Source organism: Dipteris shenzhenensis, chromosome 16 (assembly GCF_047967505.1).
Source record: "Dipteris shenzhenensis isolate YYH24624 ecotype China chromosome 16, Dip_SZ_1.0, whole genome shotgun sequence".
In the NCBI taxonomy this organism is placed as follows: domain Eukaryota; kingdom Viridiplantae; phylum Streptophyta; class Polypodiopsida; order Gleicheniales; family Dipteridaceae; genus Dipteris; species Dipteris shenzhenensis.
The window spans coordinates 52,448,497-52,520,585 of record NC_141611.1 but is presented as its reverse complement, the minus strand read 5'-3'; the positions used below and the strand labels follow the sequence as shown (position 1 = coordinate 52,520,585).

At 41.5% G+C, this 72,089-nt stretch overlaps 2 protein-coding genes across 2 annotated transcripts; both read left to right on the top strand.

The window, feature by feature from the left end:
- The first annotated feature begins 43,904 nt into the window (after positions 1–43,904).
- LOC147893115 (uncharacterized) lies at positions 43,905–44,639 on the top strand. The gene is made up of 2 exons (XM_087387793.1): positions 43,905–44,379; positions 44,520–44,639. The coding sequence occupies exons 1-2, from the start codon at positions 43,982–43,984 to the stop codon at positions 44,536–44,538; spliced, it is 417 nt and encodes a 138-aa protein (XP_087243919.1). The 5' UTR covers positions 43,905–43,981; the 3' UTR covers positions 44,539–44,639.
- Positions 44,640–61,418: 16,779 nt separating this feature from the next.
- LOC147893114 (protein WEAK CHLOROPLAST MOVEMENT UNDER BLUE LIGHT-like 2) lies at positions 61,419–66,034 on the top strand. The gene is made up of 3 exons (XM_087387036.1): positions 61,419–61,614; positions 63,517–63,704; positions 63,822–66,034. Exons 2-3 carry the CDS (start codon positions 63,537–63,539, stop codon positions 65,688–65,690), a joined length of 2,037 nt encoding a protein of 678 aa, XP_087243162.1. The 5' UTR covers positions 61,419–61,614; positions 63,517–63,536; the 3' UTR covers positions 65,691–66,034.
- Positions 66,035–72,089: the final 6,055 nt, after the last annotated feature.

Sequence of the window (72,089 nt, the reverse complement as noted above, 5' to 3'; positions counted from 1 at the left end):
TTAATATCTATTCTTTCCACAAAGAAAAGTTTGTCCCATCAAACTTTTTAATGTTGAAAAACTCCTTTTCAGACATGGAAGAGGATGCCATAATGCAAATAAAGCAAAATCCCAAATGCTAGTGCCTACAAGAGAGAATCACACCAAATACCAGGTGCACCCAAATGTGTATGCCACAATAGAGTGAAATATCACCAAAACTCATGTCTCAAAGCATTTGACTCATGTGCATATACTATGCATCCATATGAGCAAATCTGGCCTAAAAGAAAATGCCAACTGCAATGGCAATCCAAAATGCCAATAAGTGCCAAATGACTCAAGCATAAACACCGTCCACTGGCATATGCATTAATAATATCTCATCCAAGAGAGCATAACACTATCAGTGCATCACCTGCAATGTGTCAAAGCTGTCCCTCAGCATAAAATAGCATCCATGTGTAAAGCGTCCATAAAAATAGCATCCCACAAGGCAATTTGGGCCTATCAGCGCATCCAATAAGGACCGCAATGCATCCAAATGGCCTATAAATCATCCACTGCAACCCAATGCACACCATGAATGAGCGCACACTACTCAAACTGCAACCAGAGTGATCTGCATAAGGTATGCTCAAGAAATCATAGTCCCACGGTAATGACCGCTACTGAAAATAGAACCTGAGATGCCTCAAAACATGGGCACCATTGCATAATTGGACTCAGCAAGAAAATCTGCAAATATCTCTCTTCTGTCGGAACTCCAAAATCCCAACCGATGAGTGAGAAATGGGAGTCAACACTTATCCACTGCCATGTGGCATAAATCTAAGGTTTCAAAACCTTAGAATGAAAAATGCATAACAGAGAGACGAAATCGAATACACAGAGATCTATAACTCTGAAAATCCTCCACCGAATCGTGTAAGAACTGATAGGTAGGGGTTTTTGGGCGTCCGGAATGCAATGGGATAGACGGTTTTGGAAACCGTGGTCTCAATCACTGGGTCCAACACACGGACTGAAAAACGTTTTTGGAAACAGAGCTGTTTGTAAACTCCACCGGAGTGCAAATGATGAGCAACATAGAAGTTTTAGGACCTCCTGAGTCCACCGGAATTGACAGATCTGCAAATGGTTGCTCCAAACTTGAGTTCCAACACCCAGGTAGAAAAACGCAGAAACTGACACAGTGAGTCATAAATCCAATGAAATGATCCCGGATTCAAGAATGAAGGTGTTTCCAAGCTCCTAAAGTGAAGTGGACACCAAAAGCAAGCAATAGTTGCCTCTACAAGTCAATACGGAGTCTCTGTCATCGAACGGAACAAGGAAAAGCTCAAAAAACGACTTTTTCTTTGAAAACACTTAACAGGCTCTCAAAACCATTTCGCAAAACCAAAGTGACTTTTCCAAAGGTTCCTCCAAGGTCTCTACACACTCGGATGCAAGTAAAGTCACCCACAAAGCTTCCCACAGTGCTTCTCTTTCCTCCCACAGAGCTGTTGAGCTTCAAGCATTCACGCACGCTCAGCTAGATCACCTGGGCTCTGATACTAGTTGAGAGTGCTCTCAACGGAAGCAAGAACGGAAGAGGGAGAGAGAGAAACAGAGAGCCACACAAGTTTTGGTGGGTGCAGAACCACCCCAATCTTCTTTTTCATTCATTTATATATGTGTTTGAGTATTGTATATAACTGGGGTAAAGGCACAGTGACCTTTAACCCCCACATTGAGAACGTAGCGATGATGTTGCACTCAGTGTGGTCAGAGAAGATGATGAGGCATACTGCAAAAAGAGGGACAGATACTTGCGGTGCTGATGTGGACATGTGGTAGGATTTGTGACCCGCAATCTACTCTAGAGTTTTCGCGACCATAGTGTGTGGCAATGATGGGGGAGTAAATGTTACGTGCGAGATGAAACATGGTGTGGTGCCACGTGTAAGAGTCGCCACTGTATTGACTACAGTCTAGAGCACTAGCAGTGAGGCGAGACGTGCAAGCGATGGCAGAGCACTTAGTAGACCAAGTCACCAAGGGCAAACTCTGAGTAGCAGAGTAGTAGACCACGTGGCAGAGAGCAAAGGGCTGACCTGAGGGTAGAGGGCGATGCGAGCTTGACACCTATCGGAGGTGATGACATGTTTCAACCCACGAACTAACGACACTTACGATCAGGTGATATGGCATGATCAGGTGGCATGATCAGGTGATAGTGCAGGTTGCCAAACGATTGATAGTCGACGGACAGCACAGGTCGTGCGTTGATGCCTGCCAACGTGGACCTACGTGTGGTCCAGCTCACCATGGTTACTCACCATGCCACAGTCCAGACTACCCGAAAACACCACGCTGTTGACACGCACACAGAGAGAGAGAGAGAGAGAGAGAGAGAGAGAGGGGAGGGGGGGGGAGGGAGGAGAGCCCAATGTGTAAATATATACACATAAATATATAAATACACACACACACACACACACACACACACACACACACAATTTATATAATCTATATATATAATATTATATGTTATAATATATTCAATTATATAATATATACTTATTTATATATATATGTATGTATATAGAGAGAGATCATATGTAATATATTATATATTACAATATTATATTATATTATGTATTGTATAATATTATATAATAGACACACACATATATGTACATATTTATTTTTATATATTTATATGTATGTATATAGATAGATATATACATATATGTGTAGGACAAGAGAGAGAGAGAGAGAGAGAGAGAGAGAGAGAGAGAGAGAGAGAGAGAGGGGGGGGGCGGAGGTGAGAGAGGAGACATAGGGTGTGTGTGTGTGTGTGTGTGAGAGAGAGAGAGAGAGAGAGAGAGAGAGAGAGAGAGAGGGAGGGAGGGAGGGAGGGAGGGAGGGAGGGAGGGAGGGAGAGAGAGAGAGAGAGAGAGAGAGAGAGAGAGAGAGATTATATTAATTATATATACAAAATAGCATTCAATGCCTTTAAACCTTCTCCTCCACTCCCTCCAAGTGGCACTCTCCTCCTTCCCCTCCAGCCAACACTCTCCTCTGTTGTGGGTGGCACCCTTCTCCACACGAGACATGGCAACATTGTCTGTCTGTCTCTCTCTCTCTCTCTCTCTCTCTCTCTCTCTCTCTCTCTCTCTCATGAGCGCGTGCACACATTCATGCTCATGCTCTGCTCCTCACGTGCTCAAGCTCACATCCCTCTTTCAGCCCGCCAAGATTCTCTCTCTCTCTCTCTCTATATATATATATATATCTTGCATGCAAGCTCCCTAATCTCCTTCATGCTTTGTTGCCTTGAAGCTGCCTTGCTCCCACCCTCTCTTGCTCTCTTTCTCTATGATCCGTGCCACCCGCAGAAGGAATACCCATCACATCGTAGGTAGCTTTGCTATCTCTCCTTTGGTAAATTTCAAATATGAGGATCGAATTGAGACCAGTTTAAATCCTTTGAAGAAATGAGGCTAAGAATACAAAAATGTGAAAGCTTGGGGCATAGAAGTATAACCTTTTTAAGAATGCAAATATGTGAAAGCTAATCAACTAGACCCTTCTCTCTACTTTTTGAATTCTAGAAATGGCCTTGGCAGTGCAGATTATCTAAGGGTGAATTCCATAGCCCTAAACGAGGCGCTAAGGATGCCATTCCAATCCATTGTCAATCATTAGGCACTTATTATATGCACGTCTTTAGATCACATTTTAAATTGTGTGGAACATTCACTAAAGGTAACTGTTAGTAGGCTTGAGGTTATGGAAAAATCTCACTCGCATCTTATATTACTTATTGCTAATTCACTTCGAGCCACCACTAGGGTGATGCTCTCTCTACCATTGATCTTTGCCACAAAATAATGCTCTTAAAATTGCATTGCTCTAACAATGTATCCTATATTTTCTCTTCTCCCTCATGATGCAACATGCCTGAGTGGTCTTTAAATGCTGAGCCCAAATTTTAATTTTGGCGGACAATCTTGATGACCTTCATGAAGAGAGAGCTTTCTTGCTATGGTCGACTATGGTCACAACACGATTGGACATTGCAATGTTGAAATGTGCAATGTCCAATTGATGGGATATTGTGTTGGTACCCTAGAGGGGTATGTTTATGGGAATTATGGTAGCCACACAAGAGGATGTGGACTACATGAATGGATGTGGGACATTGGTCACCACAAGTTGGATGTGGATCAGAGGATGCCACACAGTAGGCTTATGCCTTGAGACTCTCTATATAAGAGGTCTATCATTGTATTGTTTATCAAGCATTGGAATAGATTGGTTGAGTGTTGCCTACGTTGTTGTTTCTCCATTATGGATTTTCTTGTATGGTTCAATCCTCCATGATTGTTACACTAATCTCATGTAGCCCTAGGCTTAGTGGCGGTCTCATTTAGATTCTTAACATGGTATCAGAGCTGGTAGTCCACAAGCTTAGGTAGATTAGTGTGTTTTCTTTCATGTCTTTTGTATAGATAAAAATATGGCAACACTCTTTATTATTTGATTTGGGAGAGATTATGTGAGAGCTTATGCAAGAACAGAGAATCAAGTTGCTGCCCATGATGAGGACCAATGTTGTAGGAAGCTGCTGTCATCATTGAGTTGCAAGAAAGAAGTTGCCGTGAAGAAAGGAGGTAGTTGTTGCAAAGAAGAGATGCTGCAAAGATTGTTGTTGATGCTGCCCTTGCTAAGTTGCTGCTCAAGAAGTTCAGCAAAGGAGTTACAATATGGTTGCTAATGCAATGACACTCATGAAAGGGAGCTGCTGAAAATGATTGCAGTGAAAGGAATGCTGGTATGATTGATGTTTTTAAAGTTGCTGCAGTAGTTTTGTTGTTGGTTTGTAATGCTCAAAGTAGAGCATGCATTGTCTTCAAAGAAGAAAGGCACTATTTATTTAGTGCACAAATAGGTGCATAGTAAAAGTTTAGAAAGCCAGCTTGGGCTGGTGAAGGCTATGGCCTTAAGAGAGCCTTGTGAGCTCACAAAGGAAAAGTGCCTCAAGGGAGGTACTATTGTATGCAGCAAAGAGAAAAAAAAAAAGAGAACAGAAGGTTATTGAGTAGACCGGCTAGAGGGAGGTCCGTAAGGATGATGTTTCCATTGAGTCCTTAGAAAATTTGGTGAACACAATAGACTCTCTGTGTGCCTCCATGCTCTTGGAGAGGCGCACAAGCTGCGCTTTTCAATCATCAGCAGCGCGTGGAAGATCAACAGTTTGGGAGATGCCCAGACGTCGACACTGTAACTACAGAGGAGCGTTCCCAGAACGAGCTTAAGCTTGGAAAGCACTGGCAAGGTACTGGCTGTTGTGAGAACAAGACGACAGGAGCTGTTTGATGAGTCTGGCGAAAGCATGCTTGCAGCCCTTCGGGAGATGCTTTGCTTAGCTGAAGAGAAAGCAAAGCAAGATCGCAAGGCGTCAGAAGATTTCGAAGATACTCTCATAAGCGTTACGCTTCAGTTTCTTATTGTCAATTGAGGACAGGAAGCGCAAGAAGAACAACACCTGCATTTCGTATCGCTTCAGAGTCTTGGCAGTGTCAAGATATTCCCCAAGCTCCAAAAATCCTTTCTCACGAAAGAAGTGTCTGACGACGAGGAAGAAGAGGAGAAAGAGGAGAAGGAGGAAGATGAAGGAAAGATTGAAGATGATCGAAAGCAACAAACGAAAGAGAACTCGAAAACCTTGAAGCAAGATCTACAGCATGGACAAACGAAATCATCAAGAGAGGGCATGAAGCAACTACATCGACTAGGAGAAGAACCAGAGCAGGCTGCTAATCGTGGCTTGAATAGCTACACAAGAGTAGAGATGAGTACATATGAGCAGACCTACACAGCGGTTCACTGACTTGCTGAAGAAGATGATAGTCGCATTCTTCCACATGTTTTAGGGTGGAAACCCTACTTTGTGAGGCCACCTTAGCTGCTTATTTTTTGTGGTCATAGATTTACTCCTTATCTCTCTCTCTTATATGCCATGAAAAATCCTTACGCCTTGAAAAAATGGTGCAGCATTGGCTGGTATGGCAAATCATGGATATGTTGTATCATGACCGAGATTATTGTGGGTGCCCTGCCCTTGCATTGGCATAAAATGGATGTAATTTTCTCTCACCCATGTTTATGAGGGTCCTCTGCCCGAGCGTACGGGTGCTCAAAAGGATATTTGATTGTGGTGTGCAGGAGTAGTGTACATTGATGATGCACTACTTGGGTTGGTTCCTTCTCCCTGACACATGGGGTGTCTAAAAAGCACTTGGGTGTCCCGCCCGCACAGCATGGTGTGTAAAGTGGATGATAAGGTGTTTAGGTTGCTAGACACATGCACACACATTTGTTGAACACTCCAATTTGTCATTGAGGGGGAGTGTTGAGAGAGTGAGTTTGGCAATGCCAAATCATTGGGGGTGAGAGGTGAGATGATCACATATGATTGTACATTGAGGAGGGGTGTTGAAATGTGCAATGTCCAATTGATGGGATATTGTGTTGGTACCCTAGAGGGGTATGTTTATGGGAATTATGGTAGCCACACAAGAGGATGTGGACTACATGAATGGATGTGGGACATTGGTCACCACAAGTTGGATGTGGATCAGAGGATGCCACACAGTAGGCTTATGCCTTGAGACTCTCTATATAAGAGGTCTATCATTGTATTGTTTATCAAGCATTGGAATAGATTGGTTGAGTGTTGCCTACGTTGTTGTTTCTCCATTATGGATTTTCTTGTATGGTTCAATCCTCCATGATTGTTACACTAATCTCATGTAGCCCTAGGCTTAGTGGCGGTCTCATTTAGTTTCTTAACATGCAATAGTGATTAACATGACAGAAATAAGAGTTGCCCATGCATGTAAACACATGCACACACACATAAACATAGACATGCACATGTATAGAGACACATGGCAACATCACATGCACACATACATAGAGATGTACTCACTCACCTATGTCCAAATAATCAAAATATACACATGTTAAATACATCGTCCATGTTTGATCGGTTATCCCCCTTCCCTATCGATTTTCTATTCATGCTTCCATTGGATGATGGCTTTGCCCTAGACGATGAATTTCTTGCATCCCATTGCATAAAAAAGTAAGCTTTAAACCCATGATTACTACTTGAGGCATTCAAAAGTCTAAACCACGATGCATAACACATTAATTCTCCAAGCATTTGAGAGGAATAAAGGTCACCATAAGTACTTCAAAATTTTGCTTCCTCTATTTCCTACGTAGCACGACAATGAGATTGATACTACATTTATCGGCTCACAACGAACTCAAGATATGGAGGGGTCTTGAAATTTAAACTTTTATTTTTTTGAAATTATGATCCCTCCTTGAGACCCAACGGAGTGGGTCTCTAACCCATCGTAGACAGGTCATGCTACTCGTTTACTTCCAATTAAGAAGATTTGATGAAATCCAAATTAAAATAAAAATTTCATGGATGATTTTTACATGTTAGTTTTGTTAACAAGTGGAACTTTCATATTTGTACTTATATGCCCTAATAAAAATTAAATTTGAAACATTCACCAAGATTTGAAACTTTTATGCAAAAATTCTAAAAGTTTCGCTAAAATTCACATATTTCATTTAGAAATTCACAAAGAAAATATATAAAATCGTAATATGTTTTGTCAATATCATGAAACTAAAAATATTAGCTTGATAAACTTTCACCAATATTTTATATTAATATAAAAGTATAGCTTCGATAAAAACATCGCATCTAATCCATTTGCCTAGTTGAGAAATCAACTCCATATGTGCCGTGTTGTAGTCAAGATTACACAACATGATCTCTTAACCATTCTCCAATTTGCAAATGAGAAGATTAGGGTTCTCTTTGATCATAAGAAGTTTAGTTTTCTCAGCAAAATGGATTGGTCATGGATTACTGGTGGCATTTTTTGCAACTTGCAATAGCACTATCACATTAGAAAAATGCATTTTAATACATAGTGATCTCAATGTGCAATACAAGGAACTCTTTACTTTAAGGTATGTAGATGCTTGAGAAGAAGAATGTGGCCAATGGTCTCCTACCTATCAACAAATGGATTTATCTATAAGATGCTTGTATGGGAGAGCCATTTCTCAAGAATCAATTTACAACAAAGTAGCTTGTGCTCCAATTTGTATACATAATATAGCAATGATAGACACGCCATCACTTGCAAGCAATAGATATTTTGTTGCTTTGATATATGAATGCATACATAAAATGTTTGTTTATTTTATGAAGAAAAGGCATTGAGAGTGCTCTCAATGGAAGCGGAATGGAAGACGGTGAGAGAGAGGAAGAGCCACACAAGTTTTGGTGGGTGTAGAACACCCTAATCTTCTATGTCATCCATATATATTTGTGTTTGAGTTTTGCACATAATCAGGGTTAAGGTATAGTGGCCTTTAACCCCACAACCTCCCACTTAAAGTCCAATGTGCCTTTAAGGTAGAACAACCAATGGATATACTATCCAATGCCCATCAATACACAACAATACTCAAACCACTGACTAGGTAAACTCTTCATCAGCATATCTGCAAGGTTATCATCTTTATGAACCTTGACAAGATCTATGCACTTGTCCTCAAGTACCTCCTTGATGAAATGGTACCTAATTTCAATGTGTTTGGTCTTTGCATGAAAGACCGGATTCCGTGCTAGCTGAATAGCACTCGTGGAATCACTATGCAATGTTGGTACACCTGTATGAAACCCCAAATCTCCCACTAGCCGATCAAGCCATATAGCCTCCTTGCAACCCTCTGTGGATCTGCAACATACTTGGCCTCTAGTGTAGACAAAGCAACACACTTCTGTGCGCAAGACATCCACGACATTGCACCACCCGCAAAGGTGAACACATAACCAAAAGTGAATCTCCTGCTATCCACATGCCCTGCATAGTCTGAATCTGTGTACCCAAGTACATGCATCTCTCCTCTACCAAAGCAGATGCACATCTCCTTGGTACCCTTCATGTACCCCATGATGCACTTAACTGCCTCCCAATGGCTCTTTCTTGGATTAGCCATATATTGGCTAAAAACTCCCACTGCAAAGGCAATGTCTGCTGGTCTAGTAGTTATCATAGCATACATAAGACTCCCAACCACTGATGCATAAGGAACCTTGGCCATCATGTCCCTCTCCTCATCTAACTTGGGACTATTTGCCTGACTCATTTTCACATATCGAGGCAATGGAGTACTTACTACCTTCCCCCCCTCCATATTGAAATGCTGCAACACTTTTGTAGCATACTCCTTTTGTGAAAGCCAAAAAAGTTTCCTACTCTAGTCGCGCGTGATGCGCATACCAAGAATATGACCCGCAGGTCCCAAATCTTCATGTCAAAGGCCTCATGCAATTTGACCTTAAATGCATCGAGCTCATAAGTGTTCTTGCTAGCCAATAGCATATCATCCACATAAAGTGCCAGAAGTATCAGGCTATTATCCTTAGCCCTTTTAGTGTAGAGGAAGTGATCAATCTCACTTCTTCTGAAACCCTAGGATTGAATGAAAGCATCAAACTTCTGATACTATTCTCCAAGCGCTTGCTTAAGGCCATAGAGACTCTTTTTCAGCTTGCAAACCAAATTCTCTTTGCCCCTTTCTTCAAAGCCTTCCAGCTGTACCATCTAAATTTCCTCAGTCAAATCCCCATGGAAGAAAGCTATTTTGACATCCATCTGCATAAGCTCCATATCCTCTGCTGCCACAAGTCCAAGTACACATCTAAGTGTGGTCATCTTCACAACTGAAGAGAAGATCTCATCAAAGTCCACATCCTTCTCTTGCTTGAACCCTTTAGCAACCAAATGGGCCTTATACTTAAGCACATCATCACCGGTTACTTTCATCTTGTAGACCCATTTTGATACATGTAAGGGATACAATGTTCCCCCACACTTGGCACCCCTTGCCAAAACCATAGAGCCCTTCTAAAGTTTCCAACTCTAAAAGCCAAAAGTGGTTTGAAAACCAGCATCATCTAGTTGACCCGCTGAAATAAGACTCTTGGTTAGCTTAGGCACATGTCTCACATTTTTCAAAACAAATGAGACCCATTTGCAAAAGAAAACTTTATGTCACCTGCTCCCACTATGTCACATGCATAGTTATTTCCAAGATGCACACAACCTATCTTTCCCTATGGGCAGTAACATGGAATGAAGCACCAGAATCCAAAATCCAATCTTGGGAATATGCATCATCAGAAGTGGTAAGCAAGTCTGCACAGGTAGACTAGACATGAAGAGAATGTCATTGTCACTATTATCACGGACAATACTACATTAATCTCGTCGACCTTCCTTTTTTCTTTGTCCTCCTTGGGACTCTCTTCCTTCTTATTTGCACCCCAATTTGCATTCTTTTTCTTATCCTTTTGCTCTCTTTTTAGCTTATAGAAATCCTTTTTCATGTGGCCCTTCTTGCCACAGTGGTAACACTCAATGTTCGTGCCCTAGATTTGCTACGAGACTTCCCTTTCTTGGGACTTCCCCCTGAACTGTGATCTGCCCCTTTGCACATTTAAGGCTGCATCCTACTTGTTGCCATCGATAGAATTCCATCTAATCTCCTCGGCCAACAAGCTACCCACAACATCATCAAACTTCAATACTCCACCAAGTGCAAAGTTACTAACATCTGTACGAAAAGTATCCCATGAGGATGGCATGAACATAAGAGGAATATTGCCTTAGTCTCCTCATCAAATTCATCTTTTGAACCTGAAACTGGCTGTATTGAATTCATTGAAGTGAGAAGCAATGGAGACCCTTTCCTTCATCTTCTACTCAAACAACCTCTTCATGAGGTAAACTTTATTAGAGGCAGTTTCCTTCTCATAAGTGGCACATAATTTCTTCCATAAATCTTTTGTAGTTTGCTCATTTACTATTGTGAAATAGACTGGATCTGCAAGATGAAGTCTAACAGTAGACTTTGCTAATGCATCCGACTCATTCCAATCATCCTCAAACATATCTGCAGGCTTAGCTCCAAGCCTTGCCAAGGGTTTAATCTACTTCTTTTGAATAAGCACATCCCTTATCTATTCTTTCCATAAAGAAAAGTTTGTCCCATCAAACTTTTCAATGCTGAAAAACTCCTTTTCAAACATGGAAGAGGATGCCATGATGCAAATGCAACAAAATCCCAAATGCTAGTACCTGCACAAGAGAGAAATCACACCAAATACCAGGTGCACCAAAATATGTATGTCAAAATGGAAGATAATATCACCAAACCTCAAAGGCTCAAAGCATCAAAATGCATTTGACTCATGTACATATACTATGCATCCATACGAGCAAATCTGGCCCAAAAGAAAATGTCAACCTGCAATGAAAAAACAATGGCAAACCCAATGCCAATAAGAGCCAAATGCCTCAAGCATAAACACTGTCCATGGGCATAAGGATCAATAATGTTCCATTCAAGAGAGCATAGCACTATGAGTGCATCAACTGTAATGTTTCAAAGCTTTCCCTCAACATAAAATAACATCTATGTGCTAAACGCCCATCAATAAAGCATCCCACAAGGCAATTTGGGCCTATCAATGCATCCAATAAGGATTGCAATGCATCCAAATGGCATGTAAAGCATCCTTTGTAGCCCAATGCAAACCACGAATGAGTGCACATGGCCCAAAACACAACCAGAGTGATCTGTATAAAGTATATCCAAGAAATTACGGCCCCATGGCAATGATCGCTAGTGAAAATGGAATCTAGGATGCCTCAAAACATGGATACCACTGCATAATCAGACTGAGCAAGACAATCTACAAATATCTCTCTTCTGTTGGAACTCCAAAATCTTATCCCAGGATGGAGCAAGAGGCAGTCAATGCTTGCATTTACTTGCAAAAATGAACCTTAGGCAGATTAAAACCTAAGGCGTAGCCTTATCTACCACATGGCAGTCAATGAGAAGGTCTTGGAAACTTTGAGAAATTTCTTGCAAAAAGATGACGGCAAAACATAGAGAATCACAACTCCCTCGATTCTTCATGGAATGGCAAGTAGCTTTGTAGATAGATGTTTTAGGCAGTCTTGGACCCAATGGGACAGACAGCTCAGCAGATGGAGGCCTGAATGTTGCGATCCCACTCACACACGAAATGACAAAATGAAGACATTGGAGTAGATAGAGCTTCACCACAGCTTCAGAACTTCACAGGATCGAAAGCAGCTTCATAGGTAGAAGTTTTGGATTGCTCTGAATCCACTAGGAGTGTCAAAACTGCAAATGGTGGCCTGGATATGGAGATCCAACACACCAAATCCGCACAGGAACTTGAATTTCGTCACTTTTGTAGGAGTTGTAACTTGTCACTAAAAACTCGAATGACAGAGATGTAAACAAGAGTCTCAGGTCTAAAATAGACTATCTTTTGTAGCTTCCTCTTGTGAGTTGGCGATGGCTTTATCTTCCAAATCTAATACCAGTTGAGAGCACTCTCAAAGAAAGAAAAATGAAAGAGGGTGAGAGAGAGGAAGAGCCACACAAGTTTTGGTGGGTGCAAAACACCCTAATCTTCTATGTCATCCATCTATATATGTGTTTGAGTATTATACATAATTGGGGTTAAGGTACAGTGGCCTTTAACCCCCATAGGCACGAGCTACAAGAAAACTTATAAGAGTTCAAGACCCCTATAGAAGCCCAAACTACTTATCAATTCAAGTTAGCTTTGATAATAATGTAGGAGAAAGCACATCCAAAGCTTTTACACAATTCTACAAAGTGGAGTGTCCATCAAGATAAATCTCTTTGCTAAGCCCCTAAAGCAAAAATGGAGTAGAAGGAAATAAGTATCACACCATTGTGCATTATGCAAGGAGTATGATACAAATCAATGATACACTTGAGAAAATTTGGACATAAGTAAGATGATGTAGTGCATTTGATTGACAAAACATTGACTAATGTCAGACCAAGGGAAGCATGGACTAGCAAGTCTAATCTTCAATATCTTGAAGTTTTGAATCATTGCCTGTACCCATGTAGCAAAGGACAAAAAGGGTAACTACCTCAAGTTTCCCATCACTAAATTGTACCAAATTTGTAAACCAAGTTTCTCAACCAAACTTGCACCATAATTTGTCATGAAAGCAAATCCTCCCATCCAACTACACTCCTATCACTCTCACTCTCACTCTCACATTTGTCTCATCATTGTCTCTCTTTTCACACCACCATCATTAAAGTAATTTACTAAGTCGACTAAATTTTCTAAATGCAAGTTCATTTTATTTAAAATGTAACTTTTTGCTTTTTTAGATTCGATAGTTTAACAATGTTTATGGGTTTTTAAATGTAATTTTTATTGTTTTATTGTAATTTCCTAAGTCACCTAAATTTTATAAATCTACATTCTATTTGTTATTCATGTGTTGTCATTGTATTAGATAGTAGTTTTGTTTGCTATCATATTTTACCATGTTATATGTGCTGATGATATTGACATTTTTATTTTATTTTAGCATGTTTGATACCATCATTAGATAGTTTGTTTTAGATTTGATAGCTTGTTTTAAATTTTGATTTGGTTAACCATCATTAATTACATAGTTTGCTTTAAATTTTGATTTGTTTTAGATTTAATAGTTTAACAATGTTTGTGGTTTTAAGTGTAATATGTGTTGCTTCTTAATAATTTACTAAGTCAAGTGTGCTACTAAATTTTCTAAATGCAAGTTCTTGGTATTTATTATTTATATAGTCGTTATGTCATATGTGCCAATGTTAAGAGTAAGAAAGAAGTGGACATCCATTTACAAATTGATGCACAGAATAAACCATTTCTAAACCCTATTTAAGTGATTTAATAGTCCTCAAAATGAAGGAAAAGCACATGCATTTGTGGCTAGATGGGAAGTCGCATCTAGTATATCCTCAGGCTCCAAAATTCCATGGGTTAACCAGTTTTATAAAGCTTCTATGTAAGGGTGAGAGTGGTTTGTTGGTATATTATCGAAGGTTAAATGCTCATAGAGCAAGTAGCCTTCACATCCAATATCAATCTTTGCTTCACAAAAGAGACAGAAGGATTGAAATGCCAGAGGCTTGGATGCAACATATGGTAACATCTATGCAAGTTACAAGTGTTTAAATGGCTAAGAAAGAAACATAGTATGCTAGCATAGAGAAGGAAAATGAAGAATTACAAGTAAAAATTCAAACATTAAATACTCAGTTGTGAGAGAGCACTATAGATACAATTCGCTTACATATGCAAAACACATCTTTGAATGATGAGATTGAGAAATTGCAAAAAACATTAGCGTTCATGAAAGATACTCCTATGGGTCCAAGACTTCGTAAGAGGAAATTGCATCCAATGGATGAAATATCCAAGAAAAGGGGTCACTAGAAGTGTCGAGTGAGAGATTGTAGGACTATTTAGAACTCATCTCTATCCATGATCAACACTATGGTGTTATGGCATAAGTGCTAATGAAAAAAATTTTAGAATTTGCTATACAAAATACCAAATTCAAAAGTATGAAATCACAAATAACATTTAAGTCTATGAACAAAGTTGTGCAACAATTCAATGCAAGTAAGCTAAATTGGAACCCTAGCAAAATTGGAACCCTAGTAGGGAGAAGAAGAACTCCAACTAGGATCCAATATGAGTTATGAAGCATAAACCAAAAAGCCTGATTGTTGTAAGTCATCGTCAGGAACATAGCCTAGCCTAAGCACAAAGGGAACCAAAGGTGGAGTCCCTAACCAAGTAGCCCTAGGATACTGGTTGGTGGCAGGCCAGGATCAAGGTGATTCAATGTGATGGATCTAGATGTGTATTACTAGCTACCTTGGTTGGGTGCATCGATGAGGAACATCCTTAAGTGGTCACTCCTCCTGCTAATCCAGCCCCAAATCATCCTTCACCAGCGACTCCCCTTGTCCCAATCAGTGTCCCCAAAGCTTGCTCCATCCCTGCAAAACATACTGCCCCCTGCCTCCTTGATTTTGATGCTTCTTCATCATACGATCTTCCTCTTCCAGAAGATCTCCCGGTACGTGGCCCCAATGACTTGCGTGATGCTCTTCCATTTCACTCATAGGATGACCTTGCTATGACACCGTCCCCTCCCAATGCCGGTCCATATGACCCAATCACGGTACATATGGTCCTTGGTTCCATGACACCAAATTTTCCTTAGCCACCGTGCATGGCCTGATCCCTCGTACCTTTGTGGCAGTCGATGATCACATTCCACTAAAACTGGCCCTCAACTCTCCTGAGGTACCTCTATGGCGCAATGCTATGGACGATGGATTCAACTCCCTTCAGAAGAATCGTGCCTGGGTGTTGGTCGATCGTCCTGCCAATTGCAAGATCGTTGGGTCAAAATGGCTACTAAAGAAGAAATTCAAGGCGGATGAATCTGTATCATGCTTCAAGGCTCACTTGGTTGCTCAAGGCTTCTCCCATATCTATGGACTAGTCGACTAAATGGATATTTATGCACCGGTGGTAAATATCCAATCTCTCAGGCCCTTCATCGCTCTTAGAGTAGAACATGGGCTGTATCTTCATTAGATGGATGTCAAAATTTCCTTCCTCAATGGCGTCCTTCCTGAAGAATAGTGAGTCTACATGGCACAACCACTTGGGTATGAACAGTCTAGTCATGAGCACCAGGTATGCCTTTAACTAGAGTGTGGAACCAGCGGCTCCATAGCTTCCTCCTTAACCTCAATTTTAATCGAAGTGTCTATTTTGGATGCACGGGTGCTTCATTCTGTCTAGTAGGGCTCTATGTGGATGATCTGCTTCTTGCCAATAATAATCTCAATTTTCTAGTTCAAATTAAATCCCAACTCTCTTTGAAAGTCGAGATGATGGAAAATGATGATACATAATACTATCTTGGGATACAAATTAAGAGAGACTTGACTACTGGATTGATTATGCTCACTCAACCACACTACATTTTTGAAATTCTTCAGCATTTTCAAATGACTGAATGCATTTTTTACATTCTTCAGCATTTTCAAATGACTGAATGCAAACTCTACAACACTCCCATGGTGTTAACCTCAAGCTGTCAAAGGAGATGGCACCTCATGACTCAACCGAACGCCCTCTGATGTAGCAAATTCCATATCAACAATCATCAGGATCAAAACTCTCAACACAAATGCATACATCAGGGTCATTCAGTATGGACTTTATCGCATGTCGTCAACAAGTAGTGTGTTGTCAGTGTTGAATTCAATATAGAACCTCTAGAACCTCTAAATGTATTCAAGATTCTTGAAGACAATGGGTTTCTGCTAGTAACTTGTGTAAGAAAACAATACAACGTCTGTGCTCAACAGATAGCAGGATCTCGTGTGCAAGAGAGAAAAGCTGATAGTATGGAGAATAAAAAATTTGACTACTGTAAAACTAATACAATAGATGGCGCTACCTCCCAGCCGTGCGCTCCTGTGAGAAGCTTTAATGGCGTGCTAGAAACAGTAGAGGACGGAGGCTGGATGCTAAGGAATCAGGGTTGATGTAGCCAATGATGATGATGGGCTTCACGGGCTTGCTCTTATATAGCCACCAGTCATAGTCAGTTAGACCCAATTAGGAGAAGACCGACCCAGTCGACCCAAAACGGCGGACTGGAGGTCGGTCCTGAAATAGGCCACCGACCACATGTTAGAACCGTGGTGCAGAATAGAGCAACTGACCTATGGACATCGTTCGGCCCAGAGCCATCCCGGATCATTTGGGGCTCTAAACGGGCCCCGCAACCCGAGAGTGGGCTACCCTGGGAAATGCTCTGTCTACCCTCAGTGTAGTCAGTCATGGGATGCCTTCCAGCACTTGCATGTAGCCTAGTTGGCAGTGTGCCAACTCTATCTGAAGCCGTCCAGCCACCAGGCCACACATGGCCCCCATATGGTGTCCAAACTAGGACCTACCGGATAATCGAGCTACTCAAATGCCTTCTCCTCATATGGGGGGCTTACAAGTAGAGCTAGTTGGTTCGCGCCTAGTTACATGAGAGTGGAGCATTGATATCTAACACCCCCCGTCAATGTCCACCCACAAGTGAACTTACTTTTTCGGCCCAATGCCAAGTCGATGAAGATGCCTCTCCAGCAAGTCTCTTCCAAGAGCCTTCATGAAGATGTCCTCAACATTCTCTGTAGTCGGACAATACACCAAGTCGACCTCTCCATCCATGATGAGCTCGCGTACAAACTGATATTGAATCTCAATGTGTTTTGTGCGAGTGTGGAACACAGGGTTCTTTGCAATTGCCATCCAACTTTGATTGTGACATTATAACTGCGTAGGCTTGCTCTGCACTGCACCCATGTCCCCTAAAATCCTCCTCAACCACACTGCCTCACAAAAAGCAAAACATGCTGATTTGTACTCAGCATCGGTAGAAGAAAGAGCAACTGTAGGTTGATTCTTACTGACCCATGATAGCTCCAGATCCAAGTGAGAAACAGTAACCTGTCAGTGATCTCATGCTGTCCATGTCTTCTGCCCAATCCGAGTCACAAAATCCGGTCAAGATGTTGCCCTTGGTATAGGTGATGCCATAATCAAGTGTGCCTTTGATGTATTACAGCACCTGCATCCCTGCCCTCTAATGGTTCTCCCGGCGCTTATTGGAAAACCTGCTTAGTACACCAGTCGCAAAGCTGATGTCCGGCCGCGTGTTGCACAAGTAAATCAAACTGCCCACAAGCCTTCTGTACTTCGCTTCGTCCACCAGTGGTGATGAATCCTCGTTTGAGAGCTTCACGTCAACCTCCATAGGGGTGCCAACTGTCTTGCACTTAGCCATGCCAAATGCCTTCAGTATCTCTCCAGCATACTTCAGCTGTGAGATGAAGATCTGCTTTGGCTCTTGCCAAACTTTAATCCCCAAACAGACATGCATCAGTTCGAGGTCTATCATTTCAAACTCTCTTCCTAGCAACTGCTTTGTCTGTGAGATCTTTTCTTCATGGTTCCCTATTATGACAAGGTCGTCCACATAAAGGACCACGATCATACACTTGCCTCCTTCTCTGTAGATATACAAATTTGCATCAGATGGGCTTCTCCTGAACCTGTTTTGCAGAAAGTAGGCATCAATCTGTTGGTACCATGCTCGTGGGGCCTGTTTCAGCCCGTAAAGTGCCTTCTTTAGTTTACAGACTTTACCTTTTGAACCGGGGATCACAAAACCTGGTGGTTGTTCCACATATACCTCCTCCTTGAGATCTCCATTCAGAAAGGCGGATTTTACATCCATCTAAAACGCGGGCCAACTTTCCTGTGCTGCTAAAGCCAAAACACTACGAATTGTGGTTAGTCGAGCTGTGGGAGCAAAAGTATCCTGATAATCAAAACCATGTACCTGTGTGAATCCTTTTGCCACAAGCCGATGCTTGTACTTATCCAATGTGCCGTCGGACTTGTACTTGGTCTTGTACACCCACTTGGTGCCAATTACCTTGTGTTTTGGTCATCGATCCACAAGGTCCCAAGTGTTGTTCTTCATTATGGAGCCATACTCCAACTGCATAGCCTCCATCCACCTATCATCACCCTGTGCCTCTTCAAGACACTTGGGTTCTTGATCACCTCTATCATCAAAGCATAGTTGACCAAGTGTTCCTGCGTCCTTCTTTGCTCCTCTAATCTCTTGGACCGACGGTGTTCGGATGGTTCGTCCTCAATGGCTAGAGGTTCTCTACCATCCAAAAGCTGCTTTAAGCTCTGATACCATGTAAGAAAACAATACAACGTCTGTGCTCAATAGATAACAGGTATGCAAGAGAGAAAAGCTGATAGTATGGAGAATCAAAAATTTGATTACTATAAAATTGATACAATAGATGGCGCTACCTCCCAACCGTGTGCTCCTATGTGAGAAGCTTCAATGGCATGCTGAAAATAGTAGAGGATGGAGGCTGGATGCTAAGGAATCAGGGTTGCTGTAGCCAATGATGATGATGGGCTTCACGAGCTTGCTCTTATATAGCCACCAGTCGCAGTCGGCTAGACCCAATTGGGAGACCGACCCAGTCGACCCAAAATGGCCGACTGGAGGTCAGTCCCGAAATAGGACACTTACCACACGTTAGAACCATGGCACAGAATAGAGCAACTAACCTATGGACTCCGTTCAGCCCAGAGCCATCCAAGATCATCTGGGGCTCCAAATGGGCCCCGCAACTCGAGAGTGGGCTACCCCAGGAAACGCTTCATCTACCCTTAGTGCGGTCAGTCATGGGATGCCTTCCCGCACTTGCATGTAGCCTAGTTGGCAGTGTGCCAACTCTATCTGAAGCCGTCTAGCCATTAGGCCACACATGGCCCCCATCTGGTGTCCAAATTAGGACCTACCGGATAATCGAGCTACTCAAATGCCTTCTCCTCATATGGGGAGCTTACAAGTAGAGTTAGCTGGTTCCCGCGTATTTACACGAGAGTGGAGCATTGATATCTAACAACTTGTAGGAGCCCTAGGAACATCCCCAAATTGAAATGGTGCCTCTGTGCATTCATCTTGGCCCATCTCTGCCAACCAAAAATTCCTTGTCCTGCACAGGTTAGGAAATGCCTATCACATTGTATTTTCCATATTGGGATAGGTGTAGCTGCTCCAGAGAATTAAGCTAAACATATTTGAACATGCCTTAACGAAGCATTCAGCATCCTTTCACACCATGACAACCTCATTTGTCTTATCCTATAGCAAATTGAAATTCTGAGGATGCTCAATATTAGGGTAGCATTTCCCCCTATAAATCCTGTATCTTTTTAGCAATACTCAGTTCATGTCCAAAACCAATAGTTTTGTTTTTATACCCTCAAGGACATGTATTGTTTGTGGCATAACCCTTATTGGTTCTTCATGATGGAGTACATGACATTCAGGCCTCCACAGTAACAACCTATTATGCCTTGCCTTGCCCTATGCATCATGTGCATTCTCAACATCAACTAGTGAATCATTATGTACATCAGCAGGGTTTGCTTTTGCATCATCCTATGCATCTTTCTCAACATGAGCCGATGAATCCTTTTGTGCATCAGCAAGGTATGCTTTCACATCAGCCTCTTCATCTTTCTCAACTTTGGCTTTGTGTGCCTCTGTATCAGTATGTGCATCCTTCTGAACATTAGCATTGGATGCTTCTACATCAACATGCGCATCCTTTTGGACATCATCCTTAGCTTTTGCATCAACCTCTGCATCCTTCTCAACATGAGCATTGTGTGGTGATGCATCAACTTGTTCATCTTTCTTAACTATAGCCTCATATGCTGATGCCCTACTGATGCATCAACCTGTGCATCCTTATCAACAATAGAACTATTTGCTTTTGCATATGCATGTGCATCCTTCTGAACATCAACATTGAACTGCACCAAGCATTGAGTTTGCCTTCTCATCCTATGCTTCTTCAACTTCGTTAACCTACCCTAAAGTTTCCACATAATCAGCAGACCCTTCTTGTGCCTTGTAATCCTAGAAGGACCTTTTCTCATCAGGCTGCCCTTCATCATTGTTTGTGTCCCCATACCATTTAATACTATGCTTCCTTCCTTGCTTTTTCTTTTTGCAACATGATGTTTTCCTGCATGTGAATCATCATTCAAATCATTTGCATTATGCACAGTGCATTTTTGGGCAACGCAGGACTTGCCTTAAATATTATTGAAACAACTCAAACAAGACAAACATGGAGAGAATGGAACAAAGGGTGGATCATGATTCACCAAGCATGGAACATCTTTATAATATTGCAAAAAACTCTTGCAAGCTACAGTGTTGGGATGCTCATCTAACTAACTTGTAAATAACTACTCGCATACAATGTATTACAATGTCATGGAAGTTCATTACACTTCAATGACATGCCATTGCCCTGATCTCTACTCTTCAAGGGTCTTTTTTGTGTGAAGAGAGATAATGTCATCAGTAACATCATGTGGTCCAACGAGAGCCTTATCAGGCTCCTCAACATCCAGTTCCCACCCTCTTGAGCCTACCAACACCTCATCACCTCCATTCATCTCTAACAATTCCTTCTCCTTCATTCGTCTAGTCACTATCCTTCTAGCCTCCCCTCTGACTTTAGAGTATTGCAACACTTGATTTCTTCTTTTTGACTTGTCTAAGCCTACAAATCCATTTGGAGATCATATGCAACTGATACCATGATCCTTGAACTCCTTGAAGTAGTATGGACATTGTATGAAATTATGAATGTTAAAGATTCATACCTTCAACCACACATGAGGGAATGTTATCATCAGCTACCTCCACTGAGCCTCCACTGGTCCAATAGAATACTATAGCAGAGATAATGTGTGCAGCATATAGCATGAGCTATATGGCTCATTTAGTGGGCTTGAAAGAATAGTAGAGATAATGTACATAGCACATATCATGAACCATATAGCTCATTCAGCATACTTGAAATATTAGATTAAGTACTATACTCGTACTATATAGCAAAGATAATGTGTAGCACACAAGCTATATAGCTCATTCAATAGGCTTGAGAGAATAGATTAAGTGCTATATAGCATAGATAATGTACATAGAACATAGTATGCGTGATATAGCTCTTACATTATGTTTAGAAGAATAGATTGAGTGCTATATAGCATGGGATAATGTACATAGCACATAGCATCCTTGAAATATTATATTAAGTGCTATATAGCAGAGATAATGTACAACACATGAGCTATATAGGTCATTCAATAGGCTTGAAAGAATAGATTGAGTGCTAGCATAGATAATGTACATAGCACACAATGTGAGCTATATAGCTATGTTATGTTTGGAAGAATATGTTGTGTGCTATATAGCATGGGATAATGTACATAGCATGTAGATGAGCTATACAGCTCATTCAATATGCTTGGAAGAATAGACTGCTTGCTATATAGCAAAGTGTAGTGTGGTCTCAGTGGTGACTCACGTGTCGTGGGGTAGTTGAAGATATGCTGACAGAGCTTCCACTCCTAGCTACTCCTTGTGGGAGCAATGCATAGCACGAGCCATCCGCAAGTGTCACTCAAGTGGCCTCCGAATTGTTGCAATAATGTGGTTTCATGCGAGGAAGAGGGAAGGGGAAGAGGGGAGGGGAGAGGAAGAGGAGGGAGAAGGAGAAGGAGGGAAGGGAAGAAGGAGAAGGGAGTGAAGGGGGATAGAGTGACAACCACAAAGGCACTACAATGGAAATAAGAGAACACCTAAAAAACTCTCTTGGAAGAGAAGAGGGAGCTTGTATTCAAACTTGTGCAAACAACAATGAAGACCAAAGTCAAACTTTTGGCCTTTTATACAAGTCACCTTTTAAAGGGAGGGCCAACTCTTTTCCTTTTTAGCACTCTCCCTCACTTTACAACCATGGGCTCTTGGACTCGTAGGGCACCAAGGCATATTACTATTCTTACCGACTCTCCCTACTAGCAGAAATAGTGCTTGTGTTAACCATATTAAAGCTCTTGGGACAAACCTAGTATTAGGAGGTGATCCCAAATAGTGCTTGTGTTAGCCTCGCCACTCCTAGGCTCAAGTGATTTGGGGCTCAAACTCCCTGAGCACCCTCACACCTTCCCCTATTTGGTGTCATGCATGATGCATGAGACTCAAACTTGGAGTGGCGAGACTCAGCTTCTCGTCAGGACACTTCGAAAAAGTCGTGTTCGAACTCCATGGCAAATAGAAGTGGAAGTTGCATGACGAGGGAATCGGTGGATGAGGAGGAACAAGAGGACATCAATTTGCTAGTGGGGGTGGTGAAGAAGTGGGCAGGAAACTATCAGATTTCTAGATAAATTTTGATAGAGTTTTGCTACAATAGCTATGGCGATGACCCGATGGGGTAGGCCTACTTTTATAGATTTTTAGCCCCCCAACCGCCGGTGGGATACTAGTATGGCGATGGTCGATGCTATTATGGCGATGATTGGTGTGAAGTATCTTAGGCCGTAGTTGGCATGGTACCTAAATGGCAACAGGGTGGTGAAATTTTGGATGGGGTATCAAACTCCCTTGAGCTTGTCCTGTTGAAGTAGATCATTCGACTTGGTCACTGTTACTCATTGATTAACATGCATTTGGTGGTTGTACTCTATGGATGTTAACATGCCCCCTTTCCTATTGTTGATCCTCAGCCACGCTAGAGGAGGGTGGTGGAGAGGACTAATTACAAGATGGCGTAGTGGTCCAGCTACCTGGATGTGTGAGTGAGGTAAAAGCGGTACTTCCAAAAATGGGTGGCATGCATATCCTCGTAAGTGCGGAGGTGATGATGCCCGTGGAGGTTGTCATTAGACATTATAAATCTCCACCCAATAGCACCACCTTTCCACCAAAATGTGGGTGGAGAGGACTAATTACAAGATGGCATAGTGGTCCAGCTACCTGGATGTGTGAGTGAGGTAAAAGCGGTAGTTCCAAAAATGGGTGGCATGCATATCCTCGTAAGTGCGGAGGTGATGATGCCCGTGGAGGTTGTCATTAGACATGATATCTTGCAATGTCCTATTCAATGCTTCAAAGGCATAGCAATGTGTTGTCATAGGTGCCTCATCACATCAGGGTGTGTGCGAGGAGCGAGTTTTTCGAGCGAGTTTTGGAGTGAGTTTTTTTTGGCAACCCACTATTTCTTATTCCACCTATTCCAGTTAGTCCTCTCTCTCTCTCTCTCTCTCTCTCTCTCTCTCTCTCTCTCTCTTTGTGACATCTCCCTCAACTATTCAAGGTTGAGTCCACTTGTGTCCAACACTTGGATCATGGGATATGCATTTGAGGAATCTTGGGATTGTTCCTACCATATTAAAACTTCTCTCTCTCTCTCTCTCTCTCTCTCTCTCTCTCTCTCTCTCTCTCTCTCTTTGTGACATCTCTCTCAACTTTTCAAGGTTGAGTCCACTTGGTTTAACACTTGGATCGTGGGATATGCCTTTGAGTCATCTTGGGATTGTTCCTACCACATTAAAACTACTCTCTCTCTCTCTCTCTCTCTCTCTCTCTCTCTCTCTCTCTCTCTCTCTCCCTCCCTCCCTCCCTCCCTCTCTGTCTCTGTCTCTGTCTCTCTCCCTCTCTCTCTTTGTGTGTGTGTCTGTGCACGTGTACGAGTGCATATAACTCTCTCACCCCCCCCCTTCCCTCCCTCCCTCCCTCCCTCCCTCCCTCTCTCTCTCTCTCTCTCTCTCTCTCTGGTCTTTAGCAATAGGAGAACATTTCCCAAAAGCCAAAATATGTATGAAAGCATGGGTTGGCGTATGAACATGTTCGCATTGGCATCCATCCCAAACACGCAGAGGTACACAAAACACAAATGCTTGCATGCAAGGAATGCCTTCCCCTCCATCACTCGATCCATGAAATCCCGACAACTACGTACTGGGTTCTTAGCAACATCGACATTATAACTTTCCCCCATCACTCTAGAGTTTTCAATCTCTATCTTGAAAACTTCATGTTTCAAGGCTTTCAATACTGTGTGGTCCTTTACTGTTGCTTCTAGAGCAAGGGTGGAATTGATCCTTGTAGCTATAGCTTCTGAGACTCTCGGTCGATATCTTGGTGCAGATGCATTCTTCTGCATGGTGCAATCCTTCTAATTGCCCATACGATATTGTGAACTTCAGTCTCCATCACCTTCTTCAAAGATGTATCGACCGTCATGGGCTCCATTTCCACTTGTTCTGTTGTGCTTTCAAAGTTGAGTTGTCTTGCTCCTTTCTTGCGAGGCTAGTTTGTTGCCACAAATTCTAGCCTGTGAGTGGCATTTTCCTCCTCTGTTATCACCTTATTGATGCTTTTACGCTTATGAGCCACTATTATGTTATCACCCCTAAATTCAAGCTCTTGATGCGTAGAGTGCCACTTATAACACCCTCCACCATCCTCGATGTTGCTGTAGGGGTTGGGATTTTCCCTTGCTGAGCTCACCTCGCAAGGTTCTCTGCACTAGGGCTGGCACCATGGTACTTCCCTCCAATGAATTTGTGTCTCTTGGTGCTTTGCAATAATGCATTGGCCAAGTCATTGACACATGCATCATACAAATTCAACATCCCCTTGAATCCTTCGGCAGCTAGCCAACTTGCATGTACAAGCTCAGCAAGATTTGTCATGGGCACATGTGATATGTCCTCTGCGTCCTATCAAGAGTGAAGTACAGTGGGTGCTTCATTTGCAAAATTTGGTGGGAAAATAAAATTTTGTATTTGTGAATGGATACACCAACAAAGTGCTTCCGCCAACGTGGATATCAAACATGCCACTAGCTCAGCCAACAATCCATCACAGGGATGTTCGAATCAGAAACCTTCCTTGTGGCCCACCAAGCCCGAATGTACCTTTGCTGTGTGGTTGCATCCTCCTCTGTCGATGTACACCTCCACAATCGATATAGGCATTTGTGCTCATCTTGGAAGCTCCTATGCACGTATTGGGAGGTGTGGATCTGTAGGATTTTCTCCCAATGGAAAAGGCAAGACCTTTCCCAGCCATGCATCACATTCTCTGGTCCATTATTGAAGACTGTTCGTACTGCCCTCCAATTTGCGCCAGCCTCGTCTGCCATGAAGCCTTTAAAGTCTACAGTGGGGTGACCACACTTCTCCATGACATCATTTAGCTTTGACCAAAAAATGATATGAGCCTCAGTGTCCTCCTCTTTCATCTCGCACACGGCAACAGTCATCAACTCTTGGATGCTGCATCATACAATTAAAGTTAGGCATAAGCATCATCCTTTTGGTGTTGGAGGGAATGTAGGAATACTAGCATTTGCCTTACCTAGGATCATATATGTGAGCAGCCATAATTGACCACCCGCATATGCACCGTACATGGTCAAACATACCCAACTATTTCCCAGATCTCCACCACCAGTGCGACGCATGTGGTTCACCAGATCTACCCCCGATGTAGGCCCTATTGTCAACATCTTGAAGATAAAGCATCTTCTTTCATCATCGACCACTTGACCAAGGAAGAGGCTGTTAGAACATGAAGTCAAGTTGAGTGTTCTAGTGTGTACTAGGAACTAGTATTTATGTGAGAGTGCTACGTGTCATATTGGGAATTATCCCATATACACTAGGTACTTTAGTTTGTGTGTGCACTCTATAAGAGTGTTGTACTTCCTTGTGTCAAATCAGAGGAGTCTACATCTACATCAAGCTTTCTATCATGTGAGTACATTTGGTTATCATTGCACTTGTATCTTCATTTTGTTCTTTCCATTTCATTCCATTTCGTTCCTGCACCTTCATGTGGTATCAGAGCCATGTTCTCTCCTCCTTTCCCCTTCTCCTAGCTCAGCCTAGAGGATGAGGGCGGCCAGAAAAGGAAGTTTCCCTCTTCCTCTATGATGGAGCTCCCCTTCCCTTAACCCCTTCATGTGGAGCTGGAACTTCCCTTAGATCTTCAACATGAGTTGCCCACCATCTCCGTCTACTTCTGCCCACCATCTTCCTGAAGTTGCCCACCATCATCTTGCCATGTTCTTCTCCTAATTGCAGCCCACGATCTACCCCAATATTTAGTGCACCATTTCATCCTTCTTTGCCTTGCCATTTCCAGCTGCATTCTGCCTGCCATTCTGCACATTATTCTTGCCATGTTTTGCCCCAAATCTGCGTCACATTCAGCTCCAAAAACAGCGCCACATTATGCTCAAAATCTGCGCCATTTTCTTCTCATTCTGCCTGCCATAAACTGCCTCAGATCTGCGCCATTCTCTGCTGAATTTCTGCACCACATCTTGCTGAAATCTGTGCGCCATGTCTTGCTCAAAATCTGCCCCAAATTGTGCTGATTATGTTCGTTGTCTTCCCATGAATCTGCCCGCCATTTTTAGTTCACTGTCTACGTGCATGGGAGTTGCATATTGCTGATCTTCACTTCGAGTTTGGGGTACTTTCCAGCTTGATCATGATGAATACTCACATTGCCATTGAAAAGTTCAATGGCCAAGGATTCCACACGTGGCAAATGAAGATCAAGTTCCACTTGATGAAGTACAATCTGTGGAATCTGGTCAAGGGAACTTCTTCATCAAACGAGAGGGAAAAGGAACCTCAAAGTCTCGAGCAAGCATTCGCAATCATTGCATTGGGTCTTGGAGACAATTATCTGCATCACATTGCCAATCTTGAAGATCCTGCTGAAGCTTGTGGGCTGTGCTTGACCACTTATTTGGTGCAAGTAGCAAGCATTCTAAGCTGTCACTCAAGATTGAGTTCTTTGAGTTAGAGCTGACATCTGGAGCACCTCTTGATGCTCACATCAACAAAATGAGAAGTCTCATGAATCAGTTGGCTTCGGTTGATTCACCGGTGACAGAAGATGATTCTATGGCAGTGCTTCTCAAAAGCATGCCAAAAGAATACGACAACCTGGTAACCATGCTGAAATATGGTCCTAATCCTTCATTTGAAGGAATCATAAGTGCATTGCAGGAAGAGGAAAGGAAGAAAGAGAAACAGAAGGATGAGGGAGAACTAGCTTTGGCAACCAAGTTCAAAAGGATGAATTTTAAAGCTTGTAGACATTGTGGCAAAAACAATCATGATGAGAAAGATTGTTTTCGCATCAAGCCATGTGGGATTTGTGGCAAGAATGGCCACTCTGAAAATAATTGTTTCTCAAAGAAAAATCCAGCAAATATGGTGGAGGACACAAGTGATGAAAAAGCATATATGGTAGATGATAAAGATTTTTGTTTCTAGGGTTCCCTGCCTGGATCATGTTTCCAAAAAGGATTTTGTAAACCTGTTGCAACCGCTATGAGTATGCAAAGGTATCTTGTCTTATCTATTTGAAGCTCTCAGAAGTATCTATTATGTTTGTGTGTTTATCTTGGTATATCCCATATTATGTACCTACCCAAGGATGTCCAACTTGCATGAGAGACTAGAGCCGTGGATTTATCCTTCACCAGAGACCCTGGCATGAGAGACCATGAGCCTATGATTTATCCTTGCAGTATGAGGCATTTCCTTGAGGGGGGATTTGTTGGGAATATCAAGGAACTGCATCATGCTATCACTCACCTTTCCTTCATGGGGGGGTGTTAGAACATGAAGTCAAGTTGAGTGTTCTAGTGTGTACTAGGAACTAGTATTTGTGTGAGAGTGCCACGTGTCATATTGGGAATTATCCCATATACACTAGGTACTTTAGTTTGTGTGTGCACTCTATAAGAGTGTTGTACTTCCTTGTGTCAAATCAGAGGAGTCTACATCTACATCAAGCTTTCTATCATGTGAGTACATTTGGTTATCATTGCACTTGTATCTTCATTTTGTTCTTTCCATTTCGTTCCTGCACCTTCAGAGGCTCCCATGGAAAAATATGTAAGCACATCTTTGCTTCAGCTTTAAGAGCCTGGACTCCATGCCTTCATCACTTTCAGCATGAGCACCACGTACCATATGCTTGAACTTGAGCTAGGTTGTCCATTCGACTATGCATTATGTTGCTTCTAAGAATGCAAAGAAAACACATTTGTGTGTAGTTGCCATTGGGTTGGCCTTATATGGTTTACTTGTGCCTTTGGAAAAGAGACTCCAACTCCTCAAGCATTGCCATCAACTCATTATCCATAAGGGAGACGCCCGGGTTGCAGATGAGGGCACTAAGAGTGCTCTCAACGGAAGCAAGAATGGAAGAAGGAGAGAGAGCGAGAGAGAGAGACAGAGAGCCACACTAGTTTTGGTGGGTGCAGAACCACCCTAATCTTCTTTTTCATTCATTTATATATGTGTTTGAGTATTGTACATAACTGGGGTTAAGGCACAGTGACCTTTAACCCCCACAACCTCCCACTTAAAGGACAATGTGCCTTTAAGGGAGAACAACCAGTGAGCATACTATCCAATGCCCATCAATACACGACAATACTCAAACCGCTGACTAGGTAGACTCTTCGTCAGCATATCTGCAGGGTTATCATCTGTATGAACCTTGACAAGCTCTATGCGCTTGTCCTCAAGTACCTCCCTGATGAAATGGTACCTGACCTCAATGTGTTTGGTCTTTGCATGAAAGACCGGATTCCGTGCTAGCTGAATAGCACTCATGGAATCACTATGCAATGTCGGTACACCTGTATGAATCCCCAAATCTCCCACTAGCCGATCAAGCCATATAGCCTCCTTGCAACCCTCTGTGGCTGCAACATAACATACTCAGCCTCTGTGGTAGACAAAGCCACGCACTTCTGTGCACGAGACATCCACGACACTGCACCACCTGCAAAGGTGAACACATAACCAGAAGTGGATCTCCTACTATCCACATGCCCTGCATAGTCTGAATCTATGTACCCAAGTACACGCATGTCTCCTTTACCAAAGCAAATGCACATCTCCTTGGTACCCTTCATGTACCTCATGATGCACTTAACTGCCTCCCAATGCCTCTTTCCTGGATTAACCATATACCGGCTAACAACTCCCACTGCAAATGCAATGTCTGGTCTAGTAGCTATCATAGCATACATAAGACTCCCAACTGCTGATGCATAAGGAACCTTGGCCATCATGGCCCTTTCCTCATCTGATTTGGGACTATCTGTATGACTCAGTTTCACATATGGAGGCAATGGAGTACTCACTGCCTTCCCCCCCTCCATATTGAAATGCTGTAATACTTTTGTAACATACTCTTTTTGTGAAAGCCAAAGGAGTTTCCTACTCCGATCACGCGTGATGCGCATACCAAGAATATGACCTGCAAATCCCAAATCCTTCATATCAAAGGCCTCATGCAACTTGGCCTTTAATGCATCTAGCTCATAAGTATTCTTGCTAGCCAATAGCATATCATCCACATATAGTGCCAGGATTATCAGGCTATCATTTTTAGCCCTTTTAGTGTAGAGGCAGTGATCAATTTCACTCCTTCTAAAACCCTGGGACCGAATGAAAGCATCAAACTTCTGATACCATTCTCTAGGTGCTTGCTTAAGACCATAGAGACTCTTCTTCAGCTTGCAAACTAAATGCTCTTTGCCCTTTTCTTCAAAGCCTTCCGGCTGCACCATGTAAATTTCCTCATGCAAATCCCCATGCAAGAAAGCTGTCTTGACATCCATTTGCATAAGCTCCATATCCTCTGATGCCACTAGTCCAAGCATGCATCTAAGTGTGGTCATCTTCACAACCGGAGAGAATATCTCATCAAAGTCCACACCCTTCTCTTGCTTGAACCCTTTAGCAACCAAACGGGCCTTGTATCTAGGCACATCATCACCTGTGACCTTCATTTTGTAGACCCATTTACATGGCAATGCTTTCTTTCCATGTGGCAAAGAAACCAAGTCCCAAGTCTTATTCTTCATAAGTGAACTCATCTCTGATTGCATAGCATACTCCCACTTGCGTTGATCCTCACGCATCATAGCCTCTTTGTAGCAAGAAGGCTCCCCGCAATCAGTAAGCATCACATAGTCTACCCCTGGAACAAACCTATCAGGCGGTCTAGACACTCTAGATGATCTTCTCAATGGCATTTCAGCTTGCTGTCCCACTTGCATATCAGCCACATTTGGCTCATCATTTCCACCAATAGATGATCCATCATCTACCCTTGATTGTATACCTGTGGGAGTACTTGGTTGTACCATTTCTTGCACATTTGGTGCATGGACAGCTTGCTGTCTATCAACATATGCAGGTGGATTCACATCCTGGAAAGTGATTCTCCTCATTTCCACATCCCTCATGGGTGCCTTATGCATCTTCTTCTCATTGAAGACCACATCATGGCTGCGTATGATCTTCTTTGCTTCTGGATCCCAGAGACGATAGCCCATCTCTCCACTTTCACCATAACCCAGAAAAATGCATTTCCTAGACTTAGGATCTAGCTTCTTTCGAAGCTCTTTTGGCACATGTGCATATGCCTCACACCCAAATATACGCAAATGAGAGTAAGAGGGCTTCTTGCCACTCCATGCCTCTTCAGGAATACCACCATCCAAACTCTTACTAGGTGATCTATTGATCACATGCACTGCAGTCTTCATTGCCTCAGCCCAAAAACCACCAGAAAGACTTGCATTGGAAAGCATGCATTGCAACCTTTCTTGAATGGTACGATTCATCTTTTCTGCAACTGGATTTTGCTCTGGAGTACGAGGGGATGTGAGCTCCCTCTTAATCCCACGTGTATCACAGAAATGCTGAAAGTCATGAGAGAGATACTCTCCACCATTGTCAGTCCGTAGGCATTTAAGCATTCTACCTGACTGATTCTCAACCAAGGCCAGCCATTTCTGAAATACCTGGAATACATCACTCTTCCGAGCTATAGCATAAGCCCACACTTTCCTAGTTGCATCATCAATGAATGTCACATAGTATTCGGCCCCGCCTAATGACCGTGTAGGCATGGGACCACATACGTCTGAATGCACCAAATCAAGCATTTCAAACTCTTTCTTTCCCCTTCTTTTATGGGCTGATTTAGTCTGCTTCCCATAGAGACAATGCTCACAAAATTCAAAATCAGAGAAACTCAAATGCGGTACATAACCCAAACGGCATAAGAGTTTCATTCCATTCTGGCTCATGTGCTCCAACCTGCAATGCCACAAAGAAGTGCTTGGCTGCTCGGTTATTGCAACAACATGATCAAATACCCCTGATACATGTAAGGGATACAAAGTCCCACACTTGGCACCCCTGGCCAAAAGCATAGAGCCCTTCTGAATTTTCCAACTCTGAAAGCCAAAAGTGGTGTGAAAACCAGCATCATCTAGCTGACCCACTGAAATAAGACTCTTGGTCAGCTTAGGCACATGTCTCACATGTTTCAAAACAAATGCAGACCCATTTGCAAAAGAAAACTTTATGTCACCTGCTCCCACTATGTCACATGCATAGTCATTTCCAAGATGCACACAACCTGTCTTTCCACTATCATAAGTGGAGAACCATTCCCTATGGGGAGTAACATGGAATGAAGCACCAGAATCCAAAATCCAATCCTGGGAATATGCATCATCTGAAGTGGTAAGCAACTCTGCAGATAAACTAGACATGAAGAGAACATCATTGTCACTATCACGTGTGACTGCATTGATCTCCTCGATCTTCACTTTTCCTTTGTCCTCCCTTGGACTCTCTTCCTTTTGATTTGCACCCCAATTTGCATTCTTTTTCTTATCCTTTTGCTCTCTTTTCAGCTTGTAGCAATCCTTTTTCATATGGCCCTTCTTGCCACAATGGTAACACTCAATGTTCCGTGCCCTGGATTTGCTACGAGACTTCCCTCTTTCTTGGGACTTCCCCCTGAACTGTGATCTGCCCCTTTGCACATTTAAGGCTGCATCCTGCTTGTTGCCATCCATAGACTTCCGTCTAATCTCCTCGGCCAACAAGCTACCCACAACATCATCAAATTTCAGTACTCCACCAGGTGCAGAGTTACTGACAGCTGTACGGAAGGTATCCCATGAGGATGGCAATGAACATAAGAGAAATATTGCCTTAGTCTCCGCATCAAAATTCATCTTTTGAGCCTGAAGCTGGCTGAAAATAATATTGAATTCATTCAAGTGAGAAGCAATGGAGACCCCTTCCTTCATTTGCAGCTCAAACAACCTCTTCATGAGGTAAACTTTATTAGAGGCAGTTTCCTTTTCATAAGTGGCACATAGTTTCTTCCACAAATCTTCCGTAGTCTGCTCATTTACTACTGTGAAATAAACTGACTCTGCAAGATGAAGTCTAATAGTAGACTTTGCTAATGCATCCAACTCATTCCAATCATCCTCAGACATATTTGCAGGCTTAGCTTCAATACCTGCCAAGGGTTTAATCTGCTTCTTTTGAATAAGCACATCCCTTATTTGCTCTTTCCACAAAGAAAAGTTTGTCCCATCAAACTTTTTAATGCTGAAAAACTCCTTTTTAGACATGGAAGAGGATGCCATGATGCAAATAAAGCAAAATCCCAAATGCTAGTGCCTGCAAGAGAGAATCACACCAAATACTAGGTGCACCCAAATGTGTATGCCACAATAGAGTGAAATATCACCAAAACTCAAAACTCAAAGCATCTGACTCATGTGCATATACTATGCATCCATATGAGCAAATCTGGCCCAAAAGAAAATGCCAATAAGTGCCAAATGACTCAAGCATAAACACTGTCCACTGGCATATGCATCAATAATGTCTCATCCAAGAGAGCATAGCACTATCAATGCGTCACCTGCAATGTGTCAAAGCTGTCCCTCAGCATAAAATAGCATCCATGTGCAAAGCGTCCATAAAAAATAGCATCCCACAAGGCAATTTGGGCCTATCAACGCATCCAACAAGGACCGCAATGCATCCAAATGGCCTATAAATCATCCATTGCAACCCAATGCATACCACGAATGAGCACACACTGCTCAAACTGCAACCAGAGTGATCTGCATAAGGTATGCTCAAGAAATCATAGTCCCACGGTAATGAGCGCTACTGAAAATAGAACCTGAGATGCTTCAAAACATGGGCGCCATTGCATAATCGGACTCAGCAAGAAAATCTGCAAGTATCTCTCTTCTGCCAGAACTCCAAAATCCCAACCGATGAATGAGAAATGGGAGTCAACACTTATCCACTGCCATGTGGCATAAATCTAAGGTTTCAAAACCTTAGTATGAAAAATGCATAACAGAGAGACGAAATCGAATACACAGAGATCTATAACTCTGAAAATCCTCCACCGAATCACGCAAGAACTGTAGGTAGGGGTTTTTGGGCGTCCGGAACGCAATGGGACAGACGGTTTTGGAAACCGTGGCCTCAATCACTGGGTCCAACACACGGACTGAAAAACGTTTTTGGAAACAGAGCTATCTGTAAACTCCACCGGAGTGCGAATGATGAGCAACATAGAAGTTTTAGGACCTCCTGAGTCCACCGGAACTGACAGATCTGCAAATGGTTGCTCCAAACTTGAGTTCCAACACCCGGGCAAAAAACGCAGAAACTGACACAGAGAGCCAGAAATCCAATGAAATGATCCCGGATTCTAGAATGAAGGTGTTTCCAAGCTCCTGAAGTAATGTGGACACCAAAAGCAAGCAATAGTTGCCTCTACAAGTCAATACGGAGTCTCTGTCATCGAACCGAACAGGGAAAAGCTCAAAAAACGACTTTTTCTTTGAAAGCTCTTAACAGGCTCTCAAAACCACTTCATAAAGCCAAAGTGACTTTTCCAAAGGTTCCTCCAAGGTCTCTGCACACTCGGATGCAAGTAAAGTCACCCACAAAGCTTCCCACAGAGCTTCTCCTTCCTCCCACAGAGCTGCTAAGCTTCCAAGCATTCACGCAAGCTCAGCCAGATCACCCAAGCTCTGATACCAGTTGAGAGTGCTCTCAACGGAAGCAAGAATGGAAGAAGGAGAGAGAGCGAGAGAGAGAGACAGAGAGCCACACTAGTTTTGGTGGGTGCAGAACCACCCTAATCTTCTTTTTCATTCATTTATATATGTGTTTGAGTATTGTACATAACTGGGGTTAAGGCACAGTGACCTTTAACCCCCACAGGCACTTGAGACTATTTTTTTGTGACTACCATTTGTAGGTGTCTGGGACCTGCTGCACTAAATTCCTTCACCATCTCTTCGACCATGCACCTAAGGTCTTTTATGTGGGCTCTACAAGTACCTCTTTGCACCTCGTGATTATGTGTGCCCACATGGAAAAAGAGTCTTGTCATTTTGGGCCCCGCCATCACATAGTACACCACACATTCGCATTGCTTCAAAAGAATGGGGGACCTTTTCCAAAGAAAGAGGCCAAGGTTCCCAAGCTAGTAGCAAAAATTCCAACAACTAGAATGTTGTTGTTCATTTTTCCTACACCAGACAAGAGAATATTGTAACATGCAATCAAAGAGACATAGTCAACGTTCTCTAACTCAATTTCTCGACAATGGGTGTGCTATGGACTGACCTATCCATGTAGTGTGGTTAGACAATCCATTAATCGACCTGCCGGAGCAAAGGGGCTTTGTACACTCTAGTTCCACCACAAACCTACTGCGACGAACTTTGCCAAGAAATGTCATTGTTGTCGACATTGGTTTCGTCCAACAATGGCCGTCATACTTTTGCTCCATGCCGTCCATTGCACTCACTCCATGTCGTGTGGGCAGCAGTTCGAATGCAATGTTCCCATTGTACATTGTCGGAGAGAGAGAGAGAGAGAGAGAGATAGAGAGAGAAAGAGAGAGAGAGAGGGAGGGGGAGGGGGAGAGAGAGAGAGAGAGAGGGAGGGGGAGAGAGAGAGAGAGAGAGAGAGAGAGAGAGAGAGAGAGAGAGAGAGAGGGTATGGAGGAGGAGTTGAGAGAGATGTGGCGGGGCAGGGGGGTAGGGGGTCTTTATATAATTGATGTCTGACAAATAGCATTCAATGACTATTTAATGCAAGAATAGGTGTAAGGGTGAAGATGCCATTTTTAAAATTTTCTTTGTTGTCAAATATTTGCACAATGTGTGTGCTATATAGCACACTATTTGTGCTATTAAAGCTCTTGAATATGCTACCCAGCACACTATTTGTGCTCTTTAGCCCACTAAATCTTCTATATAGCACACTCTTTGAGTATACATAGATGAGGCACCATAGACAATTTGGAATGGAGACTTGCCTGTAGCAGAGTGCTTAGTGTTGTTGTAGGCAAATTATAATATGTGTATAAATTTGTCCCATTTGCCTAGCTGACCAGACACGTAAGCACGTAACATGTCACAAATAGTATTTTGTGTGACCTCAGTTTGGCCATTAGACTCGAGATGAAAACTCGAGATGAAAAGTAGTGGAAAAATCTAACTTCATACCAAGATTGTCAAAGAGTGCGGTCCAGAAGTTACTACAAAATTTACTATCCCGGTCTGACACGATTACTTTTGGAAGGCCATGGTGTATAAAGATGTGCTTGATGAACAAATGAGCAGCCTGAACTGCGGTCAAGGTCTTCTTACAAGGAATAAAGTAAGCCTACTTGCTAAATCTATCAATGATAGCCCAAATCATATCAAAACCTGAGCTAGTTGTAGGAAATCTAGTAATAAAGTCCATAGAAATTTGCTCCCATGGGCCATCAAGAATTGGTAAAGACATAAGTAAACCTTGATATTTGCCCTTGTAGCTCTTGAATTTTTGACAAATAAGACATTGTGCAACAAAAGTTGCAACATCAACTTTAAGCTTGTGCCAGAAAAAATCTTGAATTACAGTCTGATATGTAGCAGTGACGCCTCTATGTCCCATGTAGGGTGGCTGATGTACCTCTTCTAGTACCAAGCGTCAAAATGGTGCAATGACACACAAGCACTTTTTGTAGAATAGATAGTCATTATGAATGGAATACGAGGCCATAGGGGTGCTATTAGCTTGCTTAATCTTATGCCAAATTTCTAAAAAGTTTCGATCAGTAGGATAGTCCACCTTCATAGGCTCAAAAGGGTTTGCCTCAATGACTGAGATATTATTTATGCTAGGTTGACGACTCAGTACATCGACAACTACATTGTCTTTGCCTGGTTGATATTGGATCATCGGTTAAAGCTACCATCAATAAAGGTAGCCCATTTAATGTGCCGATCTGAGATCACCGGCTGAGTAAGGAGATGTCTAAGACTCTGGTGATCAGTCTTAATGAGTAACTCGGAACCCATAAGATAGTGTTTCTAGAGTTTAAGGGCATGCACCACAGCGGCTAATTCTTTATCATACATGGAATAGTTTAGCTCTGCTGGTTTTAATTTACGTGACTCAAATGCAATTGGATGGTTATCTTGCATGAGCACAACCCCAAAACCCTATCCACTAGCATCAGTAACCATGACAAAGAAGGGTCTCGTAAAGTCCGGCATGGTCAAAACTGGTGTGTGCATCATTGCACTCTTAAGTCGTTGAAAAGCTAAAGTGTGCTGCTCACCCCAAGAGAAAGCACGAGTCTTACGCAATAGTTCGGTCAATGGATGTGCCTTGTGTGAAAATTTCTAACAAATCTGCAATAGAAACTACATAGACCTAGGAAAGATCGTAACTCATGGATATCTTTAGGCTATGGCCAGTTCACTATCACTTCTACCTTCTTGGGATCTACTCGAATGCCTTCAGCTAAAACAATGTGTCCAAGATATTCAATTTCAAGTTGGAAAAAAGAACTTTTCTCCAGGTTGGCATACAGTTGGTTCTCATGTAAGAGAGGGAAAACAAGATTCAAGTGTTTCTCATGTTCCTCTCGACTCTTGCTACTAATAAATCATGATATCATCGAAGAAAACTACCACAAAGTCTTGATAGGGTAGGAAGATACGATTCATCATCCGACTAAATGTGGCACGTGCATTGGTCAATCCAAAAGGCATAACAAGAAATTCATAGTGACCAGTTTGGGTTTTAAAAGTAGTCTTGAAAATATTGGGTTCGATCACTCTCACTTGATGATATCCTGACTTAAGATCGATCTTGCTAAAGATTGTGGATCCTTTCAACTTGTCAAGTAGATCATCAACTCTCGGAATGGGTTATCGATTTTTCAATATGATTTTATTTAAGGCACAATAATTAATGCACATTCGAAAAGTTTCATTTTTCTTCTTAACAAGAAGAACAGGTGCCCCAAATGGTGGGCTACTAGGTCGAATTAGGCCTTTAGCCCCAAAAGATCTTCTATTTGGGATTGAATCTCTTGCTGCTCAGTAGGATTGTGTCTATATGGTGATTTACACGGTGGTTCGCTACCTAGAATAAGGTCAATCTTATGATCCTTAGGTCTAGATTGAGGTAGGCCAAGGGGTAAGTCTTCCATAAAGCAATCATCATAGGTAGCTAGAAAAGGATCCAAAGGCACTTGCTTAGTTTTCTTAGTCTCAGGACTAGCCTCAATCTTTTTGACTATAACTAGATATGTCTTCTCACGTTTGCGCAAAGCTCTTTTAGCTTGGGTATGTGACAATATAGGCCAAGAGGGAAGATTCTTGTTGCATTCTAAAGTCATAGTCTCAGTGCCTTGAGTCAGAGTAATGGTGCGTTCAAGATAATCACGTTTGGCATTATGATCGACGCGCCAGCGCATCCCTAGAATGAGATCTCGCTCACGCAAAGGAGCGACTAAGAATTCCTGACTCTCAACTAATGGCCCTAAAGTTGCCTCAAGATCCTTAACCATTTGCAAATAATTATAATTCGATCCTTGAAAAGCTGAATCTTTGACTTTATATTTTGTTTTAATGGTTGCGAGCCCTAACTTTTCAACTAAACATTGCGAAATGAAATCATGGGTACTTTCATCATCAAATTAGACACTATGTTCTTTTTCATGCAATAGTGCAATCATATGTGACAAAGAAGTACGAAAATAAGATGCACTTTTACCTGAATAACACTTACCTGAAGGGGTGTAGTCAGCATCTTTAGTGTCGTTGTCCTCATCCTCGCCCTCTTGCTTGAAAGATTTATCATGGCCCTCCATCATCAATGTAGTTGATCCGTGCAGGGTTGTTGCGCTGACTATTACCGTTGGTACGTCCATTGGTTCTCCCTCCATTGCCTCCGTTGTTATTGGTAGCATTATTTGCTTGGGTACCTGTGTTGTGTGTAGCAAGTGGATTCTTTGGACATTCATAAGAGTAGTGTCCCTTCTCTTTGCATTCGTAACATGTGACAAGCTCTTTGGTTCTTTGATTAATACATGACTTAGCAGGTTTCCAATTAGACTTACCATCATATCTACCAACTTTACCACTTACACCCTCCTGCTTGAAGTACAACGTATGCTTCTTTGCTCGAGGGGTGTGAGTAGCAAAGCTTCTTCCCTGCTTTCTTTCTGACTCTAATGCCAAATCCATAGCATCAGATGCTGTAGATGGTCGAAGCATACGTACATTAGCACGAATAGTAGGGTGTAAACCCTCAAGAAAGGTACGGCATTGCTCCTTTTGGGACACTTTCTCAATAGTTTGCAATTGAAGTAGAGAGGAAAGATATTTCTCGGTGTATGCGCCCACACTCTCATTATCCAACTGCCTCAATTTTCGCCATTGCCTGCGAGTATCCTCTTCAAACTGTGTAGGTAGGAAGTGCTTTTTGATTTTATCTTTGAATGCTTCCCATGTCTTTGGAACATGTGTGCTCTTGGCTTGTGCACTGCTTGTCATGTGACTCGCAGCAAGTTTTACCTTCTTGATCTCTTTGTACCGTTCTCTCAAAAAGTATTGATTGAAAGAACTAATCCACACAAGTAAAGCTTGTCCATCTCTTTTACCATCATATTTTGGAAAAGAAAAAGTTTTGCGATTAATCTTACCAGACTTCTTCTTATCACGAAGCTTGAGTGCTTTCAAGATGGCCTTTCCCATGTTGTCTTCATCGCTGGACGCATGTGAAGGAGTAGTGTCATGATGTCGTTGTAGTGAAGTCTTCACATGTCGCTTCTTCTTCCTTTGATGTCTCGTCTTGCTTCTTCCACGCTCACTATCACTGGTGTCTGATGATTTGCTGCTTTCACTTTTTTCATCATCTCTGTCCTTCATACGCTTCTTTGTGACTTCAGTCATCTCCTTTAACACTCAATTTGCACGTTCTTCGTTGGCTTTATGTGTGTCACACATGTTGCGCATGTACTCAAGTTTCTGCTCAAGGTCCTGTGCATGATGTTTCCATGCATCCAGTGAATCTGATGCATGCATAGGTTCCTCATCCTCAATCGATATAGGTGGCTTCCAAGTTGTCGTCACTCGGCATAGAGCATCTTCAATCTCTTGACATTGTTGCTTCTCATGCTGATAGCGTTCTTTCCATTCTTCCTCAGTGTCATCGGTGTTGAACTTCTTCTTGACCGATGGTGATCGTTTTCCACATCCTCATCATGATGTAGATCTTCAGGATAACCTATCTTTGATGGAATATGCCTTCCAGACATAGTTAAGTATGTGCATGGTGCAAAGAAGAAATCACTTTGAAAGGAAACACACACAAACACAAGACTTATCTCAATTCGGTTTCCAAGCTTTGAAAGCGGATATTTGTCGAATAGTATCTCTGTGGGCTCTCGAACTCACATGATTCCAACAAGTGAATCCACTTTGCAAGGTACAAAGCAAAGCTCGTGTAATTAGCACTTTTGCCTTGAAGTATATCTTTATGACTAGGAACTTTAAAGAATGGAGCAACAAAGTGACTTGATCTAGTGGATAGTCACCAATTGTTAAGGGGACTTGAGCTAGAACAGTATCGGGATGGGGAACCTCCCGGGAAGTTTTAAGAGCAATCTCCCAAGGCTTTCTCCCATGCAGCCAACAACGCCAAGGGTGCCTTCAGTGCCAAGTATGCCAAGGACGATGCCTTGGTCATCACCTTGGTCGTACGGCTGGAGGAGCTAAGGTGCGGGTGTGCGTTCACGAGCTTTGACCTGTCTACGATCGATCGACTTCTTTTGCTGTGATTTTTTTTCCCGCTGCATGTTTTCCTGCCTGCGAGCCGTTCTGCACTATACGTACGACCGACTTCTTTTGCTGCGACTTTTTTTTTCATTGCATGTTTTCTTGCCTGCGAGTTGTTCTGCGCTGTTCGATTTTGTTGCTTCGAACTTCATTATGCTCTTATGATGGTGTCCGCAATCTAATGCGTGCTGCGGTTGATGCGGGGTGTGTGTGCCTCCCGTACTATGGATGACGAAACCTGGCTCTGATACCACTATGATGGGAAACGCTCATAGAACTTGCAAATCCTTGAAAAACACAGCAACACTCTTCGAAAATACGCACAAACTCTCAAAACTCACAATCGGAAGAGACAAAACAAGCGTGCTAGGTACAATCTCCCCCCATAGGTGTGGTGCTCTCCTTCTACCTCCTATGTATTTATGTATGTTTTCCAAAAAGCTTCCGAGCAAAAATCATACAAAAGCCTCTGTGCATTCCTCCATGCACCCTTTTACAAAAAGCCCATCCACCTTCTAAAATAGCTGGCTTTTTCTAAAAATAAAGCTTTTTCTAACTTTAGTTTATACACTTAGCCAAGCCACTAATATTCCAAAATTCAAATATGTACATAAGCTTTTGTAATATCAAAATTAGGCATAAGCCTTATTCATCCCCGCATCACTGAAGTTGCGCCTACGTGCCCAAAATATGGCGGATCATGCTTACCAAATGCCATCACCTGATCAATTACTCTTCCCCTGGATTCACACGATCAATAGGAATGAAATATTTCAAGCATAAGATAACCTTGGAATTAATCACCACAATCAATCAACCTTTCAGTATTATAGTAACACGAAATCAATAAATCATAGATGAATGGTGCACACATGCGACACATACCATCTCATGGTGCACTTGATGCTACACATGAATAAAATCGTACAGATGGTGCACACATGCTACACATACCATCATTGTGTAAGTGGTGCACACAATGCTACACACTCATACAGCCGTAGCCGTATATCCAACCATGTAGGAGCACACATGCATCACTACGGAACAGCAAGCACACATGCATCAATTGCGCGACGAAAATGCTAGATCTCACTAAACCAAATATTGAAGGATTAAATTAATGGAATAATTCCAATTCTCGTAACAAATAACCATGTCAAAATTTGACACCTGACCTATGAAAATTCAAATTTGGGTGATCTTCATAGGACTTCTCTTTTGTCTAATGCTCAACTGGTGCTGCAATTCTGGTCTCAAGCATGATGCACACATGAAAGCAAAAAAAAGTGAGATCCAAACACTAGTACACTCCTTGATTACACAAAGCTATCAAGTGCTTCACTCAACTTTGACTTGATTGGAATGTAGAAGAATTCCTAGATTGTATAGGGATGCCTTGTACCTCCTCAAAAGTGTTTATTAGATTCTTCTGTACTTGCTTAGGCTTGCTCATTTTTTCCAACACCTTAGATCATTGATTTTGGGATACACGTTTGCAAACTACTTCACATTGCTAAGTCCCATGGTCTCTAGTATAGAATCCAATAGTAGCAATTATGTGTGTATCAATTGTCAAAACACTTGCCTTATACAATCAATCACCCTTCACAATCAAGCTACCTCATTTTCCTACAATCATGGAGATGATGGTGGTATTAGTTATTACTGACTAACTCCTACAATCAATTCTTGATCGTTAGAATATGCCCCAACCATTATGGAAATTATCCAATTTCCAAGTTCCAATTCATCCCCAAGTTCAAGTCATTCCTAAAAGCATTTTGTATGTAGAAAATAGGTGGGAAATTGAAGTACTATGGGTGGTAGTTGCCTTAATACTGCTAGTTATAGGCCTACTACCAATAATAATTTGATATGTATCGATAGTACGAGTCACACTACTGCCAACAAATGCAATAATATAAGCATTAATAAGTTAAATACACCATGTCCTTATTCAATATTTATATAAATAGTTATATTCATACAAATACTATAATTTATAAGAAAAACCTTTCCTCTACATGCTCAAAATCCACAGCAATGTGGTTATCTCACACTTGGCTCTAAAAGAGATCAAAGAAGCAAGGTCAAAGAAGGAAGACATTTTAGATTGCTTAAGCAATCTTAAAGGTATTAAATAAGATGAAAATTTGTGTGTTTACTTCTCTAAGTTCTTAAGGGTTCTTGTGTGTTCTAAATCCAGTTGTTTGCATTGTATTCATTTACAATTGAAAGATTCTTTCGTTTGTGAACCAACACCATGTGAAATAGTGTTATACGTTTTTTAAAGAAATATCTATTCTTACACCAATACATGCAAATAAATGAAACTTATATTATTCACATGTGCATGTGCTTGAATATTTTAAATAAAGTAATTCATACCCTTGTGCTTGTGAGAAAATATTATATTTTCACTTGTGCAACTGAAACAAGTAGGATGTGGATGCAAGAAGGTGTGTGCAAATGGGAGAGTAGGTCTAAGAGCAGGGAGAGCAAGGCCACCATCTCCACAGTAGAGATGAACCAACGTGTGCTCTAGGTGTGGCTCCACCGGTGTAGGCAAATGCCTCGAGTCCTTCAAACTTGACACTCGCCTAAGAAGGACAAGGAGGACTGCCATCCTGTAAGGCTGCGTTAAGACGGGTGGCAACCATCCTCTGGACTGTCGTCAGTGTGTCATGTTCAAACAGGGTGGACACCTCCCTGTTCATTTAGCTTTGTAGCCCACCAAGGTTTGTTATTAGTTTTTTGTTTTATTGACTGATGCGTGGGCATGGACTCGAGAGGGGACGCTGAATGAACTCTCTGTCTGTGGACAGGTCCTAGCGCCAATGCTCTTCTCCCAAGTTAGGCAACAAGCACTAATGGCATCCATCTCATATGAAGGAGCACACATGAGGGAAATTGAGAGAGAGAGAGAGAGAGAGAGAGTCTTTTTAACTTCTCGAGGGACCCACTAAGGCTAAGTTCACATGGGCAACAGCCATCCCTAGATTGTCGTCGTTGTGTCCTATTCAAACAAGGTGGGAGGGGGTGCCGAACAAACTTGACAGGTCCTAGCTTCAATGTGAGGATAGGTCCAATAGGTTAGGAACACCGATGCACGAGCGATGGAGTCTCTCCCCATCCTAAAGATCATATGAAGCAGCACAAGGGGGGGGGGGGAGAGAGAGAGAGAGAAGATACTTCAACCCACGTATATGCTGACCTCACGAGCTTGACAACATGACTGAGACTTTCGCTTCGACGCGTCACGACTCACACTCCCCACCAAAGCATCTTATCCTACTTTCTAAACAAGATGCTCATCTTTGAATGTCCAACACCCGTCGAGAAAGGCTTGTGAGACATACAGCCCTCATTGTTCAAAGGCGAGTCGATTTCTATCTTCCACGTACCGCTTTTGTAGCGGATCCTCAGCGTCCCTCCCTCCGCTGCTGCACCAAAGCTTACGATCATGCAGCGAGCTCCTGTACATCAGCTTGCTGGCTTTGGATCAGATTTGTACGATTGGATCCTCCAACTGCTGACGGCTCCAACAGCTGGCTACAAAAGGTTGCGAAGCCTGAATTCAAGGAGATCAAGGCGAGTGAGAATTGTTAGTTTGGGGAGGCGCAAGTCACTCAAGATCAAGCGCATTCCTAAGCTGCGGTTTCGATGGATTTCTCCGTTTGCTCTTCTGGCTAAATTGAGGGACGCGTATGTTAATCTCCTCCTCGCTGCTTCGTCTAGGATGAGTACTGCTGATGCAATGGTGTTGGGCAGCTTTGGATCAGTTGCCGACACAACGAGACCGCCCTTTGGTCAAATCGCAGCCAAGGAGTATGAAAATCGCATGCTTGTGGAGCTGTACAGGTCGACGGCACAAAACCAACTTGTTGGAGAATTCTGCTATCATTGAAGTATTTATGTTCTTGATTCCATGATGTTGTAATGGCGACATTAAATGAAATCAAAGGTGCCACCTTGTTTAAAGCTATGGTCTTATGGCCAAGAACAATGCCTCTGTCGTAAAGGATGGGCCCTAGACTCTAGAGCTTCTATAAGAATAGTTACCGGTTCAAGAAAGAGATACAACAACGTTGTCTTATTAGCTACCTTGTATTATGATGTAGTGCCCCATTTCATAAGTCTTTCTAATTTTGAATCTTTTACCACTTGCTAAATACTTATTGGATGTTTATTATTAGCACCGACTCTCCTAGAGACAATGCTTTAGGATTAACTTGAGTGGGAGTTTTGTGATTATTCTTAGTTTTTAAGGAATTTTTGTTATGAATTTCTAAAATTCTTAACCTCTACTTTTATATGGTGGTTGGCTTTTCAGCTTATAGCTTGTGTGTGGTTGTTGGCTTTTCAGTTTTTAGTGCCCCTCCAACATGGCTATAAATCAATTCAAGGACTCCACTCTCCCTTCATGCCTGAGCTCTCCCTAGAATGATTGCCTTAGCTTCCTCTAGCTACAAGTCTTCAAGTCACTTCAAGCTTTTCGGCCGCTCATCCAGGTTTCGCGTGTGAGCAAGGCGCCAAAGCCGATTCACCTGTTAATTGCTGAAGCCATTGCTTGAAAACAAATTGCTATCTAGAAAGCTGTTTGCCAGAAAAAGTAGATTCGCCTGTAAAAAACAATCCGTTTTCCTGTTGAAAGGTCTTTATGCCAGCCAAATGGGCTTTATGCCTGTCTAATGGGCTTTGTGCCTGCCGGTGAAGAGATTGCCGTCTATTGGATCTCTTTATAAAAATAAAGCCAAAAAAAACCTCGGAAAGTAGACATCAAAACTTTGCAAGTATCATTCGTAAAACCTTCAAGGAAAAATAACGTCGATTTATCTTTCAGTTTTAAATTATAGTTTTTTAAATAAAAAGGCAGTGGCTTTGTAGTCAGTGTGAGAGCATGCAAAATAACTATAGATACTTGGCAAAGCCTAATAGATCTTGCGAGTCCTTAAAGCGTTTCTTTTTTATTATTTCTTACTAAACAATTGACAGTGTCTAAAGACTCGTAAAACCTACAAGTTGGAGCCAAGTGCTTGCGTGCATACATGCACCCTTGTTATCTCTTTTTGCTTTGGAGAATGGGTGCCCATGCCCCCTTGTAACATTTCTCATGTTTCAATTCCAAGGTTGTATTTTATAAGAGACTACTCACTCGATGTCCCCACTACTCACAAAAATTTGCCTGAGGATAATAAATGTAGTGAGCCTAAGTTTGTCTTTAGTGCATTTGGGCCCCATATCTTGTCGGATTTTGCTCGCACTGCCGAAGATGTAGGCTACAAGTCCTTGGGAAAAAACTAAGTCTGAAGTCGCCATGAGAAATGGATCCCCATTGGACATGTCTCAATGTCGCGCGATCATGAGGTATTGAACCCAAGACATTTGCGTCCGTCGAGTAATGCCCTACCACTGGCTTATGCTCTACAGTTGTTGGTAAGCCTCTCCTCCACATGTACATATAGTGACATGAGGAAGAGACGTGTCGCTATGCCCACGCGCCTGCTTTTTCGAGCGGCCTCCAACTGGCTTGTAGACCCCATTCTGAGGCAAATTTTCCCTCTAGACAACTCTCTCTCTCTCTCTCTCTCTCTCTCTCTCTCTCTCTCTCTCTCGCTCTCTCGTGTTAGATCATCCATAAAATCTTGAGGTCCTAAAAAAGAGGATTTCTAAATGAATCCTTCATGTATCATTGGTATTTAGTTGATGCATCATGTGGATCAAAGGACATTCCAAAAACCCCAACTATTATAAATGTTGTTTGAGTTTGTCCTCCAGTGCTAATACAACCTCGTTGTATTTAGCAAAGCCATCCATAAAGATGTACAACTCTTTCCTTAAGATCTGATCAAAAAATGGTTGGTGAAGGGTAAGCGGCAATAGTCGCCTTGTCAAGCTCTGTGTAATGTACATACTTGAATAGATGTGGATCTCTTCTTAGGCATGACAACTACAGGTAAGCACCACCCAGATACACTCTTTAGCAAAACAGAATTCGGATCCAAAGGCCATAGTAGGGGGTTGGAAGTCGATGGTGACCACTTTGAGTAGGGGGTTGGAAGCCAATAGTAGGGGTTGGAAGTTGATGGTGACCACTTTGAGTGAAGGGACTCCATAAAATATAATTTCAATCTCAAACTTCAATCTTCAAAAGCTAGATTCGGAATTTGCTTTAGCATGGGATTTGATGGTGGGAACCATGGGACACGATCTTTACTACATAGTCTAAATCCAAAGGCCACATACAAGGCTTGGCCTCATCCAAGACCTTGGATCTAATCGCCACCTCATATGTGGCGTGATTCGACAATCATTCTTCAAAGCCTAGATTTAGTAGTCAAGATTCAGACTTAGATCCAAAGGCCATAATCAAGAGGCTGGGATTTGGAGGCCATAGTCAAGGGCTAGGATCTAGTGAGCTAAAGTTCGTACTCTAGATCCAAAGGTCACATCTAGGGCCCCATTTATCACTCACTCTAATAGGCCTAAATTTAATGGTCAATCTTCAAAGTATGAATTCACAATCACTCTTCAACACTTGAGCTAGATTGTATGAAGCTCGTGGATTGAAGCTTTGGAGACTTGGTTGTTGAAGAGCAGCAATATAACCAACTAGGGTCAATTAAGGGCCCAAGTGAAAGCTTTACCGCATTGCCAACAATTTTTGAAGGCGGTAGGAAAATTTCTCCAACATTTTGTGCATCTTCTAGGATCCAACCTTACACTCTGAATTCGAAAGCCATATTTGAAGACCATATCTGAGGCCTAGATTGGACAAGCATAGTCTTTTTTTCTCCTCAAGTATACTCTCTTTGGCTATGATAGTTCAATTCTCGAGTCCTACAAGTCTTGAGGAACTGAGGGCAATTTTGGCTCTAGTTTCTTATTATCTGTTATCCCAACAAGGAGAGGAAGCGAAAATAAGGAGGTCATTGGGTCACCCTTTTCCTAATAGAGAAATGTGTGTAGCCTCCCTTTTTGGTTGTCATGGTTATGTATGTAGACATAGGGTAGTTTTCATGAATACCCTTTTTTACAAAATTTGCCTTATATGGCATCCCTTTTAAGCAAAGGGTGGATTAGGCCACCATATCCCCCAAAAGATATTTTTCATGGGTACCGTATTAGTTATATGGTAGTCTTCATTGCTCCCATATGACAAAATGGACACTTCATAAGGCCACCCTATTGGACACAAGGTGGTTTGCATGGTTTCCTTCTAGATAATAATTTATCTAAAAAAATAAGATAGTCCCAAATAGGTGTTATTATGCGACGATAACTTAGATATGACATCTAAAGGAACAAGTGAATGGGGCACATGCAAGGATAATATTTCATGGGGCACATGTCAAAAGAATCCTAGACCCACTACGACACTATCATGTTCCCACTAGGTATCCTTTACACACCAAGATAGTGATCCAAAATATCCACAACGTCACCATACCTTCCTTTTACAACTACACTATACCTTCCTTATACAACCAAATTACTATAAAAGAGAAAGGAAACTTGTGAACTCATGAACTCCAATCCAATATATGCTTATACCCTAAAGACCTCATAAAGTGTCTCATAAGAGTCAACGGTCTTGAGTGTGGCACTTTCAACCAAGCATCAAGGGGACCAATCACCAAGCTAAATGGACAAGGAGAATAGGGGGGATGTGAGGATGGAAGAGGATGCTCCAAGAGGAGGATGAAGAGGGTGGAAGTGGGACAAGGATGTTAAGATGGAAGTGGAAGCTTCAAGAGACAGGTTGACTTCAATAGTGGAAGTGCAAGGTGGAGGAGGATAAGGAGTGGAGGAAGGGTGGTGGTGGACGAGAAAGAGGAAGGAAAGAGGAGTGGAGGAGGGGTGGTGGTGGAGGAGGAAACTCGGAGGAAAGAGGAAGAAAAGAGGAGTGAAGGACATCTGGTGGTGGAGAATGAGGAGGAGGAGAGGGTTCTCAAGGAGAGGCAGAGCTAAGAGCTGAAGATGGAGGAGAGGAAAAATGGAAGTAGAGTCTTGCTGATTTGACACTTTAATAGCAAATGCTAAGAGTTGAAGATGGAGGAGATGAAAAATGGAAGCAGAGTCTTGCTAATTTGACACTTTGATAGCAAATGCTTGAAAGAGACTTTTCCTTTATATATCCCATGTAGCACGAGCCAATCAAACCCTCCCACTTGGACCTAGATGATGCACACTAAGCCACCCCTACACATATCTATGGTAGGAGAATATGGTTTGGATTGCACATGCGCATGGTTCCCACCTTGTCCTTATCTATCCCTATCTCATATTACAATCTACCTCTCACCTAACAAAGCATTTCTCTTGCCTTATGCACTTTATCCCACACAAAACCATGATTACATTTATGCTACTCATCCCTTAGGACTAATTTAACAAGCATTAATTGAATCCCCCCTCATCTTAAGGTCTATATGCATACTCGTCCTTTAGGAATAAGGTAATAGGGATTAATTGAATCCCCCCTCATCATAAGGTCTATATGTGTACTCACACATTCAATACTTCACGATATGAATTTTTGAAAAGCTACCAAATTTTTCCCTTTGTCTTCAAGAAATGCATTTGGAGTCAAAATCCTTCATTGTGAAATTTGAAGGATTTACATGGTAGGCATTGTAGAGTCACTTCATCTTCATCCCATCAAGATGGTGTAGAGAAGTAGGTCCCTGGTCTAGAGTTTTTCAAACCTTAAATGGCACTTTCCACTAGGGTGGAAAATTCTTGTCAAGCTCTTTATAACCTCAAATAATCCCAAAGCAAGACCAAGTCACCCTACTTATATACAAATGCACATACACGTGCATATACATATACATATACATATACATATACACATACACATACACATACACATACACATACACACACATATGTATATGTATATGCATACATATACATATACCTATTTGTGCACGTGCATGTTCATTCTCTCTGTGTGTGTGTAAGAGAGAGAGAGAGAGAGAGAGAGAGAGTTGCATTTGTGTGTGAGTGCGTGTTCACACACACAGTGCTCACAAATCACACACACATGTGCATACGCACAAACACACACATGTCCACAATGTGTATGTGCGCTGCCGCACACGTGTGCACTCACGCATAGACACATGCATGCATGCACACACACGCACGTGCGTGCACACACACACACATGCACACACATGTGCGTGTGTGCTCACATGCCCCCCCACACATTCATATATGTGCACATGGACACGCTCACACCTACATGCACATAATATGATGAGATTTGTGTAGAGCAGAATGGACTAGTGAGAAGAGAAGCCATGTTTAGTGGCTATTAGGGACATCACACTTAGGAAGTATCTCTTTAATGTGTGAAACAATGTAAAGAGTTGCCTGACTGAGTAAAGGTAGTGACAACCCAAGAAAGAGACAGTGGAGAGTGCTTTGGAATAGGCTTGCAAAATAGGCACATGGATATAACTAGATTGGTTTTACCATAAGTTTAAGGGCCTTACACATATTTGCCCAGCTTTACGATCTTATTGACCTCATATGGACAATCTACTTAAAAGTGCGCATTGGTTTTGAAAAATATGAAACAAGAACATCCATTGCTAAATTGGAGCAAAAGGTGTGCTTACATGGCCTTGGTGCAACCTCAATTAATATCATTGAGTTTAAGGGACTTGGATACCTATTATCCACTTGATCACGATTAATCTTTAACCAACTGACCCACAAACTTGGGAAATCTACGAAAAATATGTTGAAGAGGTGTGAAAAAAGACCATCCTTGGAAGTTCAAATGGGTTCTAGTTCTTAAACAGCCTTGGTAATATTTAAGCATCATTATGTTTAAGGGTCTTGTTCACCCATTTATAAACTTAATGGCCTTTACCCACCTCTTTTGGCCAATCTAGTGGACAATGGTTGATTTGGTATAGAAAGACTAAAAATGGTGGGATTGGAGGGACAAAAGGATTCTAGTGCTCAACATGGCCTTATTACAAGCTCAATTCATACGTACTTATTGCATAACCCTATGGTCTTTACCCACCCCATATTGGCAAATCTATTAAAAATATCATGTTGTGGGTGGCTTGTTAGGGATGATGAGGATGAAGCTGGATCAGGAACATCCATGGTTCAATTGGAGGAGAAATACGGGCTCTAATACAGCAGCCAATAAGTAGGAAAGAGGGAGACAAGGGGAGACTTAGCAAGAATAATTGAGGGAGATCAAGATGATGAGGATTGCGAGGTCAAAGATACAAATGGGATTTCAAAGTGTTATGAGCATGGATGTTTTTTATATAAAATCTTGGAGAAAGTTTATTGGGCTAATTTTTTTAGTTTCACAATATTTAACCTATTAACAGCAAACACGAAGAAAAAATAGAGAGGACACGTGGCAGCTTGGAGGAGAAGAGGCTGCCACATGTCATAAAGAAGGAGCTCTTGGATGGAGGTGGAAAGACAATAGGTAGGCTTTGAGTAGGGAGGAGGTGGAAAGACAAGAGGCAACTTTGGGAGGAAGGAGGAGATAGAAGGTCAAAGGAATGGAGGAGATGGAAGTTCAGCTTTAGGAGGAAGGAGGAGATCAAATGTTAATGGAATGAAAGGAGGAGATGGAAGGTCTCACAGCCATGGGTTAAGACTTATCAAAAATTTATACGCAAGGTGAATTGATTAGCAATTTAAGAATCGATCAATGCATGTGCCAAAAAGGCCTCTCTCTCTCTCTCTTTCTATGTGTGTTTGTGTGTGAAAAAATCATCCATAGTTATGAGGCCAATGGGGTGAAACTTGAAAGAGATGAGGGCAACATTTACATGCATAGAAGCTAGAGATGTTCTTTCACACTCCTTAAATTTTCTAACCCTAATTTTGGACACATTTTCCAAAGTTTATGCCAGCTCTTACATAAACATTGGCAATTTCCAAAGCTTATGCCAATTTGTACATACACCCTTATGTTGAAAACATTTTCCAAAGCTTATGCCAATTTATACATAAACTCTGGCAAAATTTTAGAGCATGTTTCAATGCTTTTTTAGTATCCCTTGTTGTAATGCTTTGGCATTTAGACACATTCTCAAGTATGTTTCGATACCAAAGTAGCCTTGAGGGATTTTGGGGTGAGCAAGTTGTATTTTCTCCTTCCTACCTTAAAAGGCCCTTTTTAGGGAGCAATATCATCCTTAGAGTCATAAGTTTCAACCAAACTCAAGACTAAGATAGAATTATATTTTAGGGGTCAATATCATCCTCAGAGTCATAAGTTTAACTAAAATCAAGACTAAGAGAGAATTATCTTAGGGAGAGGATACCGTGAAAATATGCATGCTGTAAGGGGCATGCCAAGGAGTAAAAACAATGTATTGTATTCAAAAGTGCAATGACTTAAGCCACTTTTAATTTTGGAGCCAAAAAGTTTGGCATGAGGTCCTTGGTCCAATTGACACTCACTTATATTGAAGAAATATTGCATTAGTGATATGTTGCATTGGTCCAAGATGAAGAAGGGTGTTGTGATAACATGAATGGCCCAAGGTAAAGAGAGACATTGCACGTTTGTTAGTCTTTTTTCCCCTTCTCATGATATTACAACGTTTTGGTCACCTACAAGTTGTATGTGAGCTCAAGATAGTGGACATTTCACTATTTAAAATAGGTCCTTTTGTCATATCCCATTGTAAGCTATATAGGGCCTTGGGGCATTTCCCATTAAGAACTACAGAATAAAACAAAGCAATGCTTGCATTGTTTCTTGTGAAGAAGAGTTGTTGATTGATCAAAGTTAATGAAGGTTTTCACCTCCATTAGGGTTCCCTTAGGGTTTCAAGGTTTAGAAAAATTGTAGAGTTTAGAAAAGGTTATAGGATTTAAAAAAGATAATACCAAGGGATAGGGTTCAAAAATGTCATAGATTTTAAAAAAAGATATTGTTGAGAGAGCAGAGAGCTAGTCTCCTTCATTAATTATGGAGGATAAGGGTTGAGAACTCTAATCTGGGAGTTGGTAGGTTGCAAGAGTATGTTGAGAGTGGTAGAGAAGGATTGTGAAAGTAGAATGGGGTGAAGGGGGGGAGTAGATATGAGAGATGGAGAGCAGGAAGAGAGGGAAGTAGAGAGGGAGGTTACAAAGGATGGATAATTGCAAGGTTAGAGCATGATATAATAGCTCATACTATCAAGGGAGCATGGACACTAAGAGTGAGAGTACACAAGAACACAAGAGTGGATTAAACAATACCCAGAGAATGTGTAATGCTTTGCATTATGGGGTATTGATACATGAGCCTTGACATTCTCTAGGAATATTTTGCCCCCCTAGAATGTTGATTCGAAATATCCTCATCTCTTCCCAAAAGTCTAGCACGTAATAGAAAAAATCATATCGAGTCAAATTAGTAGGATAATTGTAATACAATGCATGGCACTAGAGTGTGCAAGAGGTCACCCTCTCTCTCTAAGATTAGTTTTTCTCCCTCTAACCTCAAAATACACCTAGCCTTGAAATCCAAGGTCTTGGTGTTCAAAAATTCCTCCATTAGGTGGAACTAAAAATGGATTTTGCTTAGAAGTTCACACCCTTTTTCTGTTGTGATGCTCTCTCACTAGACCTAGTACTTCTCTCTCTATACCATTAATTTGGAAGTACGCCCAGATCTTATCTAGAGAGTTTTAGCTATTTTTGTTCTATAATATCTAGAAATGACTCTCCCAAGATCATGTTATTATAAGAAAATCTTTGCCATACCCAACATACACATGCATTTCTATTGACTATGCTTCTTACTTCATTTCACTTATGGATCATTTGGTACATTCAACGTTAACAACTAGTAACATCATTAGTATCCACTTCCTCTCTGTCATATATGGGAAAAGGACAAAAAAAAGAATAAAGTGGAGAGGATAAGTGAGAAGGATGTGCATAAACACAAAGATGGCAAGAATAACGAGTGTGCTCATGATGTGGCAATGGATGATTATGCATTATATGGTGGGGAAATGCAGAGGGACAAGAGAGAGTGAGAGTGAGAGTGAGAGGGATAGAGGAAAGGGGCAACATAAAGAAGGGAAAAGGGGAGAGAGAGGGGAAAAAAATAGATTGGATGTTAAAGAGGAAAAAGGGACCATTCCAAAAGAAAGGGAGAGAAAGATGGAGAGGGATAGGGATAAGGAAAGGTATTTTTTCTTCCTTAGCTACCTTGGTGACCTCCTTCAATGCCTTCTTTGGATTTCTTTCCTTCAATTCTCTCACATGTTCCTTGAGTGCCTCCTTGTATCCCTCTTATCTTTAAGCAACACTAACCTATGGGTGCTCCTACATTTTCCTACTTGTTCTCTACTCTAGTCTACTGCATCTATGTCCTTGACATATGGGTGCTCACAAGTAATGCAGTGACTTCCAATATCCCATCCCTACATCTTAGCTACTAAAAGGACCTCTCCTAAGTGTCCTAGTGTGGGTTTCAGAGAGAGGGCTTGTGGAATGACTTAGGCTACCATATATAAATAATTACTTACACAAAGATTTGTGGATGTGTCATAATTTCTTTCAGCTACTGCAAATGAAGGTTGGTTTTAAGAGATATAGTGGAGAGTGGAGAATTTTCTAGAAGTAATGGAGAGTGGAGAGTGTAATGTATAGCCAGGTCTCCATTTCCAAGTGCAATCTTAGTAAATCCTTGATGGTTTAGTTGTCTTGGAAATCTTGATCTAAGAGGACGGGGTATGGTGGAGAGGAAAAAGTCATTTTGGACATCTCATGTGCCCTTTGGGTCTTGGAGTTGTCAAACAATAAGTGATTTTTGGCTTTGTGTATCTCAATCCCCATCAATGCCTTGTTTTTCACCATCCTCCTTGGTGCCATCATCTAGTGCTTTCTTTGCCATTCTCTCTACAATGCCGTCATAAATGCCTTGAGTACCTCCCTACATCCCTCTTATCCTTACTTCCTCTTTGCCTTTCTATCCTACAATGCCATCACAATTGTCTTGAGTGCCTTCCTACATCCCTCTTATCCTTAACTACTACCACCTACATTAGAATTAGAAAAGCTATTTCTGCTTTGCCTATCATTTTCCCGCTCTCCTTTTCTAGAGCTTCCTCATCATTTTGGATTCCATATCCCCCTTTGATTAGAAAGAACTTAATGATGATGGTGAAGAACGATATTTCTAGAATGGCTAACAAATATATTGAGTAGTCTTCTTTGGCTTTATTATTGAATGGGCTTGAAATTCTTCCTTTTCCTTTGTGAAATCCTCTTCCTCTTATGGAGAATGCATGTTCATGACTTTTAGTGTAATCATTTGCTCTTCTTCTTAATTTCTCTTGCGTAACCATGTCTAACATCAGTATTTGTACATCTTCTTTATTTCTCTTATAGAATAATGTCTAGCATAATTTTGAAGGATGGTGGTGCAACTCTGGTGACCTTTGTTGTCACAAATGGATCATAGTCTTTTTTGACACGATTGAGTGCAATCTAAAATATATTTCAATCTTGATCCCTAATTTTTATTGATTTTCCATCTCCTTCATCAGTCTGACCATGTAAACTTGACCTACCTCTATCTTAAGTTTGGTTGCATCATTCAATTGATTCTCTCGCATGGGTATTCTAGATATGTTCTTTGCACTAATATTTCCATGCATCTCCAATTGAATCTTTATCTTTGATAATTGGTTTTATGACATGTTTTGACCTTGAAATTGTAATATTATGATTTTTCATTAAACTCATTCTATTGTTTAGTAAGTTCCTAAAGTTGATATGGTATCAAAATTGTTGTTGAAGATGAAGCTAAAAATTTTGGTCTCTTTTCTTGTTCTATAATAATATTCTAACACTTTTTTGTTTGTCATAAGTTCACAAGTTTTAAAATTGTAGCTACCATCATTTTTACCATTGAATTTACTATTCTAGTCTGAAAAATAGCTTGGTGGATAGTGGAATTGGTAAATTGACTATCAAGGGTGCATAAGGCATATTTATGCAATCCAAGTTCTTGAGTCATCACCAAGGTGACATTAGTGGAGAAATTTTGTATTCTAGTAGTGTTGGATTGGAATAAATTTCACATTTGGAAATGTTGGATAAATAATTTCTTCATGGGATGGATGTTATAGTCTCTTTTGATGAAAAAGATCCTCCCCCATCACAAAATGCCACACAATAAAAGGAGGATGCCTATGATGAGTTGAATGATGAATCTATAGCCATATTAAAAACCTCTTTGAATTCTTTCTCGATTGATGCATTTAGCAAAAGCATATGTAATATGGACCATGACAATTTCATCTATGAGAGCAAGACATTGGTCACACGTCTCACTCTAAAGACACAATTGGCAAATCTAAAAAATGAGAGATGGCGATGCAATTATGGATCATCTAAACAAGATGAGGTTGTCAAGGATAGACTTACTAAGAAGGGACTTTAAATGGAAAACCCCCGTGTCCTTTGAGAGGATTAGGTGGTAATGATTGCCAAAGGCACAGCTACCAAGTTTGATGGATTGATCAGCCTATTAATCCAAGAGGAGGACTAAGGAAAAGAAGCATGGAGAATGGAAAATCATGACTATTGGTACCCAAAGAACTGAGAGTGAGCACATGATGTATACATTGATGTATATGGAAAGGAGTCCCACCGTGGGGACATGCCCTTGTGTACTTGGCAAAGATGTTATTTTTGCACTTTGTGAAATGACTTCGAGTAGACTTCTCCTTGTCTCCTCCTTCTATAATGACAAATGCATGAAGCCATAGATGGAAGATGCAATAACACAAAAGATGCTCATAGATACATTGATGGGAGCACAAGAGACAATGGAAGAGGAAGTGGAGAAAATTCGTGATAAAACAAAACTTGTTTTGCAGAGATCAATGCTTGCAAAGTGCAATGACAAATGAAGTTGCGTGAAACATTGTTAGATGGTTTTGGACAATATGCTAAAGTTTTTGAATACCAAAAAAAGAAGTATTAAAGCATCTGTCTCTTCAACTACTGAATACCAAAAAAAGTATGAAAAGTAAATTCAAAAGTTTTAACTTGCAAAACAAATGAGCCAACAAAGCCCCCAAAAAAATTCAACTTTCAAAACACTTATCTCATTCGTCAAAAGAGTTGAAAGTTCTACTTGACTTTAAAAAGAGCTGAAAGTTCTACTTGACTTTCTCAAATTGTCAAGGATTTGACCATCATCATCTTGCTTGTCATTGTTGTGGTTGGAAGGCCAATAAGCTCGTCAACATCCACCTCTTCCTAATCATCCTCTTCAATAGTATCACGTTCTCCTCATTGTTTGGATTGCAATGCTAGTTTCAATGGTGGGAGGAACGGAATGGAATGGAATAGGGAGCAGGGAGCACCAAAATATGTTTATTTTGGATCTTGTTCCTCATGTCCCACATCTCCAAAGGTAGCGAACATTCTATAATTGCAAATCTATTCATCAAAGTATTATCATGGATGTACTTGTATTGGCTCCAATTCCTTTCAACAGGTAGTTGGAGCATGATTGTGCCAAAATTCTCACAACAATTGGACCTAGCAGTTCACAACTAATAGCATTCATTATCAACCATTTCCATGCACGTGCATTTTTGGCTAGTGCTTGTACATTGGTAGATGAAGATAAATCCTCCTTGCATCCATACTTAGCTAGGTGATTACAAAATTTAGCAAATGTAGCATCATGTGGATAATATGCTTGAACCACATTATGGAAGTCATTCATGACTCAACGAACCTCTTTGGGATTAATGTTCCACCATTCTAGATCAGGGAGGTACCCTTTCTCATTATTTTCTGAACAAGTTCCACATCTCCCTCTATTTTTCTGCATTGAAAGGCCTTCTAACATTTTGCTCATCTAGATGCATTGGTGGATCTCTAGAAATGCTTGCTCTATGATCCAAAAGTGCATCCAAGCTTGAGTCTAGAGCTCTCAATGCAATCATGCTATGCTTATGGAATCCTCAAAAGACTTCCATAATGCTACTGATGCTGTCTTTTCTTCCATATCATCACATTCATCTATTTAATAACTCTATTCCTTGGCTCAGATCCCATCTTTTAAAAATGTCATGATGTCTCAATCAAAGAAGTCTTATTTTTCATGAATGATTGCAATGTGTAAAAATACATGAAAAATCTTGTCCATTCCATATACTTTTACATGTACTTTGCAATCATTCATGAAATATTGAACAAAATCACTCGGGTGTCTATTTAGTAGATTGAACAAAATTTGGTTCCTCCTAGTAGATTTTACCTCCACCCATGAGAAATGAGAGAGGTGAGGCTATTCCCAATATGAGTGCTAATACATTGTGGGTACTGATGATGGACCAATAAAAGATACTATTGGCGGATCCAAATCCAAATTGGAATCAGACATGCATACATTCATAATCTCTTAATTAAAGGGGTTTGGGCAGAACATCAAATCACTCCATTTTAGTAAATCGGAAATTCAAATGCGTGTCACTCTATTTTAGTAAATTGGGAATTCAAATGTGTGTCAATCAAAATTTTGAGCACCATTTTATCCAATTAAAAATTTTTGAACTTAAATAGACAATGTGATAGACATAATGCATAATGTATACATTCAATTTGAAATGGCATGCATGGATAACACACTTTAGTGAGAGTATAAGGCGTTTAATTATTTATTTTTCATTAATGTTTTTCATCAAAGGGCTATTAATAATGCTACATAATTATTGAATTTTTCTAGTCTATCGTATGTAGCTTGAACAGTGATTAATACATTCAATTTGGAAATGGCACGCATGCATACAAAACTTTATTTAGAGTATAAGACAATATTTATTTGTTTTGGTAAATGTTCTCATCAAAGGGTTATATAAAAATGCTATATTATTGTTTAAACGTTCAAAGCTATCATCTCTTCATTGAACAATGATATGCATAGCATATCCTAACGTTTGGGCTCAAAGCCTATCATACATATATCTAGAATCCAAATCATAGGACATGTTTAAAATGTCTCAGATAGGGCCTAGGGGAACTACTAAGGAATATGTAAGTTAACATGCATTCACCAAAAGGTTTTTCAAGTTAAAAAATTTACACATTGTTATAGAAAAATAATTACATAAGGGATTTTAAAAATAGTTTTGGGATGCCAGATGTAGTATTTGGGCGCTAGGTACATAGGAATGGTTTGGGGTTGGTTTGAATGCATTCACCCGCTCATTTGGGTAAATTTGAAAATTTTCATTTTTTAAAAGGAGTGTTATGCACGAGACAATTTTTGGGGGGGCGGGGGGGACTTGCCTAAAAGACAGGGTGTGCACTTTTTGGTAAAATATGGGGAACCTAATCCAAGGGGGTTTGCACTTTTTGCTAGGTGTGGGGACCTCCCAAGCCCAGGAGGGGAGCACCATTTAGGGATTGATGGGAAATTCAATAGCCATTGATTGATTTTCATAATCCATTCCTTATGAGGCCTTTTTGCATCCAAATCTCCCCTAAGCTATGCTATCCATCTCCTTAGTCTAGAGGTAAAGTGTTTTCTTGTCATTTGAGGCACCCATTTAAGATGGTATATGAGGGACATCAGATGTTTCTTGCTAAACTATAGTCATCCATTTGTAGTAGATATTAAAACAAATTTTATTGGACCATTTGTGATATCTTAACAACCATCATCCCTTAAGGATGGACTAGCTCATACAATGGGAACAGCTGGCTAGATAGGTGTCATTTAAGAAAAGTAATACACAAGATTATCAAAATTCCATGACTTGATGTATTGTGAGGTACACACCATACTACCTGCGCTTTCTACCTTTTAAGATTTCCAATATTGCATTACTATTCCTTACACACAACATCTCCTCTGTAGAATTTGCTAGTGTGGCCTTTGTTAGACTGCATGCACATTGAGGTGAATGTTTATGGGTCTTTGATAAGGCACTGTTTTGGAGAGGTATATATGATATAACATGAACTGATTAGTTTAATACCACAACAATTGCATTTTGGCACATATCAAGTGTACCAAACGTCCAAAACAAGTGTTTTTAATTCCCACCCACATTGTATACCATGCCTTGCAAAGCAATATTACAAAGAATGGCATACAAAAGGGTAAAGTAATTCATGTTTTCAAAAAGAGAATACGTGAATGTACAACTTTATCATCTTACACATAGGCCATGGAATGCAAAACAACACAAATTTGTGTGAGGATTCATGGAGAGAGAGAGAGAGAGAGAGAGAGAGAGAGAGAGAGAGAGAGAGCATTCAAACTTAAAAAGGAAAAGGGGTGTGAAACCATCTTTTGCTTTGGGATACGCTATAGACTAGAATTCAAACTTATTATTAAGTTCCATGATTTTTTTGCCATCAATACTCACAAAATATGTACATACCACAAATGCTTCAAGGTACCAAAGGAAAAAGGAAGTATGAATTTATGTTTTAGTTTGTGTAATAAGAGGAAAATTTCTTAATAATGGTGTGTATAAGTTGATTCTTTCTTATCACTCATTTATTAACAATGCCAAGTTGCCTAGTGTGGTTTCCCACATGTTCTTATTTTTGTTTAAAAGACATCTTTTTTAGATTGTAACTTTTGGAATGTCTTTTTAAAAAACAACTTTTGGAATGGCTATTTTAAAGTAGAAGCCTCTCTCTCTCTCTCTCTCTCTCTCTCTCTCTCTCTCTTTCTTGTACACACACACACAAACACACACACACACAAAACTAAAAAGGATAAGGTATATTCCTAAGTTTTTCATTATATCTAAGGCTGCCACTTGTTCCTCCACTAGTTTGCTCATCTATATTTCCCATTTGCATATTCTAAAGGCTCTTAATCTCATCAAATTATTCCATCCATATACTTGGCTCAAGGAGAAACTTAATTGAAAAAGCCTTTAATTCCAAGGGAGAAATTTAGTTAAATTGATTCCTTGGGCGGAAAGATGGTAGAAGGCCATATCAAAGAGATACCTTTAAAATTTCATGGAAAGGGGACATTATCTACTCAAAGGGCCTTTTCACTAGGCGACATGAAGATGTCGTGAAAAACACATAATGAAAGGGTTTTAAATTCTACCCTCATATATAGGAGGGGAGGGCCCCCCTTCCATTAGAAATAGAGGGACTCCCTCATTGATCACTCTCCTCTTTACAAGCATTGGTAGAGTTGAGAGCACATTGGGGTTGATGTGTTGGGAATTAAAAACCAAAATTTATCAAGCCAATGCCAATACTTCTGATGGAGTGAAAAACTAGAGGTATGCCTTGTATTGGGAGGGAGATGGGGGCAACTGGAATTTGGGCCCATGGGAGCCAAAGGAAGAGCTTTCCCCGCCCCGCCCCGCGTCGCAACTGCCCCCCCGCATGCCCCCCCTCCCTGCACCCCCCCAACACACACCCAATTGAAAGGGGCACAACTGCCCGTGGCCTACGTTGACAGTCCTTTGAGGGGATCGAATGTGGGTGCCAGCTCAAGTGGGTGAATGCCTAAACCACCTAAGTTGTCGTTGCTTTGCAGAGAGTCTGAACCTGGCAAACTATGTATAATGAAAATTCAAGGTTCTATAAGGAAGATTTATCGTAGCAATTCTGCAAATTCATAAATTTATTCATATTCCAAATATATATATATATTTGGGCCCTAAAACGAAAGTTCTTTGTTTGAAAATATAGTATTCTGTATATGAAGAGGGGACCTAGTGCAAAGTAGAGTCAAGTATAGGGGGGCTACCATGGGTGGCCAAAGTGTGCCATGTATGGCCTACAATAGGTGGAAAGTTGAAGTTTATGTATGTGCAAAGAGTATTTGAACGTTGGAACTTGGGGGGGCATAGAAAGAGAGTTTGAAAGGGGGTGTGTCAAAATGGCGTGTCGGACTGACTCTCGAGAAGAATCAAAAGTGGCCGGCTTTTCTTCCTTAACAAATCCACCTCCTTATCCTCCACGTTTATTCCTTGATTGCCCTTCTCTGAGTTCTTTTGCTCTCTGCCCATCTCTACCTAGCTCTGGGTCTCCTAATTTTGGTCATATCGCATCTCTGTTGCTGCGCTTCTGGCATCCTTTGCCCCTCAGGTTCGCCATCCCCTCTTGCCGCCTCAATTCGGAGCGTTTTCTGCGTCTATCTTGCTCCGTTTCCCAATTGGGTCGTCGTGATTAGTGTCTTTTGAGCTGGTTTCCGTTTCCTTTGGTTGCATTTGGCCGGCTTACATCACCTGCCTTCTATAACGTTTCTGGCATCTTTCATCGTCTTCCGATGACCCCTACGGTCATGGGCTCCTCCAATGGAAGTAGGCGAGATAGGAGTGCGTTGAGGGAGGTTCTACGGGAGGTTGTTCAGGTTTCACAAAGCTCTTTCCTTCTGTATCTGCGTCATGTCACTCTGATAATGTCAACCAGAGAGAAGAAAACAAGATACGTGGATCTTTCAACCAGGCTTTATTGATTGAGCTATGCGAGCATAGGTATCTGTCTGTGGAAGGTGTGAGAAGTAATATTCAGGACGTTGAGCGGAAGGTCAGGAGATAGCTGGAAGCTATTGCCGGTCCTGAGCATCCCCATCAGTACAAGACGTGCGCGAATCGTAAGTTGCAACCGCACTCATGTGCAAACACTAGACCATGGCGACAATAGTTGGTGCCCAGGGTCATCGTTCGAGCAAGAGATTTGCTTATAAATTGAGCCCTTTCGCTGGCTTTCCTTCAAGCTCGAATTTTGGATTTTCCGATGTTGAATTGTGAATTTTCCGATGGTGTTATGCCGTGTTAATAAGCATTAATATTAATTGACTACTCGCGTAGAACCGTCATACAGCAAAAGGGGTTACAACTAAAACACCGTGTTTTTATGCATCATCGTCCCCTGTTGGATCAAGCAAGCTCTCTTACTGCCAAGCATGGCAGCATGCTTTTTCTCAATGTCAGGTCTTACATATAACCACCGGCACATTCACGTTGTTCATCCTCTTTGTGCCAGGTACTCATTTTAGAGAGTCATTAGAACCCTTGTGAGGCATCTATGTTTCATGGAGGCAACATACATTTGCAATAGTGAGTGAATTAGTTTGGTCCATCCTTGTTCATGCAATAGCAGATTTTGTACTAGCCCTTGATACTTGCAGAGCACGCTGCTTTTCTACGTTAGGTTTATGCTGTATCTTGGTCCTCTCTGGCATCTTGTGCATACGTTTTTATTGGGTTCAACCTTTTATCGCGATCTACAGCTCCAGCTCGCCTCAGACCTGGAAGACATTTAGACCTTTGATTCCTCTATGGAATAGGTGTGTGTACTTCCCACCATATGGAGCATCAGACAAATAGCTGGCCGCCCGGGCAAGCTTATAGAATGGAAAAGACAGGCCAGACCTTGGTTGCATCACCAAACTGGGGCAGCTCCGAATACCTTGAGGGAGTACCTGTGGCTCGTTGATGAGTGGTAGCTCTTGATAAATCACTGAGAGGAGATTCTTTCTGCTGGAGATCAATGGCTATTTGGTCTATTGGCCTGACTGATGTTGGCCTATGTGTCATGTATGGCTGTATATATGCTACAGATCCTTGATAAGGGATCAACTCAAAGAATAGCCTCTAGTACAACATCTATATTTATTGTGCTAGTAGCCAATCAATCACTTTTCTGTACGTGCGCAGAGTTGCCCTTCGCTGGATCTCTAGGCATTGCATGGGCCAGCACATGTTCCAATGTGTATTATTCATGTATACTCACCACCAATGGTACATGTCCCACTGCACACTAGTCAGCTGGTATTAATCCATGCCCTTAGTCTTGATACCTGCAAATGGTGAAGCAATTTGCCAATTGTTCTTGCTAATGGTAGCCTTGCTTTGCCAGCTGGTTATTATTGCTGTCTCCCCCCCTTAGAGGAGACCTTCAATTCTTGTCTTCCTGTTTCCATGCGTCGTAAATAATGTGACTTTCATTGATCTCTAAGCTTGGATTGGCTCATTTTATATGCAGGGATTACAGACAAGAGAATTATGGAAATGTCAGACCCGATAAGTACCACAAAGTCTGATGACAAGGCAATGATGTGTCCTGTCAAGCAGGAGAGGGAAATAGACACTAGCCTCCCTTTTGAATCAGTCAAGGCGGCCGTGAGCCTATTTGGAGAAAAAATTGAGCCAAGAAAGTCAAATTTTCAGGAGGTAATTATGCTAATATTACAACAATGCCTGAGAATGATGTGGGGTTTACTTGTTTTGTTTTCTTAATTGGGATGCTGAAGTCCTTCATTAGTTTCTAATTATAGTCTGTTATAACAGAAGCGGTCTGCCACGGATGCCGATTTACTTCGTGCACAAAGGGAATTGCTCAAAGTGAAAGAGCAATTGGCAAATGCAGAGAAAGTTAAAGCAAAAGCCTTATTTGACCTAGCAGAGGCAAGAAATCTTTTAGAGCACGTAACTGACAAGCGGAAAGAGATCAATGTTCCAGACACAAGTGCGAGTGAGGGCTCTGAAGTGGATGTGAAGAATGTAGAGAAAATGGAGCAAGGTCCTTCACAAATAGAAGAAAAACATGTTGTGTGGGAGACACAATCGACAGCTACAAAAGAGCAGCATATGACAACAATTTCTGAGTTGGAGTGTGCAAGGCAAGAGCTAGCAGATTTGAAGCAACAGCTTCTTGCTTCCTTGATGGAGAAAGATCATGTTTCTAAGCAGACAGAGGCAACTTTGGCTGGCTTAGAGGATAACACAAAGAAAGCTGAAGGTCTTAGCAATGAAATTGCAGAGATAAATGAGTCTCTGGTCTTGTTGAAGCTTGCTTCTATAGAAGCAAGCAAAGAGAAAACTGCCATTGTGGAAGCAAAAGAGGCTGAGATGAAGGCATCCATAAGGGACGATGTAAGTGAATCACAGCTTTCAAAGCACAAATCAGAGATGGAAAATGAGCTTAAATGCAAGCTTGCAGAAATGATGAGTGAAGCGGAAAGGCTAGAAGCAGACATAAAAAGTGCAAAGCAGGCTGAAGTTCAAGCAGCCAATGTCGCAACAGAGGCCCATGCAAATTTAGGGGCATTACAGGTAGACCTTGAAAGGACAAGAATGTCGGGGGAAAGTGCTGCCGCTTCTCTCCAATCTCTTTCTACAGAGCTAGAAGAGGCAAAAGTCACCTTAAAGAAAGAGTTGGACAATGGAGCTTCTTATTCAGCTATACTGGAATCGCTTCGAGCTGACTCAGAGAGGATGAAGAAAGAGCTCACAGGCATCAAGGAGAGAGAATTGAATGCAACAGCAGCAACTTCTGTTGTGACTGGAGAGCTTACAAAACTCAGAGCAGAGCTAACAGCTGCCACAGGAGCGGAGGCTAAAGCGATTGAATCAATATCGGGTCTGCAACAGGCATTTGAACAGGTTGAAGCAGAAGCTGCACAGGCAAAGGCTGAAGCAGAAGCTTTACAAGAAGAGGCATCTAGGGCCAAGAATGAGGCAGAGCAAGCTAAAGCAGCTATGCAGGATGCAGAAAGCCAGTTACAGAGTGCTTTGCAGGAGGCTGATGCAGCTAAGGTTGCTGAAGCTGCTGCAATTGACCGTGTTAAGTCCTTATCTCTGAAGATGCATGCCACGAGAGCTTCAGAGGTGGAATCTGGTACCGGAATCACCATATCACGAGATGAGTACGATTCTTTAAAAAGGAAAGTGCAAGAGGCGGAGGAGCTTGCCAACATGAGGGTGGCTGCTGCTATGGCTCAAGTTGAAGCTGTGAGGACAAGTGAGCAGGAGATTTTGCGAAAGTTGGCGATGGTAAGCGAAGATATAGAGACTATCAAAACAACTACTAAACAAGCATTGCTTAAGGCAGAAATGGCTGCAGGAGCCAAAGCTGCAGTGGAGGGTGAGTTAAAGAGATTGAGAGAAAGAGAACAAGTGCGAAGGGAGAAAGAAATGACAATGTCTGGTCAGCTCTACTACATGGGGAATGGAGATGAACAAATTTCGACATCATTTTCTAGAATGCCACGTGTTGAGCCACTTGGGAACCTTCTAAGTATAAACATGGATTCAGCAGGAAACAAGACAATGGATAAAACCCCTACACAGAAGCATAAAAAGACCGTCTTAAATTCACTTGGATCCTTTCTATCAAAGAGGAATAGCTTTTCAAGCAGGCCACATGATAGAACTTAGTGGCTTTCTATTTTAGTTTTTATATTACGTGCTCCGTCCCTAACTTATTCAAGAGTGGGTGCAGGTTTTTCCAGGATATTGTGCATTATGGGTGCCAATTCTTGTTGTCCGCTGTATATTTGTACTGAATTCACTGTATGAGCCTTCATTCTGCAACGAGTGGCTGGTTTCAGGTTATAGAAACTCCTATATGGACACTTGGAAACTACCATGGTTCTGTGAAACTTGCCTAGGTAGGACATGTCCTTGTCTTGTTCAGTATCTTTCTCTGTATATTAATTGGTGATTTTGGAAGTACAATGAGGTGTCGCAATCGTTAAGAAGCCCTATTGGAAGTAATTTATTTTGACATTATGTTGTAGAGCAGTCCGTTTCCAATTCACAATGTGGAATCCATTGAGATTTAACCGTACTAGTTCTGTACCCGTGCCTTGCATGGGCATTAAATGCGCGAGGTAATGTAGGTTGGTGATTTTGAAATGAGAGGGGGGGCATGCCACGTGGAGGGTCTCACCTTGCAAGGAAGAGTGGTGCCATTGCTCGCCACATAGCACCCTTCTCTGTTAGAAATTTAAAGAGAAGAACACTATCACCAAGTATAGTACAAGCTGGTGATTCAGCTCTTGATCTTGTCATCTTACAATATGAGAACTAAGCTCTTGACCTTGTCACACATGTACATAAATCCACCAACTTGTTGGCGAATTTAGTAGAGCTTGCCATTCAAACCAACTTCATCAATGGTTTGACGATGCACTTGAGGAAATCGTTAAGGATGCAAAGTCAGATTGAATTCTACACCAAGCTTGCAAAGTAGTGGGAGTGTATTTTTAGAGTGTAGCCAGGTCTCTTTTGGGCAAGATGTCCTCGGCCAATTACAATGGCCTTTGTGGGAATGTTTGCCCCTACTCATTTTACTTGCTTTTATTTGAGCAAACAGACATTTACTGTTGTGCTGCATAGTTTGATCAATTAACTTTTTTGGTTAATGTAAAGGGTCATTGGTTGGCCATAGATAGACCTGTGTGATATTTTGTGAACATGGGGAAATGGTCAGGTGGCTTAGGTTTACAAGACACATAAAATGTGGAACCTAAGGCAATGCTTATGTGGTTTGTTATGGTCTTAAGGCAACTGTCATTAGGTTTTTATACATAAATTTTATTATGTTCTTTGTGAATAGTAGTAGGTAGCGGAAGGATCATCAAACAGAGCTTGTTCTTGGTGGCTTACCTCAGCGTATGTTTGCGGATGTTGTTGTCACAATTTTGGCTATATTTTGTACTTGGGCATTACCTCTATTTATGAGATTTTTTTGGTTGAATATCTGTGTATTCTCTCCATATTTTGAAGTGCTCTCTCTATAAGCATATGGAATGAGTTGGCATTAAAGTGTTGTGAGATCTCAAGACCTTTCTTTATTGCTGCATTAGGGTTGCTTGGAGCAAGCAATCCTTTTCTCTAATAGTGCTCTCTCTCCCATGCTTGTGCTTGAGCTATTTCCCCCATCTCAACATGGTATAAACGTTGAGGGCTCAGCCTAGAGTGGATGTGAGGAAGAGTATGTGTGTTGCTTACATTTCCACGACTGATGAATGTACTCATACTGTTTTTGATAGATTCATCTTGTGAGGGTGAGAGCTTCTTGGTGTTAGCCTCCCCTCCAAACCCCCTTTAATTTGAATTTGAGGGTCTATGTGCTAGGATCCCTATTGTTTGCCCTTACTCTAGTTTAATTCTTGTTTCTTATGACAATATTGTGTCAATTTCAGTGTATGTAAGAGCTATGTATTGTTGCTTTCAAGCATTCTGTTAGATCATGTTGATGATCAAAACTATCTAGATCCACAACAGACACAAATTAGTTGATGTCATATGTATACACCGATTCTCATGATATGGCCCCAAGAAGCTTATGAAACCTTCCACAACATCCTTGCATGTAATACAGAATGCAATAACACTTAATGCCAATGCTTTCACAAAGTCTAAAAGCTTCAATGCTCCTTTGATCTTACATGATAAAGCCATCTACAATGATGGAGATCTCAAATTTAAATAAGAGGCAATTCAATTTCCAGCATTGACAAAAATTGAAGCATAGCATTCATGCTATTTATTATCAAGAAATATGCCAACAATGGAACTACAAATTAGCCCATCGATGAGCTTCTTTTAGGGGTGTTTCTTGATTCCCCAATTGAGTCGTGCTTACTCCAATACTATTGAAATGGGCTTGATAGGCTCACCTACTTTGTGTGAGGTGGTATGATTGATTAGAGTTTAAGATTGTGTTGGAATGAGATGCAACGTTGGAACTATCAATCATAACTTCCTAGATTGTTCTTTTTACCTTTTTCCATTTGCCTCTAGTTTATCTTTAATTACTAGTGGTTGCAGCTACCCTTGGAGCATGGCAAAGTGCAATAGATTTATTTGCAGAGCCAAGTAGGTCCCTCTAGATTTCTCCTCATGACAAAATTTGCATCTCCATTCAACATAGTCAGACAAGTCAATTGCAAACTTCCATTCTAGGCGACGGATCACAAATCGATTGCAAACTCCCATTCTAGGTGATAGACTTATGTTTTTCACTCCTCGCTATTTTCTGCTCTCTTTTGTGCTACCCAGAAGCCTCTAGCTGTACTTTAACTAGAACTCTCATGAGCATACTGAAGAGAGGATCTTATGTCCACTTGTGATTAAGGAGTTTTATTTTGATTTGCATTAGCATTAACAACTCCGGGCTCATCATCCACATTGTGCATTGTATGAACAAGTGAGGCTTGTATGTAACTTGCCTTCTACTTGAAGCTCGTTCCATTACTTATGTAGTATTTCTACTCGCTACTAATGGTCCTCTTGTGGTATCTCCAGTATCTATGCATCTATTTCTTGTCTACATACGTATCCCTTTTTAAACATAAAGCCCAAAAGCAAAGACATGAACCACAATCCAAGCTACTACTAGCATCTTACATGGATATAACTTGTGGTATTACAAGTTGTCAAATCCAATAATAAGGGGGAAAAAAACTTCTTGGCAATCTCATTACCTCACTCTCCTTCCAAAATTCCCATTGCATTCATTGGCTTACAATTGTGGTAAACACTTATCTCAATATGCTATGATATTGGAGCAACCGATCAATCTACAACCAATGAACACCTTCTCCATCACCCTCGTCCACTCATGACTCAATTGTTGACATGCTAGATATTGGAGCAGCCGATCAATCTACAACCACTGAACACCTTCTCCATCACCCTCATCCACTCATGACTCAATTGTGGTCCACCTGACCCCAACATGCTAGGTGCAGGAGATATGACAACCACCTTGCCAAATGAATAAGGCTAGTAGCTATCGTTGCCTTTTGTAAGCAAGAAAATGGCAAGAAGTCAAGATATATTATCACTAGTAAAAGCCATACTACTGTCAATATTATTTATATACCGATGGTATCAATACTATTATCGAAAAGACTAGTTGCTTAGCGTGCTAGTATAAACAATATTACCACCAATTGTCCTCTTATTACTGTAGGTAATATGAAACTTACCAATGGTATACTTATCCAATTTACCGACTATTATTTTTTGTTTACCATCGTTATGATGTTCTTCTCACGTGGCTTAGGACCAAAAATGACATTTGTCTTTCTATATGACACAGAATTGGCATTACTGCTAGCTAGGAGTGGAAGTCGGCAACTATCAATCCCCCCCGCCATGAGATGGACAGTGGACTATGGTGAGTTGGAACATTGTAGTAGGGAAAAAGCCTAACACACTCTCTCTCCTACTCACTACTACCTCAACTAAGAGAATAATGCAGTCAAAACACAAGTGGAACTCTGGAGTGAGTGCGAGACTTTGAGGCACGTGATGTCACACTGCAATATGCCTAATGCCCTGCGCTGCATTGTGAAAATCTATAAAATCAACCTCCTCCACGTTACGTTACCATTTTTAACACGATTCTGCTAAAATTTTACAAAAATTCCTACCAGCCCTATTTGACTTCCAACAGCCATCCAAACTCTCCTAATGTCGATTCCTGTGTCAAAGTTTGCTTCCCAAGGGATCGATAAGGTAGATATCCACGAGGAAGAGCTTCAACAGGATCCTAATCTTGAAGTTTAGCAACAAGTGGTAGGTGCCACGTGAAGAAGACCAGAGGAGTCCAACGAGCCAGAATTGGATGCAGAATATGTAGTGTCCCGCGCAACTCATTCCCCTCTGGGTGCTTGGTGGTAAACTCAATGAAAGGGCCATCCATTCAAAGTACAAGCCAATGAGTACTCGCTACACTATCACATTGCACCTTGCTATGCTGCCCTAAAAGACCCTCAAGTCTAGCCTCATTTGCAAACACTGGGCCTACAGGGCATGGCCGAACTTTTTCCATGTGACATGTCCCTCATACCGAGAATTATAATGCAGCTACTCACAACACCTTCCAATAATAAGCATGGAGTATAAAAGCATCCACAATATGCCCGCAAAGCTGCAGGGTGTGGTGGATTACACCACAATGAGTCAGCATCCCCTTTGATGCCATCAAGCTCCCCGCTCTGATCAAGTCGGCCAGCACTCTATAGTTCCTAACCAGGCTGGAGCTAACAGGTCACCCGAACAACATTACACCCAACTTGTTGGCCCGCCTGCATCAACCACAACCCACTAATTGGGCTATGTTCTTCACAAAGGCTCCCCAGATTTTTTGCACACACCATGATTTCACAATTGCAACCCAATGATATCAACTCATGCTGATAATATATCACGAGGGGTGAAAATGACTTCCCTCGCGGAGCATTGGGGCTAGCAACTAACAATTCACATCCTAGGGTCCCTCGATAGCCCCGCAACACGACCAAGTGCCATCTGCATGCCAACAAAGCATAGAAGAAGCAAAGCAGCTACCACGGAGGATGCAACCAAGGCCAGGGCCGCACAGGAGGCCGAAGTAGAAACAAACCTACAAGCCCCACTTGGAGCAACATCTCAAAGACAAACAGACAAGGAGGCCGCAAGATTCTGCGTAGCGCAAGTAGAGAAACAAGAGCGCGCAAAAGAAAAGGGAAAGGCAGTAGAAAATCCGAAACGATAGTGACCTCGTGCACCAAGAGTAGCAAAAATGTCTTAGAGCTGCATGATGAGGCGATCCGCGACGCCTACCAACAAGCAAGATTGGACCAACAGTGTATCTCCACTACTTATGGGGTCCGTTCAAAAGATCGTGTAGCAGTAATCCTCTCAACTGCCGCCCACAAGTCTGGCAACTGCCCAACAGCCAGTGGTACAACCACCACCCAACCCTCAGCTCAATTCGTTCCCTCCTACAGAGTAAAATGGATCACAGTGCAGGAAGCGCTCACATTTTGTGTCTGCCGCCTACGACAATAAGGAGGCTTACGCGGCAATGAGAAGCCAAGAGTTTTATTAGGCAAAATTGCATGGAAAAAAAGGTCATGATGGCCATGATCCAGTACCAGCAGATGGCCTTCAATATCTTCCAAAGGCGACACGAAGAACAAGTTCCCACATCCGCGCAGCTCATCATGGCTATTAGCTAATCTCCACGAAAATGACATGTATCAATAGTTAGCTGTCAAGCGATGAAGTCTGGTCGCAACCGAAGTAGCAGGAGACGCCAACATACTAGCAGCAAAGCAATACAAACAATAGACGGAGGAGATCCAAAACCGCCTTCAGCAACTCGAGAGTCAACTGCAAAAAGAGTTGGCCCATAATGAAGAACTACGCCAACATACACTCACTCTCCAAGACGTCTACACGAAGCTGGACAAGGAATTCGAAGACTTGAGGGTGGAAGCAGAGAGGCATGCCGTCTCCCATAATATCCAGATCTCTGCATTGCATGATACTCTACACTCGGAGCGCAACAACAATTGGCAGCTACAATAAGAGGTTGCTCACGATCGGACTCATAAACAGGCCGCAAACAGAGGAGTTTGCGTGGCTTAGCGATGCTTCCTGCTATCTTACTACATACACACGTGGCCCTCACACTGTCAAAGTCACCTTCACACACTACTATGCCACACTCCCCACCCAAAACACCTCCTATAAGGCTACCAATGCTTAATCTGCCACCTCGATATTTTTTGCCAGCCCATCCTTTTTTCGAGACCAAGACCTGGCTGTAGAACAACCCATATATATTTCACAACTTACCCTCCACCCCATTATAAACACCTATTTTATTAATTTTGGACTTTTTCTGTTGTTTTTGGACGAAGCCCAAAAATCCTTCCCAAATGAAAAGTTTACTTTGTGAAAATATCCTTCCCAAATCAAAATTTTACTTTCTGAAAATATTCTTCCCAAATCAAAAGTTCACTTTGTGGCACTATCATATTCACATAAAAA

What these genes read in the sequence shown, in the direction of transcription:
- LOC147893115 (XM_087387793.1), top strand. Translation starts at nt 43,982, where the DNA reads ATGCAGCGAGCTCCTGTACATCAGCTTGCTGGCTTTGGATCAGATTTG.
- LOC147893114 (XM_087387036.1), top strand. Translation starts at nt 63,537, where the DNA reads ATGGAAATGTCAGACCCGATAAGTACCACAAAGTCTGATGACAAGGCA. An exon ending in GAAAGTCAAATTTTCAGGAG is followed by an intron (nt 63,705 to 63,821) that starts GTAATTATGCTA and finishes CTGTTATAACAG; the next exon opens with AAGCGGTCTGCCACGGATGC.